We start from the raw sequence: 71,065 nt of genomic DNA on the forward strand, positions 1-71,065 counted from the left end.
AATTGACCTTGAACCCTAAGACTACTCATAGAGGGAGTAGCATAAGTGGTAATATCACACATATCTAGACAAAATAGATGATGTATGTGTTAAGTAATTAATGAGGAAAGACAATGTTTTGGTAACATAATATGTTACGGTAACAGTACACATATAAGATAAAATGAGTCTAGAACCTAATAAATAAGGTATTGCATGACACCACACACTACCAACTATAGAGGTACTACCTCCGTCCTGGTTTATTGGCCCCCTTCATATTTCATGTCAAATTTTGACCATGTATTTGACCAACAAAATGTTAGTGCATGTCACCAAAAAATGTTGGATTCGTATTTGAACATAGTTTCTCGTGGTATGATTTTTTATGACATGCATTGACAAATCTATGGTGAAAAATTGACACTAAATACGAAGGGGACCAATAAATCAGGACAGAGGTAGTAGTAATAGTAACATATGCATGTTACTAGTCTAAGTTACTCCCCACTATAACCAGCCTAACTCCTCACTCATGAAGTATCTCGGCTAAGGGGAAGAAGAAGCGATGAAATGAATAGACCCAATGAATAAAAAATGGGTGGGTTGCCTACATCATGCACGGAAGCATATAGATAGCTAGATGATACTCTACACGTTGCGGCGGGGAATGGTTGCAATATATTCTAATGGGATTGGTTGTATGGAGCATAAATACATGTGAATTAATAGTATCATGTGATTATTGTATAGTGTAAAACTTTTTTTCACGCATGATTGTGTATTGAGGTAGACATTTTCCCATGTATGCATGGTTGCATGTGCATTAAGTATGCTAATTGGATGGAGCATGCAACTAAGAAAGAGGAAATAATAATTGATGAGGTGGCATATGTGCATGTTGAGATAAATAGGATAGTGGAGATCAATTTCTTATGTATATATAGGATATAGGATGTGTACTCCCATTGTCTTCTTATCTACTTCTTTCATAATTTTCAGTCCTTGTTCTTTGCATGAGTAAATCAAACTGCAACTACTGAGATGGAGAAACACCAACCAACAACTAGAGAGAATGCATGCTATGCATGCATGCACAGCTTAATTATTATCGAGTGCCATCATTTTGGCACGCTTTATCTTGGCAAACTCAACCAACTTGTCCACATCCGGCATAACCTCCTTAGCACCTTCCAACCCAGCGAAGCGCTCCGTCCATTCCACTAGGAGTGGGGTCTTTGTTGTGTCCAGGAGTTCGACACCACAAAGTGCCTTAGTTCCTTGCATCCACGCGATCATGCCGGAGAGCACGACATCGACGTACCCGACATCATCACCACCGAAGAAGGGCGCTAATTTTCTGGAGAGCGCCCCCTCCAGCGTCTTCACTGCCTCCACCGTCTCTCTCATCCATTCAGCTTTCTCCTCGTTTGTGTTGGCCCTAAACATCTTCAACCATGGGGCGACTAGCTGCAATTCATCAAGCGTGAGCACCCACATAGTCCGTGGGACATATATATGTTGCTATATATGTAAGTGGGTTTACAGTCGTCAGACATGTATGTACCTTATCTTCAATGTACCTGGCCCAGAACCGTGCCATGGCACGTTCGTAGGGGTCAACGGGGAGGAGGGCTGGACCCACATCACTAAACTTCTCCTCAATGTACTCCAAGATCACGAGTGACTCACATATCAGGTTGTTGTTGTGGATGAGAACGGGCAACTTCTTAATGAACGGGTTGGACTTGAGGAGAAGGTCGCTCTTGTTGTCAAGGTCCTCCTCAAAGTACTCATATGGTAGGCCCTTGAAGTTGAGCGCTAGCCTCACCCGTAGAGCGAATGGGCTCCGCCATGTTCCCAACACCTTGAGCTCGTCTCCTAATTGTTCCTGCCATATGTAGCCTAGTAGGTGCATCAAGGCGGATTTTATCAACATAGCTCATTGCATGCATGCTCTTCTCCGGGCAAAATAAAGTAAGTCGAAAGTATGATATCATGTACTCTCTTCGTCTCATAATATAAGATGTTTTTTGACACTACACTAGTGTCAAAAAAACGATGAAGAAAGTACTTTCTACAGTTCTCTTGATATTCTACTCATATCATTTAAACCGTGTATAAACCGGTGGTGGCCGGTGGCAAAAATAAATAAATAACATAGTCGAAACACAAGAAAACAAGAACTTGCTTTTGAAGCATTCGTCGGGATAAATTCAAGGGGCCCATTGGAAGATGCCGTGCGGAAATGGAAATGACACATGCGGGAACCTGTGTAGTTTAATTATTTATTTGTTTTCCTGGTTTAATTTTTTTGCATGACAATACGTGGCTCATTTATATTATAAAAAATAAAATACAAGTCACGTAAAGGCTGACATGACGAAACTGAAAAGATAGCAGAACATCTCTTAGCTTGACACAAATGCCCGTCACCTACCTCCGGCACCATCACAGCAGTCACCAAAAAAAAGGATGATGGATCACCTCCTCATCGGAGCTCGACGCGGCTCCACCACTGATATACGGATCTGCGGACCTCTAAGATGGATCACCAAAAGGCGAACCAATCTGTGGTTGGATGGTTAGAGGGACTGTGGTATCCCCAGCCCACCAGTGTTCAAATCCTAGTGCTCGCATTTATCCTGGATTTATTTTAGGATTTCCGGCGATGCGCATTCAGTGGGAGAAGATGTTCCCATCGATGACGAGGCGCCTACGGTGACTTCGTAAATCTTAAGATGATATGCCGGCTCATTCTTTCAGAGGTGCTCATAGGGGTAGGGTGTGCGTGTGTGCGTTCATAAGGGTGAGTGTATGCGCGTGTATATGAGCGCTTGTGTCTGTACTTTCAAAAAAAAGATGGATCACCAAAAGTGAAGCCCTTGCTATTGACTGAATCAGATCGGGGCAACAACCCGGATGCACCATCGAACTTTAGATCTGACACCCCACCATGACTAAAACGCCGAATAAGAAAATCATACCTGCCATCCACGAACCACGAACCAGCACACGTTTCGTCTTCTAGATGTCGTCGATGCAGACCACAATCTGCATCCACTCCTGGACTACCTCCCAAGCTCCGCGCCGATGCTGGAGCAAACGCCGTCGCAACGACGGAGCCCGAGGACATGGGTCCACCACAAGGATGCCGCCGTCGCCACCTCATCCTTACTTGAACAGACTAGTTTTCAAATCCGTCCCCAACCATAGGACCGATGGCCTCGTCAGGGAAGGATCTGAAGCTTTATTCAGTGTTGTTATTGTCGTTGTCGAAACTAAGACGATGAACAACCTAAAAACCTAGACTACGAGGGAGTAAAAATGTTCCACATACGTGGATCCAACGACCTTTCTCACCTAATCAAGGCCGCCGGCGAAGGGGAGCCGCCGAAGAACGGCGCGGGAAGATTTGCCTCTCATGGCGGCGGCTAGGATTCCAGCCGCCAGGAGCAAGAGGGAAACCAGAAAAGAGCTAATTCGTGTTTCTATCCTGATTTATTTATTTGAGTAAAGATGTGTATGGCGATTGTACAGTACCATGTTTGTCCTGGCTGCCGCTGCTGCGCTGCCGAGCCTAAGAGCCGGAGGCAGAGAGGACGTGCCGACAACGAGCCGGAGCCGGAGCGAAGCTGGAGCGGACACCAAGCGTGCGCTTGGCCGTTTGGCAGCCCCGATAAAAAGAGGCCTTTTGGGAGCCGACGGAGCGGACTGTCCGAAGCCGGCGGGGTTGGACGGAGCCGAAGCGAGCACAAGAAGCGCCATGGCTGCCTATTCGGTTGGCGCCGGAGCGGGACGACGGCACTGGCCGCTATATACAGAGCGGAGCTTGCCACGTCTTCATCTAAGAAAAATTCAACAATGCACCAACTCCCAACCAACTCCCTTGAAGTGCACGCTTACTAGTCAATCTAAGAAATAATAATTTTAAATATGATCCCTCGCGGACGATCGATTGAGCCAGCGTGCATATCGTCTTGTGCCACACAGAGGCTCAATATCTTATGGCGTTTGAACTCTGAACTTCCTACCCGATCCGCAAAATCATGTCTGTCACGATCAAGAGATTTTGATTTCGCATTTGTTTGGACGTAGTACCGTCGTGCGGTGCGTGGTAAATGATTGACCGATATCTCTAGAGTCTACTGCTGCGTGGGCGGTTGCCCTGCGCGCGGTGTCCTCCAGTTTTCCACTGCTTGTGCGCCCATCTTTTGCTCCTCTCTTTTTCTAGCTCGATATTGTTAGGAAATTAGACAGATTTTGTCTAAGCATAATTTAAATTAGTGACATCATAAAATTACTGTCATGGCAAATCATACATGACAAACTAGAAACATCTGTCACATACGCATATGGACCAATGGCACACGTCGGATGACATATGAGGCACTGGAAACTCCAGTGCAACCCCGTCTACATGCATGATGGTGAAGACAGGTGTTGGGGAACGTTGTAAAAAACAAAAATTTTCCTACGGTTTCACCAAGATCCATCTATGAGTTCATCTAGCAACGAGTGATCGGATTGCACCTACATACCTTTGTAGATCACGCGCGGAAGCGTTCAAAGAACGGGGATGAGGAAGTCGTACTCGACGTGATCCAAATCACCGGAGATCCCAGCGCCGAACGGACGGCACCTCCGTGTTCAACACACGTACGGTCAGCGTGACGTCTCCTTCTTCTTGATATAGCAAGGGGGAGGAGAGGTTGATGAAGATCCAGCAGCACGACGGCGTGGTGATGGATGCAGCAGTCACCGCAGCAGGGCTTCGCCGTTCTTCTGCAAGAGGGAGAGGTGTAGCAGGGGAGAGGGAGGCGCCAAGAGTCAAGGGTACGGCTGCCCCTCCCCCCCCCCCTTTATATAGGCTCCCCAAGGGGGGGCGCCGGCCCTAGGAGATGGGATCTCCTAGGGGGGTGGTGGCCAAGGGTGGAGTGGCCCCCAAGGCAAGTGGGGCGCCCCCCCTAGGGTTTGGGTGGGCCAAGGGGGGCGCACCAGCCCACTATGGGCTGGTTCCCCTCCCCACTTCAGCCCATGGGGCCCTCCGGGATGGTGGTCCCACCCGGTGGACCCCCGGGACCCATCCGGTGGTCCCGGTACAATACCGGTGACCCCCGAAACTCTCCCGATGGCCGAAACTGCACTTCCTATATATAATTCTTCACCTCCGGACCATTTCGGAACTCCTCGTGACGTCCGGGATCTCATCCGGGACTCCGAACAACTTTCGGGTTACTTCATATTCATATCTCTACAACCCTAGCGTCACCGAACCTTAAGTGTGTAGACCCTACGGGTTCGGGTGACATGTAGACATGACCGAGATGGCTCTCCGGTCAATAACCAACAGCGGGATCTGGATACCCATGTTGGCCTCCCACATGCTCCTCGATGATCTCATCGGATGAACCACGATGTCGAGGATTCAAGCAACCCCGTATACAATTCCCTTTGTCAATCGGTACGTTACTTGCCCGAGATTCGATCGTCGGTATCCCAATACCTCGTTCAATCTCGTTACCGGCAAGTCACTTTACTCGTACCGTAATGCATGATCCCGTGACCAGACACTTGGTCACTTTGAGCTCATTATGATGATGCATTACCGAGTGGGCCCAGAGATACCTCTCCGTCATACGGAGTGACAAATCCCAGTCTTGATCCGTGTCAACCCAACAGATACTTTCGGAGATACCCGTAGTATACCTTTATAGTCACCTAGTTACGTTGTGACGTTTGGTACACCCAAAGCATTCCTACGGTATCCGGGAGTTACACGGTCTCATGGTCTAAGGAAAAGATACTTGACATTGGAAAAACTCTAGCAAACGAACTATACGATCTTGTGCTATGTTTAGGATTGGGTCTTGTCCATCACATCATTCTCCTAATAATGTGATCTCGTTATCAATGACATCCAATGTCCATAGTCAGGAAACCATGACTGTTTGTTGATCAACGAGCTAGTCAACTAGAGGCTTACTAGGGACATGTTGGTGTCTATGTATTCACACATGTATTACGATTTCCGGATAACACAATTATAGCATGAATAAAAGACAATTATCATGAACAAGGAAATATAATAATAATCCTTTTATTATTGCCTCTAGGGCATATTTCCAACAGTCTCCCACTTGCACTAGAGTCAATAATCTAGTTACATTGTGATGAATCGAACACCCATGGAATTCTGGTGTTGATCATGTTTTGCTCTAGGGAGAGGTTTAGTCAACGGATCTGCTACATTTAGGTCCGTATGTACTTTACAAATATCTATGTCTCCTTCTTGAACATTTTCACGAATGGAGTTGAAGCGACGCTTGATGTGCCTGGTCTTCTTGTGAAACCTGGGCTCCTTGGCAAGTGCAATTGCTCCAGTGTTGTCACAGAAGAGTTTGATCGGCCCCGACGCATTGGGTATGACTCCTAGGTCGGTGATGAACTCCTTCACCCAAATTGCTTCATGCGCTGCCTCCAAGGCTGCCATGTACTCCGCTTCACATGTAGATCCCGCCACGACGCTCTGCTTGCAACTGCACCAGCTTACTGCCCCACCATTCAAAATATACATGTATCCGGTTTGTGACTTAGAGTCATCCAGATCTGTGTCGAAGCTAGCGTCGACGTTACCCTTTACGACGAGCTCTTCATCACCTCCATAAACGAGAAACATTTCCTTAGTCCTTTTCAGGTACTTCAGGATATTCTTGACCGCTGTCCAGTGTTCCTTGCCGGGATTTTGGTACCTACCTACCAAACTTACGGCAAGGTTTACATCAGGTCTGGTACACAGCATGGCATACATAATAGAACCTATGGCTGAGGCATAGGGGATGACACTCATCTCTTCTATATCTTCTGCCGTGGTCGGACATTGAGCTGAGCTCAATTTCACACCTTGCAACACAGGCAAGAACCCCTTCTTAGACTGATCCATATTGAACTTCTTCAATATCTTATCAAGGTATGTGCTTTGTGAAAGACCTATGAGGCGACTTGATCTATCTCTATAGATCTTGATGCCTAATATATAAGCAGCTTCTCCAAGGTCCTTCATTGAAAAACTCTTATTCAAGTAGGCCTTAATGTTGTCCAAAAGCTCTATATCATTTTCCATCAAAAGTATGTCATCTACATATAATATGAGAAATGCTACAGAGCTCCCACTCACTTTCTTGTAAACGCAGGCTTTTCCATAAGTCTGCATAAACCCAAACGCTTTGATCATCTCATCAAAACGAATGTTCCAACTCCGAGATGCTTGCACCAGCCCATAAATCGAGCGTTGGAGCTTGCACACCTTGTCAGCATTTTTAGGATCGACAAAACCTTCCGGCTGCATCATATACAATTCTTCCTTAAGGAAACCATTAAGGAATGTCGTTTTGACGTCCATTTGCCATATCTCATAATCATAGAATGCGGCAATTGCTAACATGATTCGGACGGACTTTAGCTTCGCTACCGGTGAGAAAGTCTCATCGTAGTCAACCCCTTGAACTTGTCGATAACCCTTAGCGACAAGCCGAGCTTTATAGATGGTCACATTTCCATCCGCGTCTGTCTTCTTCTTAAAGATCCATTTATTTTCTATGGCTCGCCGCTCAACGGGCAAGTCAGTCAAAGTCCATACTTCGTTTTCATACATGGATCCTATCTCGGATTTCATTACTTCCAGCCATTTGTCGGAATCCGGGCCCGCCATCGCTTCTTCATAGTTCAAAGGTTCACCGTTGTCTAACAACATGATTTCCAAGACAGGGTTGCCGTACCACTCTGGTGCGGAACGTGTCCTTGTGGACCTACGAAGTTCAGTAGCAACTTGATCTGAAGTTTCATGATCATCATCATTAACTTCCTCTCTAGTCGGTGCAGGCACCTCAGGAACATTTTCTTGAGTTGCGCCATTTTCTGGTTCAAGAGGTAATACTTCATCAAGTTCTACTTTCCTCCCACTTACTTCTTTCGAGAGAAACTCCTTCTCTAGAAAGGATCCATTCTTGGCAACAAAGATCTTGCCTTCGGATCTGAGGTAGAAGGTATACCCAATAGTTTCTTTAGGGTATCCTATGAAGACGCATTTTTCCGACTTGGGTTCGAGCTTTTCCGGTTGAAGTTTCTTGACATAAGCATCGCATCCCCAAACTTTTAGAAACGACAGCTTAGGTTTCTTCCCAAACCATAATTCATACGGTGTCGTCTCAACGGATTTCGACGGTGCCCTATTTAAAGTGAATGCGGCAGTCTCTAAAGCATAGCCCCAAAATGATAGTGGTAAATCGGTAAGAGACATCATAGATCGCACCATATCTAATAGAGTGCGATTACGACGTTCGGACACACCATTACGCTGAGGTGTTTCAGGCGGCGTGAGTTGTGAAACTATTCCACTTTTTCTGAAGTGTGTGCCAAATTCGTGACTCAAGTATTCTCCTCCACGATCTGATCGCAAGAACTTGATTTTCCTGTCACGTTGATTCTCAACCTCACTCTGAAATTCCTTGAACCTTTCAAAGGTCTCAGACTTGTGTTTCATTAAGTAGACATACCCATATCTACTCAAGTTATCAGTGAGGATGAGAACATAACGATAACCACCGCGAGCCTCAACACTCATTGGACCGCACACATCAGTATGTATGATTTTCAATAAGTTGGTTGCTCACTCCATTGTTCCTGAGAACGGAGTCTTGGTCATTTTACCCATGAGGCATAGTTCGCACGTGTCAAATGATTCGTAATCAAGAGACTCTAAAAGTCCATCTGCATGAAGCTTCTTCATGCGTTTGACACCTATGTGACCAAGGCGGCAGTGCCACAAGTATGTGGGACTATCATTATCAACCTTACATCTTTTGGTATTCACACTATGAATATGTGTAGCATTACGCTCGAGATTCATTAAGAATAAACCATTCACCATCGGAGCATGACCATAAAACATATCTCTCATATAAATAGAACAACCATTATTCTCGGATTTAAATGAGTAGCCATCTCGAATTAAATGAGATCCTGATACAATGTTCATGCTCAAAACTGACACTAAATAACAATTATTGAGGTTTAAAACTGATACAATGTCTCCGCTTATTCCGCAGCTCCTACTTTGAGTTACAAATGTGAGCAACCACACCGGTATCAAATGCCCAGGAGCTACTACGAGTACTGGTAAGGTACACATAAATTACATGCATATCACATATACCTTTCGTGATGCCGGCCTTCTTGTCCGCTAAGTATTTGGGGCAGTTTCGCTTCCAGTGACCACTTCCCTTGCAATAAAAGCACTCAGTCTCAGGCTTGGGTCCATTCTTTGGCTTCTTCCCGGCAGCTTGCTTACCGGGCGCGGCAACTCCCTTGCCGTCCTTCTTGAAGTTCTTCTTACCCTTGCCTTTCTTGAACTTAGTGGTTTTATTCACCATCAACACTTGATGTTCCTTTTTGATTTCTACCTCCGCTGATTTCAGCATTGAATATACCTCAGGAATGGTCTTTTCCATCCCCTGCATATTGAAGTTCATCACAAAGCTCTTGTAGCTCAGTGGAAGCGACTGAAGGATTTTGTCAATGACCGCGTCATCCGGGAGATTAACTCCCAGCTGAGTCAAGCGGTTATGTAACCCAGACATTGTGAGTATGTGCTCACTGACAGAACTATTTTCCTCCATCTTACAGCTGAAGAACTTGTCGGAGACTTCATATCTCTCGACCCGGGCATGAGCTTGAAAAACCATTTTCAGCTCTTCGAACATCTCATATGCTCCGTGTCTCTCAAAACGCTTTTGGAGCCCCGGTTCTAAGCTGTAAAGCATGCCGCACTGAACGAGGGAGTAATCATCAGCACGTGTCTGCCAAGCGTTTATAACGTCTTGTTCCGCAGGGAGAACAGGTGCGTCACCTACCGGTGCTTCTAGGACATAATCTTTCTTTGCAGCTGTGAGGATGATCCCCAGGTTTCGGACCCAGTCCGTATAATTGCTGCCATCGTCTTTCAGCTTGGTTTTCTCTAGGAACGCGTTGAAGTTGAGGACAACGTTGGCCATTTGATCTACAAGACATATTGTAAATATTTTAGACTAAGTTCATAATAATTAAGTTCATCTATTTAATGAACTCCCACTCAGATAGACATCCCTCCAGTCATCTAAGTATAACATGATCCGAGTTAACTAGGCCGTGTCCGATCATCACGTGAGACGGACTAGTCAACATCGGTGAACATCTTCATGTTGATCGTATCTTCTATACGACTCATGCTCGACCTTTCAGTCTTCTGTGTTCCGAGGCCATGTCTGTACATGCTAGACTCGTCAAGTCAACCTAAGTGTTTGCATGTGTAAATCTGTCTTACACCCGTTGTATGTGAACGTTGGAATCTATCACACCCGATCATCTCGTGGTGCTTCGAAACAACGAACTGTCGCAACGGCGCACAGTTAGGGGGAACACTTTATTGAAATTATTATGAGGGATCATCTTATTTATTACCGTCGTTCTAAATAAACAAGATGCAAAAACATGATAAACATCAAATGCAATCAAATAATAATAGTGACATGATATGGCCAATATCACATAGCTCCTTTGATCTCCATCTTGGAGCTCCATGATCATCTTGTCACCGGCATGACACCATGATCTCCATCATCGTGTCTCCATGAAGTTGCTCGCCAACTATTACTTCTACTACTATGGCTAACACGTTTAGCAATAAAGTAAAGTAATTTACATGGCGTTTCTCAATGACACGCAGGTCATACAAAAAATAAAGACAACTCCTATGGCTCCTGCCGGTTGTCATACTCATCGACATGCAAGTCGTGATTCCTATTACAATAGCATGAACATCTCATACATCACATATATATCATTCATCATTCATCACAACCTTTGGCCATATCACATCACAAAACACTTGCTGCAAAAACAAGTTAGACGTCCTCTAATTGTTGTTGCAAGTTTTACGTGGCTGCAATAGGGTTCTAGTAAGAACGTTTTCTTACCTACGTGAAAGCCCCAACGTGATTTGTTAACTTCTATTTACCCTTCATAAGGACCCTTTTCATCGAATCCGCTCCAACTAAAGTGGGAGAGACAGACACCCTCCAGCCACCTTATGCAACTAGTGCATGTCAGTCGGTGGAACTGGTCTCACGTAAGCGTACGTGTAAGGTTGGTCCGGGCCGCTTCATCCCACAATACTGCTGAAGCAAAATAAGACTAGTAGCGGCAAGAAAGTTGACAACATCTACGCCCACAACAAATTGTGTTCTACTCGTGCAAAGAGAACTACGCATAGACCTAGCTCATGATGCCACTGTTGGGGAACGTTGCAGAAAAAAAAAAATTCCTACGTTTCACCAAGATCCATCTATGAGTTCATCTAGCAACGAGTGATCAGATTGCATCTACATACCTTTGTAGATCACGCGCGGAAGCGTTCAAAGAACGGGGATGAGGAAGTCGTACTCGACGTGATCCAAATCACCGGAGATCCTAGCGCCGAACGGACGGCACCTCCGTGTTCAACACACGTACGGTCAGCGTGACGTCTCCTCCTTCTTGATCCAGCAAGGGGGGAGGAGAGGTTGATGAAGATCCAGCAGCACGACGGCGTGGTGGTGGATGCAGGGCGTCACAGTAGCAGGGCTTCGCCGTTCTTCTGCAAGAGGAGGAGGTGTAGCAGGGGAGAGGGAGGCGCCAAGAGTCAAGGGTACAGCTGCCCCTCCCTCCCCCCTTTATATAGGCTCCCCAAGGGGGGGCGGCGGCCAAGGGTGGAGTGGCCCCCAAGGCAAGTGGGGCGCCCCCCACCCTAGGGTTTCCAACCCTGGGCGCAGGGGGTGGGCCAAGGGGGGCGCACCAGCCCACTATGGGCTGGTTCCCCTCCCCACTTCAGCCCATGGGGCCCTCCGGGATCGGTGGTCCCACCCGGTGGACCCCCGGGACCCATCCGGTGGTCCCGGTACAATACTAGTGACCCCCGAAACTCTCCCGATGGCCGAAACTGCACTTCCTATATATAATTCTTCACCTCCGGACCATTCCGGAACTCCTCGTGACATCCGGGATCTCATCCGGGACTCCGAACAACTTTCGGGTTACTTCATATTCATATCTCTACAACCCTAGCGTCACCGAACCTTAAGTGTGTAGACCCTACGGGTTCGGGTGACATGTAGACATGACCGAGATGGCTCTCCGGTCAATAACCAACAGCGGGATCTGGATACCCATGTTGGCTCCCACATGCTCCTCGATGATCTCATCGGATGAACCACGATGTCGAGGATTCAAGCAACCCCGTATACAATTCCCTTTGTCAATCGGTACGTTACTTGCCCGAGATTCGATCGTCGGTATCCCAATACCTCGTTCAATCTCGTTACCGGCAAGTCACTTTACCCGTACCGTAATGCATGATCCCGTGACCAGACACTTGGTCACTTTGAGCTCATTATGATGATGCATTACCGAGTGGGCCCAGAGATACCTCTCCGTCATACGGAGTGACAAATCCCAGTCTTGATCCGTGTCAACCCAACAGATACTTTCGAAGATACCCGTAGTATACCTTTATAGTCATACAATTACGTTGTGACGTTTGGTACACCCAAAGCATTCCTACGGTATCCGGGAGTTACACGATCTCGTGGTCTAAGGAAAAGATACTTGACATTGGAAAAACTCTAGCAAACGAACTATACGATCTTGTGCTATGTTTAGGATTGGGTCTTGTCCATCACATCATTCTCCTAATGATGTGATCTCGTTATCAATGACATCCAATGTCCATAGTCAGGAAACCATGACTGTTTGTTGATCAACGAGCTAGTCAACTAGAGGCTTACTAGGGACATGTTGGTGTCTATGTATTCACACATGTATTACGATTTCCGGATAACACAATTATAGCATGAATAAAAGAAAATTATCATGAACAAGGAAATATAATAATAATCCTTTTATTATTGCCTCTAGGGCATATTTCCAACAACAGGGTGATCATCCGTCGTAGAGAAAGTAGTCGAAGAAGACAGACGAACATCGAGGATTTAGTCGAACTTGAGCAAGTCGTCATGTCGAGACGCTATCCAAAATCCTTATCGCCCCTCATCCGGTGCAGGTTCTCAGGGGCGGGTTTTAGAGGCCTACTCACCCAGGCGGTTGTGCACACAGTCGTCGGGGATGGTGTCGCTGGAGAAGCACCTCAGCACAGAGGAACTCAGCAGGTGTGTGTGTGTGTGTGTCTGTTCTATTTGTGTAGTCTTTTATGTGTAGACTCTCTCCTCTGCATCTTCTCTCCATAGAAGGAACGTGTGAGGAGAGTGAAGAGATGCGACTGACAATGTGGTGGAAGAACCCTACAGATTGAAAACGTGTCCACAATGAGCTTGGGCATTGACACGTACGGCTATAACAAAGCAGCGCACCGCCGAGCAAAAATTAGTTCTTCCAGCAAGATGCAGAACATAAGTCGCGAATACGAACTAGATTCACAAAATGTGACACGCGCGCGTTGCGTGACGTGACGTGACTGAGTGAGTGAGTGAGCGTGTGTTAGTGCTCTCTTTTGTCGTGATATAAGGAGTAGTAGAACAACACAACTTCTTATAATAATATTTCTTCCACTCCACTAGCAGTATAGTACTAAACTTACACATTTGGCATGCAACTCAAATTGGCCTTTGAGATTTCAAAATTTTAACTGGGCCAAGGTACAAGATTTAGTGGGCCGAGCCCCATAAAATCTAACAACCTTCACTAGATCTCATAGGCAATTTGGATTGCATTGTTCCAATTGTATTGCTTGATATATCAGCAGTTCAGTGGAGACCTATTAAAATTGAGCTTCACCTAGACAAGCAGCTACACTTGTCTACAACTGAACAATGGACTAATGCCTTGAATTGTCTGTCTTGCGCGAAGAAGTTTCACTGAATGTCATTAGTGGTACATGGCTGCCAGGGCTACCCCGCCATGGTGGATTGTATAAGTCATACTCCTGGCCTTTCACGAGCTTACTAAAGATTACTTGATCACATGGATTGTGGCCAACATTCTGACTCGCATAGGTGTGTTCTTCAAAGACTGTTGCTGAAGATATAACCCTACGGTATGACCCGCCTGTTCAGGGCCGAGTTATCCGGTGGCGGCTTGAAGAATAAATTCAACAGATAGGCCGCGATGATCAAGAGGCCCAAGGCCTGAAAGGAAACTCATGAAGCAGGCCGGCTCGTGGCCCAGTGCCTGGAGCGCCGGCTCACAGAGAAGGTCCAAGAAGAGGAGCGTTCCCTGACACAGGAAGCAAGACCCACCCCGGAGAGAAGACCCGGTCTGGAATCCGACTTGTAGTAGGAAATATACTAGTTGTAGTTCTACTAGGACTCTACATGTAAGCCGCCCCCTTCAACTCATATAAGGAGGGGCAGGACACCCTAAAAGGAACAGGTGAGGGGAGACAGACAAGTCTTAGATAAGATCAAAGTAGATGCTCACGGTTATTTGCCGATCTCAAGTGATAAACATGGACCGTGCATTCCTTCTAATCGGGATTTTCATGTACTCTACATGTAATATCATTGTCATGTACTCTAACAGTATACACACCACACATTTTTCTATAAAAGAACAGTGGACACACCTGTGATATCACCGTCAAACATTTAATACTATGATTTGATGGGTAGAATAATCAATTTTCATTATTTCATGACAACGCACAGACATTTAGCTAGTGTAATGAAACTTGTAAAATAAATATATTTTCGAAATTTGTATCCATGGGCATCAACGTTACTATCTTTATCCACACGATGATGGAAGCAAAACAAACTTGCACGCATTCCTGAACGAACGGGCGGACAGACAACTTTTGCATCCAGCCCCTCGGCTTTACCCCTTTTCTCCCGCCCTCGCAACCACCTCCCCTCACCTGTCCTGCCGAGAGTCTCTTCTCTTCTCGTCTCTCGTCGCCTCCCGAGTCTCCGGCGACCACGCCAACTAGACGGCCATGGAGCAAGGCGCCGACTCCGCGGCGGCGAGGCGGATGGCCAGGGTCGCCTCCCACCTCCGCCCGCCCACCTCGCAGGCACGAACCCACAACCACCCCTTCCTCCCTCTGCTCTGTTACTGCCGTCTCAGCTCAGATTTGGTCGGAGCGAGATCCTGCCCAGACCCAGAGGGGGAGCGCCAGTTCTTCCCCTGATTAGCTCTCGCCGCCGGCCGTGGCGGCATCCGCTGCTCCCTCCCCGCAGCGCTTCTGCGCGTAGCTGCTTAGCCTGGCCGCATCCGTTCTTTCCATGATCCTTGTATACTTCGGAATTAGCGATCCATTGACCAGGAATCGACTGTCGAGTAGCCTTGTCTAAATCTGAGTTGAATCTGCAAGGTTCGAGTTGCTGCTTCGGGAAGCCTAATAATAGACACCATCACAGTTCTTGTGTACAGCAAACACTGAAGTAAGGTCCATTGGATTTGGTATTACAGATGCAGCAATTACTAGAAGTAGTATTACAAGCATTAGCAAGTTGATAAACACGCCCGTTTTTACTAGAAAAACATACGATGATGGGATGCAATTTGGAACTACTGCCTGCTATTCTCTGATTCTGGCAGTTGAAACCTGTATATTTAGTGAGCATCAAGTAGATCTCCTAGCGACTACAATCACGATATCTTATTATGATGCTTTCAGGCCAGTGTTGCTATCTAGCTGTTGGGAAATTTAGAATCATCTGAATTATTCTTAGCTGGTGTTTTTGTCAGACAACTTCCTAAATTTAGCTCTTAAACTTAGTTAAACCTGTGGAACTGTCGTGGTTGGCCAATGCATAAAAGGTATCGTCCACTCCAGAATCAGCTTCTACTAGGCTAAATTTTCTCTTTCCTTATTTTGAAGATGGAGGAGGTGGCCATCTTGAAGGGCTCTGATTGCCGTGCAAAAGGTGCGGCACCAGGGTTCAAGGTCGCAGTCCTGGGTGCATCTGGTGGGATTGGCCAGCCGCTCTCGCTGCTCATGAAGATGAACCCTCTTGTTTCGGTGCTCCATTTATATGATGTTGTCAACACACCTGGTGTCACAGCTGACATTAGCCACATGAACACCGGTGCTGTGGTATGCTCCTTGACCCTGTCTTTATGTCCTGTTTCTGCGAAGTTGCTCACTGAAAATTGATTCTGAAAGGATAATGTAGTTGCATGTTGGTAGACCTCTAGTACAGTTGCTCTCCATGTGATCCGTGTAGGTTTTGTTTAGAGGAAATGAATTACTGAAGGAATGTATGTCTTCTCTACTGTCCTTTTAGCTCGTATGGTAGTTTTTTTTTGCGGGGTAGCAAAGGGATCTCTTCCCCGATTTCCATTAAAGAAACCAATCGAGGTACATACAGTAGAGGTTTGGAAATTAGCATTAGCCAGCTGGTTGTTTCTGTGTTACAATCTTATAATCCATAACTCAGCAAACAAGTAGCCAATTTCCAGTGGCATCATGCATTGTTCTTAAAGTCATGAGATCTCCGAAGAATATATGAAGTGTCTGATCATTCAGTAATAATTGTGGATTTAAATCTGAAAACAATAAATAATGTTGCAAGGAAAACATATAACCTACTTGAATTTTATGTAACAGGCAGATATTTGATTGGCATAATATTAATAGCTGTCCACATATCTTTGTCCGCCCTAGCCTATGCATACAATTATCGCCTGATTCTTGAACCTTAAAGGTTATCTGATCATTGGGTGTAATTATGCTAAGGTATAATTTCTACAGGTGCGTGGCTTCTTGGGTCAGTCACAATTGGAAAGTGCTCTTACTGGAATGGATCTTGTGATCATTCCTGCTGGCATTCCTCGGAAACCTGGGATGACAAGGGATGATTTGTTCAACATCAATGCTGGGATTGTTCGGACTCTTTGTGAGGGAATTGCAAAATGCTGCCCAAATGTGATTGTGAATGTGATCAGTAACCCTGTAAATTCTACCGTTCCGATCGCTGCTGAAGTATTTAAAAAAGCTGGAACATATGATCCTAAGCGCCTATTGGGGGTGACAACACTTGATGTAGTGAGAGCCAATACCTTTGTGGTATGTACTTAAAAATTGTTTGCCATATTGCCCAATCATATTGCTAGTTTCTATATGGACAGGTTCTCAAATTCCTATTCCTGTCATTCTCTGTCTACAGGGAGAGGTTCTTGGACTTGACCCCAGAGATGTCAATGTTCCTGTTGTTGGTGGGCATGCAGGAGTTACGATATTACCACTCCTTTCACAGGTTATTAGCACTTGCAGCTGCTTCAAATTTTGAACCATATATGTAGCTGAAAAATTGTTTCCATCTGATGGAACTAGTACTTACTCTGTTCATTTTTTATTTTTCTTCATGGAACTTTGTTGTTTTTGTAGGTGAATCCTCCCTGCTCGTTTACCTCAGAAGAAATTAGTTATCTCACTTCTCGCATACAGAATGGTGGGACAGAAGTAGTTGAGGTATGGTTTCCCTTATCATCTAATGCCATATCTTGTACGCACAGTGGGGGGGATAAAAGTCAATTTAAAAGTTTCTTTTGCAATTGCTCTCTCTGAACAGTGGCTTAGTGACGAAGTAATAGTTTTGTACTCCCTCCGGTCCATAATAAGTGTCACAGTTTTGAACAAAGGTTGAACTAACCTTAGTTCAAAGCTGCGACACTTATTTTGGATCGGAGGGAGAATTAGCTATGAATACTGTATTGCGTCCGATTGCAAGAGCTAGAATGTTCTTACGAATCAAACACATCATTAATCTGAACTCACAGCAGAACTGGGGATCTGCAATAGATTGGAAAAGAAGCAAGGAGAAAGAAAGAAGGCGGAGATAAGTCCAGGGAGGACTGAAATTCTATCTCAATGCCTTTACAGACTTAGTCCTCTCCTTTATGTTGCTGAAAGCTTGGATCGACACTTTGTTCAAACATGACTAACTCAATTGATAACGTCCCTCCTGTAGTAGCAGTACAGCTCAAACATTCTTCAGATATCTCTCATTGCATTTGTCTTCAGAGTCCGGCATGCTGGTTTGCAGTTCTTCAGCTTATAGTTAGCAAAGCTGAATAAGATCTGACGAGCTATGTTTTGAGAACATAAGAGTTAGAGCTCAGTAGATGTGAGATGGATATGTGAAATTACCAAATTCCTTGTGTTCTATAATAGACAAAGATGCACATATTAGTTTATTTAAGAGCTTCACAGTGTTGACAACAAAGGTCAATTATCAGGTGCATGTTAACTGTTAAGTTGAGCAGAAACCTTCTTTTACACAATACTTTTACCCATGTAGGGGGGGCCCTGTACTAATTTCTAGTGCTAGTTGCGGACACATGTTCTGGTTTGGTGGCTGCCTGACGGTCAATACATTTTCGTAAGCTGTTGGCTGGCCAGCCAGTGTTTGACCAGTGTTGGTGCTGTGTTGTAGAGGAACCATGACCACTGCTGTAGTACATGTTAATGCAATGACCTTCCTTTCTGACTACCCAAATTCATTTCAGGCGAAAGCAGGAGCAGGATCCGCGACTCTTTCCATGGTTGGTCTCCATGAGCTCATACGTGCATCATCACTGTTCTGTGCATTTTCAAATGATGGATCCAGTAACACTACATTTTTTTTCCTTCTCAGGCCTACGCAGCAGCCAAATTCGCGGACGCGTGCCTGAGAGGGCTGCGCGGCGACGCCGGGATAGTGGAGTGCTCTTACATAGCCTCCCAGGTCACTCTCCCTCTTTCTCTCCTTAGCTCAATTCTTAACTAAACTAATCCTCGCGAAACAGCGGTTCTGATTCGCGAATCTCATTCCGATTCCGCGCCCTGAAGGTGACGGAGCTGCCCTTCTTCGCGTCCAAGGTGCGGCTGGGCCGGTCGGGCGTCGAGGAGGTCCTGCCGCTCGGCCCGCTGAACGAGTTTGAGAGGTCTGCAGCTGAATTTTCATACATAGATAACCTAGGAGGCTGGGAAGGATTATTTGTCTGTGTCGCCCAAACTGCTTTGCCATGCCGAGCTCACCTACGATGCAACGCCCTGTCTTCTCTTTTACGCGTGCAGGGCGGGGCTGGAGAAGGCCAAGGGCGAGCTGGCCGAGAGCATCCACAAGGGCGTCGCCTTCGCCAACAAGTGAAGTGAAGAGAAGAGGAGAGAAATCTTTCGCCGGATGGAACGCTCGAAGCCCCAGCATAGAAATCTGAGATGCCTCTTGCTTCCTCGGAGCAACGGTCGCCGTGTCATTGTCTCATCTCCCTGTAATAAATAACAATGAAAGAAGTGTATTTATACCCGTATATACGACGCGGACAACCCGATGTTTACGGCTGTATAATTGAATAAATAAAACACGGCAGATCTGATGATTGATTATAATAATAATGATGATTAACCCGATAATAAATAAAACACGGCAAAAGTTCAAGTTGGCTCGCTCTCTCTTGTGCCATTCCTTGTTCTCTTGCTGATGATTAACCCGATGTCACCTGGGTCGGCCCAATGGGCAGGCGACACGTGTCCCCATCAGCCCAACCCCTCCTGGTGCGCTCCCCAGACCGCTCTGCGAGTCCCACGGCATATTCGCCAGTTGTTCCATCTCCGTGCCCCTTACACGCGGGCCCCGGGGAGGACCGCCCGCCCGGCGGCCCCACCCGCAGCGAGACGCGGCGTCCCGTGTGCTCGTCAGAAACAAGCGGCGGCCCCGTTTGCATCCGCATCGTGGCTATAAGAAAGCAGGGGCCGTCCACCCGTACAGCGAACCCCCGACCCCTCTCGCCCTCCTCTCGATTCGATCTCGGCTTCCTCTCCAAGCCACGCGAGACCAGAGCTCCGGCCATGGCCGCCACGATCCAGTCCGTGAAGGCCCGCCAGATCTTCGACAGCCGCGGCAACCCCACCGTCGAGGTACGCACCCGCCCCGCCAATCTCCCCGATCTGTGCACCGTCGGTCCGGCTCGGCTCGATCTGGTAGCGGTAGCGGGTACCGCGCTCGTGCGTGCGTTCGTAGCAGCAGCCGGGCTTCGATTGCGCGGCCGATCTGGTCTGGTTCGCCCGCGGGGCTTGGGCTGGGGTTTCTGCGGAGCAGGGCGTAGGGTTTCTGACGGGCTCCTCTCGTGTGACCGTGACCGAGGGGTTTTGGGTAGGTGAGCAGCCGGTACGATGTAAATTGCCCTCGGCTAGATTTTTTTTTTTTTTTGGGGGGGGGGGGGGGGGGGTTGGGTCACGCTAGATTCCACTCGAGGTGGTGGTTTCTGCAGTCAGATCCTGTGGCGCGTGCAATTTTCATCTTGCCTGCTTGCCATCCATTCATGGTTGTAACCACGGATCGGTTTGTCGTCATGCTTATGCTCCGTTTGTGCTTGCTGAAAGGCGGAAGCTAGTTGGAAAAGCCGGATTCTCATAGTCCACCTCAAAGGCAACCGCATCCTGCTTACTATCTGCAATGTATAGCTTATGGTCTGGTGTCCATAGTTACGCCCTAGTCTGAAACGCGATGCTCTGGTTTTGCTGTCGGTGGGATATTCTTGTTGATCTGTGCCTGATGATGCCGTAGTGTGATGTAAGATATGGTTGCTAACTCCATTGTTATTGTGCATCAGGTTGATGTGTGCTGCTCAGATGGAACCTTCGCCAGGGCCGCTGTTCCCAGCGGTGCATCAACTGGTGGGTCATTTTGTTATTATTACATCATCGCTGTTTTCCTTTCAGCCTTATAATCAACTTTTGCCTTGGTTCCTGTCTAGTGAAGGTACACAATGCTCCTGTCATCATTTATTGACTGAATGAAGCTAATCTTGTCTGAATCATCCCTCTTATGTAGGTGTCTATGAAGCTTTGGAGCTGAGGGACGGTGGATCTGACTACTTGGGCAAGGGTGTTTCCAAGGTTTACATTTGTTTCACCGAATTTTATCTTCAGTCTGTAAATCTATGTTGTGGTACTTGGTGATTTAATGTGGCTGCTGCTTATATATTCACATTCTGTAAATCTATGCCACAATTCTTATAGCTATTTAATATGACCAAACTTATTTTAACATGCTGCTTTCATCCAAGCAATGTTTCCTGCTGCTGTATAACTTGCTATTTCTATTCTATGCCAGGTTTTATAAAAAAAACGGTAATGTTATGATGTGAACTAAAATATGGTTTATTGTTGCTGCTGACTGGATTTTTTTTTTGGGGGGGGGGGGTGTTTATAAGTCTCATGTTATATATTTTTCCTTACTAATAATAGACCAACTTAACTGCATTTATGGCCGGATGTTTCACTAGAATAACTGCATCTAGTGGTGGTTTCTACTGCAGTTGACATTATATTACCATTTGCATGCATAATTTGGTTCTTGTGATATTTACATGTTTTTGCTGTTCTGTCACAGGCTGTTAACAATGTGAACTCCATTATTGCACCTGCTTTGGTCGGCAAGGTTAGTTTTGTCTTTGCCCCCCTTTCTCTGTTCATGAGATTTGAGAATGATAATTTATTCATTGCTCTTTTCCCTTCTACAGGACCCTACCGCTCAAACTGAGCTCGACAACTTTATGGTTCAGCAGCTTGATGGAACCAAGAATGAGTGGGGTTGGTGCAAACAAAAGGTATAGCATATGATGAGTATTACCTTTAGAGAGGGGGTACTATTTTCCATTTGCAGATTCCCTTCTAACAGCTTGATTTCTTTTGTAAATTCAGCTTGGTGCTAATGCAATCCTGGCTGTGTCACTAGCTGTTTGCAAAGCTGGAGCCAGCGTCAAGAAGATTCCACTGTACCAGGTATGCAGCATACTAATCTCCTCTGATCATTCTTCATGTGTTTGCTTTTAGCTATCCTGTCTTCTAACATGAAATATTCTTCTCTGCAGCACATTGCCAACCTTGCTGGCAACAAGCAATTGGTTTTGCCTGTTCCTGCATTCAATGTCATCAATGGTGGATCCCATGCTGGAAACAAGCTTGCCATGCAGGCAATGCTCTGAACTAAGATTTCCGCATCTTTTGTCATGTTTTCGCACACATGTTACTTATGCCTATACTTGCATCTTTGCAGGAGTTCATGATCCTTCCTACTGGAGCTGCCTCATTCAAGGAGGCAATGAAGATGGGTGTTGAGGTGTACCACAACTTGAAGGTAATTCTTTCATCTTTATCTTTCTATCTATTTTTTATTTTGTAAAAAATAAATTAACTAAACTTCCATTTTCTGTAACAGTCTGTTATCAAGAAGAAGTATGGCCAGGATGCCACCAATGTTGGAGATGAAGGTGGTTTTGCTCCTAACATTCAGGTATTTCCCTGTTCTTGGAGAAGAAGTATGACAGCAGCTGATGACTGTTATGTTTTGATTTATAAAACTACCGTGTTACTATAAATTGCATCTGGCGTGTAATTTGACTTCTTTTTTTTGATATTATAGGAGAACAAGGAGGGCCTTGAGCTCTTGAAGACCGCAATTGAGAAGGCTGGATACACCGGCAAGGTCTGTCTTCTTGAATTAATCTGTTGTGCACTTCTCAATGAAGTTTTAAGTTTGTGACTGAAGGAGATTTGTTGATTTGGGAAATTCTAGGTTGTCATTGGAATGGATGTTGCTGCTTCAGAGTTCTACAATGACAAGGACAAAACCTATGACCTCAACTTCAAGGAAGAGGTAAGCCCCAATGTTTAATTTCTGCAAATAATTTCTTGTCTTTGCAGGGGGATCTTTTAACATTCCCTTCTCTTGCTGTAGAACAACGATGGTTCCCAGAAGATATCTGGAGATAGCCTGAAGAACGTATACAAGTCATTCGTGAGCGAGTACCCCATTGTGTCGATTGAGGACCCATTTGACCAGGATGACTGGGTGCACTATGCTAAGATGACTGAGGAATGTGGAGTGGAAGTTCAGATTGTTGGTGATGACCTTCTAGTCACCAACCCAACTGTGAGTGATTTGCTCTGTTGAGTAGGTGGTCACTTTCATTTGTTGCACCACTGCAATTGCTTACATCACTTTGTTGTGCAGAGAGTTGCAAAGGCAATCCAGGAGAAGTCATGCAATGCTCTTCTGCTGAAGGTATTATTCTCTTCAACCAGAAGTTGGTTCTTACTCGTTATTTTCCTGTGATGAGTCTAGTGTGATGTCTTGCACATTCTGATTGTTCATTCTTTCCATGTAATAGGTTAACCAAATTGGATCCGTCACTGAGAGTATCGAGGCTGTGAAGATGTCAAAACACGCTGGCTGGGGTGTCATGACCAGCCACAGGAGGTACTTGATAGGAGATACTTATTACACGACTGTTATCCCTTTGTTTCTCTTGTTACCATCTGTATGCTTATTTTACATCCACTGTCTGCAGTGGTGAGACCGAGGACACATTCATTGCTGATTTGGCTGTTGGTTTGTCCACGGTATGATTCTATAATCTGCATAGAACTTGCAACGCTCGCTACCTTCTCCTTTGGATCGATGGCCGACTGACTGACCAATGTTTCTTCATGTGCAACAGGGTCAGATTAAGACCGGGGCTCCCTGTCGCTCGGAGCGTCTTGCCAAGTACAACCAGGCAAGTAGCTCTCCTGTTTATTCTTGTTCTGCTGAAGCAATCTTCTGATATTATGTTGGCCAACAGGACCTTACAATCAAACAAAAGAAATTTATTTGACCCCCATGCTTTATTCTATTGTTCAGTGCCATGTGTTCATTTTGCATTTGATGCGTCTCATTTGTGTCTGATCTTGATAAGCATTCATTATTTTTTGCGAAAACAAACTAAGAGCTATTTTCCCCCAAATTGAACAGCTTCTGAGGATCGAGGAGGAGCTGGGCGATGCCGCTGTGTACGCCGGCCTCAAGTTCCGTGCACCGGTGGAGCCCTACTAAACGGGGATCTGCATGAGTTTTTGTGAAGAAAATGGGTGTGTTTTAACCTCCGGAATGAACTCTGGTTGAAGCTCTTAGGATTGAGCAATAATGAATGCCGCGCATGTTTTATGTGAACGGAACGGATATGTACCCTCAAACTTGCTCCAATTTTGGTCCTTGTGGAAATGTACCTGATTCGGCCTGAACCTTTTGGAAGTGTAATACTAGTTTTTGGCGCATCATCTTCGCCTTTCTTGCGTTTAGTTTACTCTCTTTGTTTCAGAATGCATGCTTCTGAGAAGTGTAGACCTGTTTTCATCTTTGCTTGGTATTCTCAAAATCTCTTTTACTCTTAAAGAAACCCGCTTCTGTTGTCACTGATGGGGCGTCCCTAGGGGCTGAATCCACTGTTTTGACCATTTTTCTAAACTTAGCATGATAAGCATCTTGTTTTGTAAAATTTTCATGATCCGACCCTTTTTCTACCGCCGTTGGTTAATGGTGGTAGGATATAACTGCCTACCACGGACCGCGGTCGATGGTGGCTGACGTGGATCAATAGGTTTAATGCCCCAAAATGGTACTGTTGCAACTCTACTGCCATCGAGTGCTTCGTCGGTCCGAAAATATTTATTGGAGAAATGAAAAAAAATGGGTGTATCTAAAACCAAAGTGTTTCAAATATATTCATTTCTTCGACAAATATTTTTGAATGAAGGAAGTAATACCCTACGGCGAGTGTCAGACGAGGCGGCATTGTCGACGTGGAAGAGCGCATTCTTCTGGGTTGGGCTGCCGCCACCCTTCATCAAACGACGGGAAGGGGAAGGGCAACGTGCAGGAGTGTGTTCTTTTTTATGTTTTATTAATGTTTAAATGGATTTTGGCTCGCAGTTGACCGGTTATTAATGTTTAATTATGTTTAGTTTGGCCGCAATGTTTTGAAATGATTTTTTTTTGGACCCAGGAAAATAGATCCGCCACTTGCTGGGTGCACTGGCCAATATAAACCAAAAGGCAGACATACCCATCCACTCGGCTGACTCAAACGAACAAAATACAAGCCTCTCTGGATTGTCACGCTAGAGTTGCTCTTAATGCGGACGCACATAGTTTAGTGAGGTTTTCTCTTTCTTTATCTCTGCCCGAATTGTATCCCACACCCACCCCCACCCAAATAAAGCAAAAGATAATAATCCCCCAAAAAAGAAAATAAATAAATAAAAATAAAGGCCCCGTCTTCTTCTCCCAACTCCCTCATGGCGCCCTCCGCCGCCGGCGAAACCCCACCTCCGGAGGCTGCGGAGAGCAGCGCCAACACCGAGGAGTCGCGGTGGCTCGCGGCCCTCTCCGAGCCAGAGCTCGTCGGTGACGCCCGCTCCTCTTCTTATTCTCTCTCCTATAGCTTCTCTTCCTGACGACAGGTGTTAATGGTGCCACGGCGGTGTTGTGCAGGATCTCCTCATCAGCCTGAAGATGCTGGCCGTGAAGCGGGCGGAGACGGCCGGCCGCCCCCACCTCGCCGACGGGTTCGATCTGCGCACGCTGCGTGCCCTCGGTACTACCTGAACCACTTTCCCAGACACCCATCAAATATAGCAACGCTCATCTGTTCCTGCTGTTATCCTCGAATACTCTGGACAAATTCGAGCGACCAAGGGACAAATTTGAATACTAGCCTTTTGAATTTTGATCGGCGTCTTCCATCACATTCACATGTGGCATAACTGCAGCAATCTCTTTGCTGACCAACATGCTATATGCTTGTGCTTTTCCAGGTGTTGTTTTGCTGGAAGATTTGTTCAAAGCACGGTTAGAAGAAACCTCGGCCGACGCATCCGTTCTTGATAGACTCGCGCTGTCGAGGGGCTGTGTCGCGGATGCCGGCGGCGGTAGTAGTAGTGATTCTGAGGTGTTCAGGCGGCGCGGCAAAGATGAGCCAGAGCCGAATAGCGTCAAGAGAAAACAAAAGCAGAGGCGGGATGGGTGAGTCCTTCTGAGTATTTCGTCAGTTTGGCTGATGCAGTGTAGTCTAAATCAGCTCATGCCGATAGTTACTTTGCACCACAAAGTTCCATCCTATGCTGAAACTTGCTGTATATTTTTTTTTCGAAACCTTACTGCTTTTCTTGAGGTTCTGTCGCTATGCAGTTATGGTGTGTTTGTGTATGATGCAGGCGCCATGGAGAGACCGTGCAAAGCAAGAAGAAAAGAAAACTGAGTGAGAGGCGATAACATCGAGAGCAGATTGCGACAATCTTCCAACTGATAGTGATCTAGTGCAAACACCACCCAGGGATGTCATTGAGTGACAACACTGAAGCTGCTGCTGCTGCTGTTAGTGGTGTAAAGTTTGCTTTTCTTGATCTGAACTTAAAACTTGTTTTGGGAATGCAACCAAGCGAGAAAGGATGTCCATGTAAATCTTTGCGACTTATTCCTGGGAGCTCGTAGCTCGCCCTACATGTCGTGAACTGATGATCATGCCTGCTGTCACTTTGATGCTGTGCCAATGTTAACAGCTGTGGCAACCAGGCCTAGTCTAACACATCTTCGTTTCAGGACTCTCTTAACTGTGCCATGATTTCTTTTCTAGCAGCTGTAGATTGCTGGGAGCATGAGACACTCCCCTCCAGGAAACTGCTTTCGATTAACGAATTACTCACAACTAGGGTGGATTAGCTGCTGGATTCTAATTTGTTTCGTTGCCTAGGCACCAGTTAGTTCGATCATAGCACAACTAAGAATATGATTCCACCTCCTATTCTTGCCAAATAATATTTAATGTCACAAATTCAGTTGCTAGCAACATGATGATATTTTGAGCATCTAATAGCATTGCTAATAAACCTTACAGCTTTTTTTGGGCAAATGATTACCACTACTGAGCAATGCCACAGCCTCTCTGGAATGTAGACAATTTGGTTTAGCGTTAGCTGAATCTTTAGTCTCTACAATGCACCAATATCAATTTTTGGATTCTGCAACAAATTAACTGGAATAATTTACAATGTATATGAGTGTTGATGTTGATTAATTATTCACTGCCAGGATAAGATCCTTTGGCATCTTCTGTCGCAGCAGCTGAAGATGATAATTTCTTTGATTTCTTTTCTTTTTTGTGGGGATCTTATGCACGAAAAGGCCATGTGCTTAACTTTACTTGCATGTTCTTCCACCTAGACTGCTCTACGGGCTGTGTTAAGGTGCCGGTTGGTTGACAATGGTCAGACATTCATAATCTGAATGTGTATACAAGGTATTATGATCCTAGTATGTGATGCAGTTTTTCTTCTAGATGTACTAGTTGAACTCCTTTTCATCAGTATTTGATGTTAAACTAGATTCTTGTGCAGATGGTTACCTCTTCTGAACAATGCTTACATCTGCTCTGGAATGCTGAAAAGCTGGTTCACCTTTTTGCTGATTCTTTTTTAATTCTTACAATTTTAGTTGAGTTGCATGACTATATTATATCTTATAAGTAGCTATCTGAATACTTCTGTTAAGTAATGATCTAGAGACTCACCAGTGATCATGTGACCATTGGATAATGATGACAAGGTGTTAACAAACTGGTGTTACCAATAGGACATCTCACATTTAATTTGCATTTCTTGATGTTTTATAATAGCACATACCATCTCTCCTAAAATTTTAGAGATGACCAACGAATCACAGGTCTTGATCAGTTTGCCCTTCTATACATACAATTTGATCGACTCAGGAACTATCGAGAGGACAAAGACGACAGATGGACAGATAATCAACACAGATCCAAGTTGTTGTTTGCAGCCTGCAGGATGCAACCTATCATAGGATTTTGAAAGCGCTTACCAGCTAGTCATGAAGTTCAACAATCTCTGAATTGCTGCGGTGTCTGAAGAGCAGGATGAGAACAAGCTCACCATGTCGTTGCACATCTTGTGACACACCACCTACCAACCCAAACCCAAGATAAAATATATTAAGTCAATAATAATAATAATAATAAATGGTGACCAAAATACCACTGTGTTATTACAATTGTTGTTTCCATGCAACTACAGTGCACGATGCGCGCAGATTCAGGCACAGCTATCACAAACCCAACCATTTTACATAATACCACCGTGACAACTCACAAAAGTTATCAGCCCTTGGATTTAAGTGAAGATGGTTCACCTTCCATGTGTACATGACACCAGCAGGTCAGAAGACCATAGCTTCCATGTATAAACCAAATGTGCATCAAAGACGATACAATAAACACCATCTTGTTTATAGCAAGGCAATACAGAAGCATGCCTCTAGCACATCATCTTGTTTAAGGAACACCTTCCGGCAAGAAACAGACAGGTAGTCTAATTTTCTCACACTTGGCATTTTCACAGTAACACAATCATGTACAGCGCCAAGCTGCTTCAGGCTGACCAATTTGACTGATACTGCTTCATAAGCAAAGGAAACTACTCCCTCTGTCCGGAAATACTTGTCATCAAAATGAATAAAAGAGGATGTATCTAGATATGTTTTAGTTCTATATACATCCTTTTTTGCTCATTTTGATGACAAGTACATCCTTTTTTGTCCATTTTGATGACAAGTATTTTCGGACGGAGGGAGTACTACCAAAACAAGAACCAGAGATGGCAAGCAAACCATTGGGTTGCTCTTATTGACAATAAATAATCACAGCAGGAAATAAGCCCAGGCGATTGGACAACATTGCACCAGAATCAAGTGGATTCTGGAAACTTACATTGCTACGGAAGCACAATCGCATGGAAGAGATCAGTATCACAGTCACAGCTGAAATGGATCACTACTTTTGATATGTCAGTTTACCAAAAGAAAAGAAGCACAAATTCGGCTGTTACAACCAAAGAACCAACAGAGCTTTGGCAATCATTCAGCAATTCCCATCTAGCCAGCAGTAATACCACTTATACTTCCAGATAGCCAGAGTCGACAAGCACCAAGTAAACAGAACCATCTACAGTCGCTACTAGATGTACAATCTAAGAGGAGGTGAACTTGGTGACGGCCTTGGTGCCCTCGGAGACGGCGTGCTTGGCGAGCTCGCCGGGGAGGACGAGGCGGACGGAGGTCTGGATCTCCCGGGACGTGATGGTGGGCTTCTTGTTGTAGCGGGCGAGCTTGGCGGCCTCGCCGGCGAGCTTCTCGAAGATGTCGTTGATGAAGGAGTTCATGATGGACATGGCCTTTGAGGAGATGCCGATGTCGGGGTGCACCTGCTTCAGCACCTTGAAGATGTAGATCTTGTACGTCTCCACGCTCTTCTTGCCCTTCTTCCTGGACTTCTTGTCGCCGCCGCCTTCCTTGCCGGAGGCCTTGCCCTTGCCCGCCGCCGGCAGCCGCTTCTCGGCCTTGGGCTTCTTCCCGGCCGGCGCCTTCTCGGCCTTCTCCGTCGTCGCCTCCTCCTGGGGGGGGAGGTGGGAGATTTGGAACGAGATGCTGGGAAAGGAGTTGCGGGGCTGATGTGGGTTTATAGAGGGGGGGATGTGAGCGCTGATTGGTGGAGGCGTGGTTGTCCCGGATCCGTGACGTGGGACGGTATGAGGGGTTCGATGCTGTTTGGATGGACGGTCGTGATCTCTGCGGGGCGGATCGTGGTTTTCTCCAAAGTTTTTTCTTTACGAACAGTATGCTTTATTTAATCAAAAAAATGTTGACACAGCGATGTTTAGCACATAAAGTTGAAGTAAACTTGGTAAATAAATCTATGCAGCGTAAATAAATATCCAGTAGTAATAATAGTTTGATGTTTTAGTAGAATGACAACTAAGTAAAAGCGGATGGAAATGCACCAAATGAGTCAAATGACAATGTAGCAATACTGGCAAAAGGAAATTCAAACATGTGCTGGCTGTGTGAGTGAAGGATTTCACATGCCCCGAGTGAAATGTTTTGATAAATTACTAACTTACAATCATACCAAACAAATTATGTCTTTTGGGCTTTTCTACAAAAGCACATGTCCAGATGGTTACACATATAAATAAAGCTATAAGTGATACTCCCTCCATTCGGTAAGTAATTAGAACTAAAACCATGTCACTTATTTCCAAACGGTGGTAATATTAAACAGATCATACTTTTCATGACGTCCAAGCGTACCGCCAGAAGATATTATGGAAATGACACAATAAAAAATGTTCCAAAGTAATTTGTGATTAAGTAGCTTACCCCATGGCATTTTTAAGACTGTGATTAGTTATAAGAGATAACAATGGCCAACAACCCGATATAATTACTATGGAATCATTAGCCAGCAAACATATGTGTACATTGGAGACAAGACAGTATATTTGTAGGCCTCTAGATGATGGAGGCTAAAGAGAAGACATTAGTTTATGACTTTATTTATCGATTCCGAGATCAAGTTAACCTAAGACAAATATGGGTCGTGCTTGAACAGAAAATAGAAGATGTTGAGTGAACGTGCTTGCCGAGGGCAAATTGAAGGTTTGACTATGACAAAACAGAAGTTGACATCTTGATGAAATTGCTCAATCAGAGATGCATGTTGTACAAATTTAGGACTGTGATACGTGTGCTATATAAGCAAAACTGCCACATCTCTATTTCTTTCATTTTAAAGTACCACACGATCCCTTGTCCTTTGACCTCGTCTCCTCCTAAACGACCCCGCAGGTTCACCCGAGAAACCTGCTTCTCCCGGGCATCATGGGCAGCCATCCCCGAGAAAACTGTCACTTCTTCACGTCTACCACATGATTTCTCCTCAGGACAAAGTTACCATGGTATTTGTATGCAAGTTATCAGGCTGTGTTGCATAACTTACCGTGCTATTTACATAGAACATACCAGGTACTATGCTTCAACAACTACACCCCTTCAAAGTTACCACTGTATTTTGTACATAAGTTATAAGGTCTTCGATGTGTAAAATACCGCGGTACTTACACATAAGTTAGCAGAGTATATGTACATCAACCTCCCCCGGTCAAAGTTACCATGGGGGATTGTACATGAGTTACCGGGTCTACAGTTCATATATTATCATGGTACTTGCACCTAAAAACTGGGTGTGTTTCGGTAGCTTTTTCCATAGGTCAAAAATTATCACGATGTTTTTGCGTAACTTATCACGCCTATAGCACGTGTGCCCCTCATGAGACTAAACATTATGTGACTTCCTCGTGGCACGCCATGTGTTGCGTTCATCCAAGAGGCTCACGCGCGAGGCGAGTGTATGTTTTTAACAACTTTTTTTCCTTTGGTAAAAAAGTTACCATCATGTTTATATTGCAAGTTATCGGTTATGCGATGCTTATATTATCATGTTATTTACACAAAAAATATTGGGGATGTTTTGACCAACTTTTTTCTGGGACAAAAAGTTATCATGGTGATTCTAGGTAACTTATCAAGCCCGTAGTGCTTAAAATATCATGCTATTTACACAAAATTTATGAGAGTATGTTTCAGCAACAAATCCCCCCCCCCCACAGGTCAAAAATTTATCATGGTGTTTAGTTATCGCAGTGCATATGTTTTCATGCTATTTACACATAAAAATGCCAGTGGAGGGAGGTATACTACCGTGCTATTTACACAGAAGATACCGGAGTATCTTTAAAAAAAATACCCTACGGTCAAAGTTATCATGGTGTTTCTACCTCAGTTATCAGATGTGCGCTGCGTATATTACCATCTCTTTACACATAAATTATCGGGTATCTTTTCACATTTGTCTTTCCAATGGTTAAAGTTACCATGATGTTTGTATCTAAATTATCAGGTCTATGGCATGAATGTTATCGTGCTATTTACAGAAATTACCGGGGGGCGGGTTCAACAAATTTATTCCCAATGATCAAAGTTACCACGATGCTTGAAACAAAAAGTTTTTCAGTGCTAACATATTAAAGGCAAAAACATGTCAAAAACAGTATTTCCCTTAACTTGTTTAACAATGAGTGTCATAGGTGAGGTGGTTAGTTCCTTTTGTTGATTACTTGCAGACCAGAGATCAAATCCTAGTACAAGCATTATTTTTTCCGAAAATCGGAAAGGCGCGTGGAGTCATAATTGACAATTAAAATTAGGAAGGCACGAGCGGATGCGTGTGGCAGTTTCGCAATCTGCCACACGGTTGCTATATACATATTTCGATAAATTTAAATGATTGCAAGTTTCTAAAGGAAAACAATGGTAAATGACAAACACAATAAACATAATAGATATCTCATATATGTATTTTTTTGAGGGAATCTCATATATGTTTTGTTGAAGTAGCAGGCGCGGAACAGTATTTCTTACTCACCAATATCTTTGTGCAAAACTTTCATTTCCATGATAGGAGCTCACCACCTATGGTGGAATTTTATTTATATGATGAGCATAAGAAGATGTCACTTCAAGATTTTTGTCGGGTTTGTTTGATCCCTTTCGAGGGCAGCGTAGAGGAACCACATCGTGACGATGTGGATGGGTTTATTGATACCATTACTGTAGGGGAAACGAGGAAGGTTTTCGACCCATGAATTACTAGCATACACTTTTCTGTTCTATGTTACTTTGTTATATTTGCTAGTAGATGCTTAATTGGGCGCGAAAACTGTGGAAACCTGAGTGCCCCTGATATTGTTATTTTGTTCCATGCCTTATTTCGTGATGACACATTCAGTATGGGCGCTATTATTGCTAAGCGGTTAAATCTTAACCGTACTAAGGGCCCCGTCCTTGGAGGCATATTCGCCTCGCGCCTCGCTGCACACTTTAACATACCTATTAGGCATTATGAGAAGGAAGAGAAGTTGCTGCCTTCTGTTTATTTAGATTATAAAAGTATGGTAGCACATGATTTTATTGTTAAGAATAGGGAAAATGCGCTTAAGTACAAATTAATATTTGGTAAAAATCATCCTGAGACTATTACCCTGCCTGCTCCTTCATTGTTTGATTTATCTGCAGGCAAGTACCTTGTTTCGTTGGAGGCCATTCACACCTACCAGAACCCTACATCAGCTACAGAGCCAGAGCCTGAATCACAATTTGAGCCTCCACGACAGTCTGATTACCAGTGGGATCCGGAGGTGATTGCCAACCAGTGGCAATCCGAGGCTTCTTCACAGTACGACCCCAACTATTACTTTGGATATCCGCCAGGCCAGCCGTGGCCATAGACCAACTTAGGCCAAAAGCCTAATCTTGGGGGAGTACGTATTTCTCACCGACATTACATTCATGTTCACACACTCATTGCTAGTTGTCGGTGCTCATACTTTTTCATTGTATCATCCATGCTAGTTTGTTTTACTTTTTATGCTTTCTTCTTGTGTGTTTAATAAACCTTAAGAAAAACAAAAAAAGTTGTAGCTTTCAGCTAGTTTACTTCTCATGCTGTAGTAGTAATAATTAAAAAGAAAACCCAAAAAGATTTCTCGTTCTTCTTTTTCTTGTTGGGAGCTTTCCCATGTAAATAGTTTTATTTCTTTTCGTTCCTTTGGGGGTCGAGAGGAGAAGACCATAATTAAAATGTTAAAGTGGCTCTTATATGCATTATCGTTGATCTGACAAAGTACCCATATTACCTTGTCTTCTCTCTTGAATTGAATGCTTGCAGATTCTAGCTTAGTCCAATGCACATGAACTATTATTATTATCCACACTATTCGGTCGTGCAAGTGAAAGGCAATAATGATGATTATATGATGAACTTATTGAGATAAGAAAAGCTGGTATGAACTCAACCTCTCTTGTTTTTGTAAATATGATTAGTTCATCGTTCCTGATTCAGCCTATTATGAATAAACATGTTTGCAATGACAATTAGAGATTATAGTTGCTTATGCCATGCTTAATTATCTAGGACCTTATAATGGTTTACCTTGCGTGCCAACATTGTCGTGGTATTCTCACGAGGGGCTTGCGAGTCGACAGATGCCACAAGGGCTTAGGGTGAGGGTAAGACTGCTGCTGATAGGACCAGGAGCGGGTATGCGAGTAGCACGCGCTAGTTTACCCAGGTTCGGGGCTCTCCGGAGAGATAATACCCCTACTCCTGCATGTCTGAGTATATATCTGGGGTGTACATCGGGCAGTACAAAGTGCTCCTAGAGCTGTATCCGAGGTCAGTGCCATGGGCATCTGACTTGTATATGTCTCATGTGTGTATGAGCTATCTAGCAAGTGAGCATGAGAGTGCTCCACCGTGAGTGAACATGTATGCATGCGTGAGGGGTGTGTCCATGGGCATGTATAAGTATGAGCCTATGTGTGTCTTCTCCTTTATATAGGAGAGGGTAGCTTAGGATGTAAGCTTGGTAGTGGGCATGGGTGGTGGTAGCGTTGGTTGTAAGCTACCTTGGTAGCTTACAAACCAAGCTATGTAGTGGCATGGGCTAGGCATGGTGCATGTCATGCTTGTCCCCTGGGCACTTTATAGAATAGTGTCAAGGGGACAGGTACACTGTAGATGATGGCGTCGCGGTACGGTTGTCTTGTCCGCGGTATGGCCGTCTCGTCGGGGTCTTGTCGGTGTTGGGTCGAGCTGCAATCGGCGGCCGGCTGGTTGGCGCAGTCGGCAGCCGGCTGGGGAGCCGGGAGGAGCAGCCGGGCAGTCAGACTAAGGGGCTTTGCTAGCCCCGATGTCTTGACATATTATCTTGCCGTCTTCGGGGTACCCGTGGTCAATTACTCCGTCAGTAGCCCCCAAGCCTCCGGGCAACTTGGCAAAGTTGGGCGGAGGTTTTTTGGCGAGTGTTCATGGAAATGATCATGAAAAAGACAAAGTTAGTCCACGCAGATATATCAAATGTTTACTTTTAGCATTGCAAGTTTTATGCGGAGGGTGCCGACTCGGTTTCGTTCGAGCCCCCTTTAATCTTTTTCATGTTTCCTCCGCTTTTTGGCTTGTGCTCTCGCTCGCCGGACAGCCGCTCTACGGTCTGTGGCTGAGAGTGGGCCGCGAAGTGGAGTGTACAGTACTCAGAGTCTGGGAGCAAATTCGACCGAGCAAATACTTATAAAGGAAACGACCGGGTCGCCCGATCTGTTTTTCTTCCCGAACGTTTTTCGCGTGGGTGGCCTCCAGCGTTCACTCTTGCTAGTCGGACAACCGCTCTGTGGTCTATGACTAAGAGTGGGCCTTTGGTACCGTGCATGGTACTAAGCCGTCTGCGGGATCTAATGTCTCAGGCCAAGCGGCCAGCCCCCGGGCCAACTCCGGCTGGCGCCTGGGCAAACAATGATGCTACTGTAATAAAACGCGGAGACAGCCCCCGAGCTTCGCTCGGGGTTATCCGTGCTTGCGTGGTGCAAAAAATATGCGGGTGAGGAGCTCACATTGATTTTCTTGTAGTCGCGGTCGTTGTCGAAGACAGCCGGCACGGCTCGGCGCTCGCGGAGTGCGCCGGCGTACCCGTTGGGTGTAGCCTTCGAGCCTCCGGGTGCTCGAAGGGGGGGGGGTCCCGGCCGGTCAGGCTCGACCGGCCAGGCGGCGAGGCATCTTGCAGCGCCCTTTTTCTTCTTTTTCTCTTCTGCCGGCTGCTGGCAACCGGAACAAACTCTTCTCTTATGTGCAATCTTCCGTGGGGGCGCACCAGCGCACCCACTTGGTGTAGCCCCCGAGATTCGGGCCGACTGCTGAGCAGTCGGGCCGGATCTTCTGGCAGCTACTTTGTCTTCTTTTTCACGGGGGCGCGTCAGCGCACCCGCTGGGTGTAGCCCCCGAGATTCGGACCGACTGCTGAGCAGTCGGGCCGGGTCTCCCGGTGACTACTTTGTCTTCTTCTTTTTGTCTGCCAGTACAACCAGACAGACACTTCTTCTTCTGCTTCGTTTCTCGGACGCCCACTTTTTTTTCCAGTCAGCCAGCTGGGCACCCAATGTGACTTTTCTCTCTTCAGCCGGCTAGCGGCTTTGACTTTTCTTTTATCTTCTTCACATTGGCTCAACAATCGGCAAGAGCGGGCAGGGAGCCGGCCAGGCCGGCCGGGTGGTGGGTGAAGCCGGGTGGCGGGCGGAGCCGGCCGTCCGGGTGGCGGGAGCTGGCCGCGTAGGCACGGACGGGGAGTCGGCGGCCGGGTGGCGGGACTTGGGCGTCTTGGCGCGGTGTGGACGGCGGCCGGCGCGCTTGAGGCAGCAAGCGCGCGGGAGGCGGCCGGCCCGGCGTGGTGGCGGAGCAGCCGGCCAGGCGCAGGCGGCATGGTGGAGCGGCCTCCCGTGACGAGGCCAGGAGCGGGCGCGCAACGCGAGGAGGACCCGGCGCTCAGGGCGGGAGGCCGGAGTTGGGCGCAGCTGCGGCCGCGAGGAGACCGGGCTCGGGGCCGGCTAGGCGAGAAGGTGGAGCCGGCGCGGAGATCCCGGGGAGGCGGCACGGGGCCAGCGTGGGGCGGCATCCCGGCGGGCGTGGGAGGAGCTGCGCGAGGCGGCGCGGCCGGCTAGCGGCGAGCCGGCCACGGGGGGGCGGGAGCCGGCCGGGCCTGCCGCAGCCGGTGCGGGAGCAGGCGGCCGCGCAGCAGCCGGCGCGGGAGCTAGCCGGGCCCGGCCAGGCGCGGGGCACCGTCGGGGAGCCGGATGATGGAGGGAGGCGGTCGGGCCGGCTGTAGCGGTGAAGACGGCGCGAAGGCCGGTGCGGAGGGGAAGGGGCGGCCTGCCATGGCGTGGACGCACGGGATGAGGGGGAGGTCGGGGAAACGACGCTCGCGGAGATGGAGGGCGCAAGGGCCGGCGCGGACGGGATCGCGCGCGGGAGGCCGGGGCCGGGCCGCGCCAGGGCGACACAGGCGCGCGGCTGGAGCGGTCGTAGAGGTGCGCACTGGGGTCGGTCGCCGCGGCCACTGGTTCTTCACCAGATTTTTTCTTTTGCTGTTGACTGTTGTGGATGTAATGGCAGCTAGTTGGTGCAGAGCAGATGACCGGGCGAGGCCACGCAGTCGCGAGGAGCAGGAGCAGCCGCAGGCAGCAGCGGTGCTCGAGCAGTAGGCACGACGCATGCAAGCGTGGCGAAGGCGCTTGGGTGGAGCGGAGCAAAGGCAAGCCAGTGCCTGACTAGGCGTGTATGGCCATTATATGACCATTATCTGGGCAACGTCCGAGTAGTGTGTGGCTGATGGACGGTTTGACCATTGACTTGCGTCTAGCTAGCTTGTATAGATTGTATGTGTACAATGGTAATCCGGCTAGAGCAAGGCGCAATATGGAGGGAAACAGACGTGAGCGGCGCGTGGACGGATGCGACCGACCGAAGCAAAGCCTGCACGCGGCGCACGCACAGACAGACGGCCGGCGTCTCAACGGTGGCGGTGACGAAGACGGCGAGGCCGACGACGAGGGCGCGGCGTCCCGCACGGCCGCTCCGGGGGCGGGTTGAAGTCTAGCCCCCGAGCGCTACCGAAGAGACGGCGCGACGCCGCGGCGGGGAAGACGAAGATGGTCCCGCCCGGACAGCGAAACCAGCAGCAGCGTGGTAGCATAATAGTAGTATCGCCCCACGGTGGGCGCCAACTGTCATGGCATTCTCACGGGGGGCTTGCGAGTCGACAGATGCCACAAGGGCTTAGTGTGAGGGTAAGACTGCTGCTGATAGGACCGGGAGCGGGTATGCGAGTAGCATGCGCTAGTTTACCCAGGTTCGGGGCTCTCCGGAGAGATAGTATCCCTACTCCTGCATGTCTGAGTATATATCTGGGGTGTACATCGGGCAGTACAAAGTGCTCCTAGAGCTGTATCCGAGGTCAGTGCCATGGGCATTTGACTTGTATATGTCTCATGTGTGTATGAGCTAGCTAGCAAGTGGTCATGAGAGTGCTCCACCGTGAGTGAACATGTATGCATGCGTGAGGGGTGTGTCCATGGGCATGTATAAGTATGAGCCTATGTGTGTCTTCTCCTTTATATAGGAGAGGGTAGCTTAGGATGTAAGCTTGATAGTGGGCATGGGTGGTGGTAGCGTTGGTTGTAAGCTACCTTGGTAGCTTACAAACCAAGCTATGTAGTGGCATGGGCTAGGCATGGTGCATGTCATGCTTGTCCCCTGGGCGCTTTATAGAATAGTGCCAAGGGGACAGGTACACTGTAGATGATGGCGTCGCGGTACGGTTGTCTTGTTCGCGGTATGGCCGTCTCGTCAGGGTCTTGTCGGTGTCGGGTCGAGCTGCAGTCGGCGGTCGGCTGGTTGGCGCAGTCGGCAGCCGGCTGGGGAGCCGGCAGGAGCAGCCGGGCAGTCGGACTGAGGGGCTTTGCTAGCCCCGATGTCTTGAAATATTGTCTTGCCGTCTTCGGGGTACCCGTGGTCAATTACTCCGTCAAACATGCTATTAAAATGGTTGTGATGTGGTATGATAGGGTGGTATCCTCTTTTGAATGATTCGAGTGGCTTGACTTGGCACATGTTCACGCATGTAGTTGAAACAAAATCAACATAGCCTCTACGATATTTATGTTCATGGTGCATTATATCCTACTCATGCTTGCATTCGGTGTTGATTAATTTTAATGCATGTTCATGACTGTTGTCACTCTCTAGCTGGTTGCTTCCCAGTCTTTTGCTAGCCTTCACTTGTATTAAGCGGGAATACTGCTTGTGCATCCAATTCCATAAACCCCAAAGTTATTCCATATGAGTCCACCATACCTATCTATATACGGTATCTACCTGCCGTTCCAAGTAAATTTGTATGTGCCAAAATCTAAACCTTCAAATAAACATTCTGTTTTGTATGCTCGAACAGCTCATGTATCAACTAGGGATGTCTGTATCTTTCATGTTAGGCGGGTTATTCTCAAGAGGAGTGGACTCCGCTCCTCACTCACGAGAAAATGGCTGGTCACCGGGATGCCCAGTCACATGCTTTATGCAAATTAAATCAAAATAACTGCAAACAAAACTCCCCTGGGACTCTTGTTAGTTGGAGGCACTCGTTGTTTCGAGCAAGCCATGGATTGATGCTTGTTGGTGGAGGGGGAGTATAAACTTTACCATTCTGTTTGGGAACCGCCTATAATGTGTGTAGCATGGAAGATATCGCCATCTCTTGGTTGTTATGTTGACAATGAAAGTATACCGCTCAAAATATTATTCATATCTATTTCAAAACCGAGCTCTGGCACCTCTACAAATTCTTGATTCCCTCTGCGAAGGGCCTCTCTATTTACTTTTATGTTGAGTCATCATCCTCTTATTAAAAAGCACCAGTTGGAGAGCACCGCTGTCATTTGCATTCATTACTGTTATTTTACATTAAGTATGACTTGACTGGATCTCTTTTACCATGAATTACAATGTCTAGTCAGTCCTTGATCTTTAAAGGTGCTCTGCATTTATGTTTTGCGGTCTCAGAAAAGGCTAGCGAGATACCATCTTGTTATATCATATCATGATTGTTTTGACAAAGAGTTGTCATCCGAGATTTATTATTATTGCTCGCTAGTTGATTATGTCATTGATATGAGTAAACATGAGACCTAAATGTTATTGTGAATATGGTTAGTTCATAATCTTTGCTGAAAACTTGAATGTTGGCTTTACATATTTGCAACAACAAGAGCAAACAGAGTTTGTAAAAGTTTTTCTTTATCACTTTCAATTTATCAACTGAATTGCTTGAGGACAAGCAAAGGTTTAAGCTTGGGGGAGTTGATATGTCTTCGTCGTATCTACTTTTCCAAACACTTTTGCCCTTGTTTTGGACTCTAACTTGCATGATTTGAATGAAACTAACCCGGACTGACGTTGTTTTCAGTAGAATTGCCATGGTGTTATTTTTGTGAAGAAACAAAAGTTCTCGGAATGACCTGAAAATCCACGAAGAATTATTTTCGAATATATAAAAAATACTGGAAGAAAGATCCACGTCACGGGGGCCTCCACCTGTCCACGAGGGTGGGGGGCGCGCCCTACCCCCCTGGCGCCCCCTGCCTCGTGGCCCCCCTGACGCTCCACCGACCTCAACCCTGACTCCATATATTCATTTTTGGGGAGAAAAAACCAAGGAGAAGGATTCATCGTGTTTTATGATACGGAGCCGCCGCCAAGCCCTAAACTCTCTCGAGAGGGCTGATCTGGAGTCCATTCGGGGCTTCGGAGAGGGGAATCCGTCGCCATCATCATCATCAACCTTCCTCCATCACCAATTCCATGATGCTCACCGCCGTGCGTGAGTAATTCCATCGTAGGCTTGCTGGACGGTGATGGGTTGGATGAGATTTATCATGTAATCGAGTTAGTTTTGTTAGGGTTTGATCCCTAGTATCCACTATGTTCTGAGATTGATGTTGCTATGACTTTGCTATGCTCAATGCTTGTCACTAGATCCCCGAGTGCCATGATTTCAGATCTGAACCTATTATGCTTTCATCAATATATGAGAGTTCTAGATCCTATCTTGCAAGTCTATAGTCACCTACCATGTGTTATGATCCGGCAACCCCGAAGTGACAATAATCGGGACCACTTCCGGTTATGACCGTAGTTTGAGGAGTTCATGTATTCACTATGTGTTAATGCTTTGTTCCTATACTCTATTAAAAGGAGGCCTTAATATCCCTTAGTTTCCAATAGGACCCCGCTGCCATGGGAGGGTAGGACAAAAGATGTCATGCAAGTTCTTTTCCATAAGCACATATGACTATATTCGGAATACATGCCTACATTACATTGATGAACTGGAGCTAGTTCTATGTCACCCTAGGTTATGACTGTTACATGATGAACCGCATCCGGCATAATTCTCAATCACCGATCCATTGCCTACAAGCTTTCCATATATTGTTCTTCGCTTATTTACTTTTCCGTTGCTATTGTTATCATCACTATAAAACACCAAAAATATTACTTTTGCTACCGTTATCTTTTACCCACAAGTATAGGGGATCGCAACAGTTTTCGAGGGTAGAGTATTCAACCCAAATTTATTGATTCGACACAAGGGGAGCCAAAGAATATTCTCAAGTATTAACAGTTGAGTTGTCAATTCAACCGGACCTGAAAGACTTAATATCTGCAGCAAAGTATTTAGTAGCAAAGTAATATGGAAGTAGCGGTAATGGTGGCAAAAGTAATAGTATTGGTTTTGTAGTGATTGTAACAGTGACAACGGTAAAGTAATTAAGAAAAGATCAATATGTGAAAAGCTCGTAGGCAATGGATCAGTGATGGATAATTATGTCGGATGCGATTCCTCATGCAGCAGTTATAACATAGGGTGACACAGAACTTGCTCCAGTTCATCAATGTAATGTAGGCATGTATTCTGAATATAGTCATACGTGCTTATGGAAAAGAACTTGCATGACATCTTTTGTCCTACCCTCCCGTGGTAGCGGGGTCCTATTGGAAACTAAGGGATATTAAGGCCTCCTTTTAATAGAGTACAGGAACAAAGCATTAACACATAATGAATACATGAACTCCTCAAACTACGGTCATAACCGGAAGTGGTCCCGATTATTGTCACTTCGGGGTTGCCGGATCATAACACATGGTAGGTGACTATAGACTTGCAAGATAGGATCTAGAACTCTCATATATTGGTGAAAGCATAATAGGTTCAGATCTGAAATCATGGCACTCGGGGATCTAGTGACAAGCATTGAGCATAGCAAAGTCATAGCAACATCAATCTCAGAACATAGTGGATACTAGGGATCAAACCCTAACAAAACTAACTCGATTACATGATAAATCTCATCCAACCCATCATTGTCCAGCAAGCCTACGATGGAATTAATCACGCACAGTGGTGAGCATCATGAAATTGGTGATGGAGGAAGGTTGATGATGACGATGGAGACAGATTCCCCTCTCCGGAGCCCCGAACGGACTCCAGATTAGCCCTCCCGAGAGAGATTAGGGCTTGGCAGCAGCTCCGTATTGTAAAACGTGATGAATCCTTCTTTCTGATTTTTTTCTCCCCGAACGTGAATATCTAGAGTTGGAGTTGAGGTCGGTGGAGCCTCAGGGGGCCCACGAGACAGGGGGAGCGCCCCCACCCTCGTGGACAGGGTGTGGGCCCCCTGGTGTTGATTCTTTCGCCAGTACTTTTTATAAATTCCAAAAATATTCTCTGCGAAGTTTCAGGTCATTCCGAGAACTTTTATTTCTGCATAAAAATAACACCACGGCAATTCTGCTAAAAACAGCGTCAGTCCGGGTTAGTTCCATTCAAATCATGCAAGTTAGAGTCCAAAACAAGGTCAAAAGTGTTTGGAAAAGTAGATACGATGGAGACATATCAATATACATCAACCAACTCTAATGCCACCTAGATACTCCATTGTCACCGCGAGTATCCGTGAGTTGATTATATGATATGCATCAAACAATTTCAGATTCATAATACTCGATCCAACAAAAGAGTGCCCCAAGATTTCTACCGGAGAAACAAAGACAAGAACATGCATCAACCCCTCTTCATAGATTACCCAATGTCACCTCCAGAATCCGCGAGGTGAGTGCCAAAACACATATCAAGTGAATCAATATGATACCCCATTGTCACCACGGGTATTCATAGCAAGATAAACATCAAGTGTTCTCAAATCCATAAAAGTATCCAATCCGATAAGAACGAAATCCCAAAGGGAAAACTCAATTCACAACAAGATAGAGATGGGAAAACACCATATGATCCAACTATATTAACAAAGCCCGCGATACATCAAGATCGTGACATCTCAAGAACATGGGAGAGAGAGATTAAACACATAGCTACTGGTACAAACCCTCAGCCCCGAGGGTGGACTACTCCCTCCTCATCATGGTGGTGTTGGGTAACATAGTAATTTCAAAAAAAATCCTACCCACATGCAAGATCATGGTGATGCATAGCAACGAGAGGGAGAGTGTTGTCTACATACCCACGTAGACCGTAAGCGGAAGCGTTGTGACAACGCGGTTGATGTAGTCGTACGTCTTCACGATCGACCGATCCTAGCACCGAAAGTACGACACCTCCGCGATCTGCACACGTTCGGCTCGATGACGTCCCATGAACTCACGATCCAGCAGAGTGTCGAGGGAGAGCTTCGTCAGCATGACAGCATGATGACGGTGATGATGAAGCTACCGGCGCAGGGCTTCGCCTAAGTACTACGACGATATGACCGTGGTGGATTATGGTGGAGGGGGGCACCGCACACGGGTAAGGGATCAATGATCAACTTGTGTGTCTATGGGGTGCCCCCTGGCCACGTATATAAAGGATGAAGGGAGGAGGAGGTCGGCCCTCATAGGGCGCGCCCAAAGTGTGGAGTCCTACTAGGACTCCCTAGTCCTAGTAGGATTCCACCTCCCACATGGAATAGGAAAAAGGGAAGGGAGAAGGAGAAGGAAGGAAGGGGGCGCCCCCTTTCCCTAGTCCAATTCGGACTAGTCCATGGGGAAGGGGCGCGGACACCCTTAAGGCCTTTCTCTCCTTTCCCGTATGGCCCATTAAGGCCCAATATGAATTCCCGTGACTCTTCGGTACTCCGGAAAATACCCAAATCACTCGAAACATTTCCGATGTCCGAATATAGCCTTCCAATATATCGATCTTTATGTCTGGACCATTTCTATACTCCTCGTCTTGTCCCCGATCTCATCCGGGACTCCGAACAAACTTCGGTCATCAAATCACATAACTCATAATACAAATCGTCACAGAACGTTAAGTGTGCGGACCCTACGGGTTTGAGAACTATGTAGACATGACCGAGACTCATCTCCGGTCAATAACCAATAGCGGAATCTGGATGCTCATATTGGTTCCTACATATTCTACAAAGATCTTTATCGAACAAACCGCATAACAACATACATTGTTCCCTTTGTCATCGGTATGTTACTTGCCCGAGATTCGATCATCGGTATCTCAATACCTAGTTCAATATCGTTACCGGCAAGTCTCTTTACTCGTTCCGTAATGCATCATCTCGCAACTAACTCATTAGTCACATTGCTTGCAAGGCTTATAGTGATGTGCATCACCGAGAGGGCCCAGAGATACCTCTCCGATAGAAGGAGTGACAAATCCTAATCTCAATCTATGCCAACTCAACAAACATCATTGGAGACACCTGTAGAGCATCTTTATAATCACCCAGTTATGTTGTGACGTTTGATAGCACACAAGGTGTTCCTCCGGTATTCGGGAGCTGCATAATCTCATAGTCAGAGGAACATGTATAAGTCATGAAGAAAGTAGTAGCAATAAAACTGAACAATCATTATGCTAAGCTAACGGATGGGTCTTGTCCATCACATCATTATCTAATGATGTGATCCCATTCATCAAATGACAACACATGTCCATGGCTAGGAAACTTAACCATCTTTGATTAACAAGCCAGTCAAGTAGAGGCAAACTAGGGACACTCTGTTTGTCTATGTATTCACACATGTACTAAGTTTCCAGTTAATACAATTCTAGCATGAATAATAAACATTTACCATGATATAAGGAAATATAAATAACAACTTTATTATTGCCTCTAGGGCATATTTCCTTCAGTCTCCCACTTGCACTAGAGTCGATAATCTAGTTCACATCGTCATGTGATTTAACACCAATAGTTCACATCTTTATGTGATTAGTTCACATCTCCATGTGACTAACACCCAAAGGGTTTGCTAGAGTCAATAATCTAGTTCACATCGCTATGTGATTAACACCCAAAGAGTGATCATGTTTTGCTTGTGAGAGAAATTTAGTCAACGGGTCTGCCACATTCAGAGCCGTATGTATTTTGCAATTTTTCTATGTCTACAATGCTTTGCACGGAGCTACTCTAGCTAATTGCTCCCACTTTCAATATGTATCTAGATCAAGACTTAGAGTCATCCAGATCGGTGTCAAAGCTTGCATCGACGTAACTCTTTACGACAAACTCTTTGTCATCTCCATAATCGAGAAACATTTCCTTATTCCACTAAGGATATTTTTGACCGCTGTCCAGTGATCCACTCCTGGATCACTATTGTACCATCTTGCCAAACTTATGGTGAGGTACACAATAGGTTTGGTACACAACATAGCATACTTTGTAGAACCTATGACTAAGGCATAGGGAATGACTTTTCATTCTCTTTCTATCTTCTACCATGGTCGGGTTTTGAGTCTTTACTCAACTTCACACCTTGCAACACAGGCAAGAACTCCTTCTTTGACTGTTCCATTTTGAACTACTTCAAAATCTTGTCAAGGTATGTACTCATTGAAAATATATCAAGCGTCTTGATCTATCTCTATAGATCTTGATGCTCAATATGTAAGTAGCTTCACCGAGGTCTTTCTTTGAAAAAATCCTTCCAAACATTCCTTTATGCTACATTATTTTCGATCAAAAATATGTCATTCACATATACTTATCAGAAATGTTGTAGTGTTCCCACTCACTTTCTTGTAAATACAGGCTTCTCCAAAAGTCTGTATAAAACTATATGCTTTGATCAACTCATCAAAGCGCATAATCCAACTCCGAGATGCTTGCACCGGTCCATAGATGGATCGCTGGAGCTTTCACACTTTGTTAGCACCTTTAGGATTGACAAAACCTTCTTGTTGCATCATATACAACTCTTCTTTAAGAAATCCATTAAGGAATGCAGTTTTGACATCAATTTGCCATATTTCATAAAATGTGGCAATTGCTAACATGATTCGTACAGACTTAAGCATCGCTACGAGTGAGAAAATCTCATTGTAGTCAATATCTTGAACTTGTCAAAAACCTTTTGCGACAATTCAAGCTTTGTAGATAGTAACACTACTATCAGCGTCCGTCTTCCTCTTAAAAATCCATTTATTCTTAATGGCTCACCGATCAACGGGCAAGTCAATCAAAGTCCATACTTTGTTCTAATACAAGGATCCCATCTCAGATTTCATGGCTTCAAGCCATTTCACGGAATCTGGGCTCATCATCGCTTCCTCATAGTTCGTAGGTTCGTCATGGTCAAGTAACATGACCTCCAGAACATGATTACCGTACCACTCTGGTGCGAAACGTATTCTGGTTGACCTACGAGGTTTGGTAGTAACTTGATCTGAAGTTTCATGATCATCATCATTAACTTCCTCACTAATTGGTGTAGGAATTACTAGAACTGATTTTTGTGATGAACTACTTCCCTATTCGGGAGAAGGTACAATTACCTCATCAAGTTCTACATTCCTCCCACTCACTTCTTTCGACAGAAACTTCTTCTCTAGAAAGGATCCATTCTTAGCAACGAATATCTTGCCTTCGGATCTGTGATGGAAGGTGTACCCAACAGTTTCCTTTGGGTATCCTATGAATACACATTTCTATGATTTGGGTTCGAGCTTATTAGGTTGAAACTTATTCACATAAGCATCATAGTCCCAAACTTTAAGAAACGACAACTTGGGTTTCTTGCCAAACCACAGTTCATAAGGTGTCATCTCAACAGATTTAGATGGTGCCCTATTTAACGTGAATGCAACTGTCTCTAATGCATAACCCCAAAATGATAGTGATAAATCGGTAAGAGACATCATAGATCGCACCATATCTAATAAAGTATGGTTATGACGTTTGGACACACCATTACGATGTGGTGTTCCAGGTGGCGTGAGTTGCGAAACTATTCCACATTGTTTCAAATGAAGACCAAACTCGTAACTCAAATATTCTCCTCCACGATCAGATCGCAAAAACTTTATTTTCTTGTTACGATGATTTTCCACTTCACTCTGAAATTCTTTGAACTTTTCAAAATGTTTCATCAAGTAGATATACCCATATCTGCTCAAATCATCTGTGAAGGTCAGAAAATAACGATACCCGCCGTGAGCCTCAACACTCATTGAATTGTATACATCAGTATGTATTATTTCCAATAAGTCAGTTTCTTACTCCATTGTTCCAGAGAATGGAATTTTAGTCATCTTGCCCATGAGGCATGGTTCACAAGCATCAAATGATTCATAATCAAGTGATTCCAAAATCCCATCAGCATGGAGTTTCTTCATGCGATTTACACCAATATGACCTAAACGGCAGTGCCACATATAAGTTGCACTATCATTATTAACTTTGCATCTTTTTGGCTTCAATATTGTGAATATGTGTATCACTACGATCAAGATTCAATAAACCATTCACCATGGGTGTATGACCTTAGAAGGTTTTATTCATGTAAACAGAATAACAATTATTCTTTGACTTAAATGAATAACCGTATTGCAACAAACATGATCCAATCATATTATGCTCAACACAAACACCAAATAACATTTATTTTAGGTTCAACACTAATCCCAAAGGTAAAGGGAGTGTGCGATGGTGATCTTATCAACCTTGGAATCACTTCCAACTCACATCATCACCTCGCCCTTAACTAGTCTCTGTTTATTTTGCAACTCCCGTTTCGAGTTACTACTCTTAGCAACTGAACAAGTATCAAATACTGAGGGATTGCTATAAACACTGGTAAAGTACACATCAATAACATGTATATCAAATATACTTTTGTTCACTTTGCCATCCTTCTTATAGGGCAGTTCCACTTCCAGTGACCATTTCCTTTGTAGTAGAAGCACTCAGTTCCAGGCTTGGGTCTAGCTTTGGGCTTCTTCATGGGAGTGGCAACTTGCTTGCCATTATTCTTGAAGTTCCCTTTCTTTCCCTTGCCCTTTTACTTGAAACTAGTGGTCTTGTCAACCATCAACATTTGATGTTTTTCTTGATTTCAACCTTCGTCAATTTCAGCATCACGAAGAGCTCGGGAATCGTTTTCGTCATCCCTTGCATATTATAGTTCATCACGAAGTTCCAATAACTTGGTGATAGTGACTAGAGAACTTTGTCAATCACTACTTTATCTGGAAGATTAACTCCCAATTGATTCAAGTGATTGTAGTACTCAGGCAATCTGAGTACATGCTCACTGGTTGAGCTATTCTCCTCCATCTTGTAGGCAAAGTACTTGTCAGAGGTTTCATACCTCTTAACTCGGGCATGAGTCTGAAATAACAATTTCATCTCTTAGAACATCTTATATGCTTTGTGGCGTTCAAAACGTTTTTGAAGTCCCGGTTCTAAGCCGTAAAGCATGGTGCACTAAACTATCAAGTAGTCATCATACTGAGCATTGTCAAATGTTCATAACGTCTGCATCTGCTCCTGCAATAGGTCTGTCACCTAGCGGTGCATCAAGGACATAATACTTCTGTGCAGCAATGAGGATAATCCTCAGATCACGGAGCTAGTCCGCATCATTGCTACTAACATTTTTCAACTTATTTTTCTCTAGGAACATATCAAAAATAAACGGGAAACTACATCGCGAGCTATTGATCTACAACATAGATATGCAAATACTATCAGGACTAAGTTCATGATAAATTAAAGTTCAATTAATCATATTACTTAAGAACTCCCACTTAGATAGACATCCCTCTAGTCATGTAAATGATCACGTGATCCAAATCAACTAAACCATGTCCGATCATCACGTGAGATGGAGTAGTTTTCAATGGTGAACATCACTATGTTGATCATATCTTCTATATGATTCACGCTCGACCTTTAGGTCTCCAGTGTTCCGAGTCCATGTCTGCATATGCTAGGCTCGTCAAGTTTAACCCGAGTATTCCGCGTGTGCAAAACTGGCTTGCACCCGTTGTATGTGAACGTAGAGCTTATCGCACCCGATCATCACGTGGTGTCTCGGCACGACGAACTGTCGCAACGGTGCATACTCAGGGAGAACACTTATACCTTGAAATTTAGTGAGAGATCATCTTATAATTCTACCGCCGAACTAAGCAAAATAAGATGCATAAAGGATAAACATCACATGCAATCAAAATATGTGACATGATATGGCCATGATCATCTTGCGCCTTTGATCTCCATCTCCAAAGTACCGTCATGATCTCTATCATCATCGGCATGACACCATGATCTCCATAATCTTGATCTCTGTCAACGTGTCGTCACATGGTCATATCGCCAACTATTGCTATCGCATAGCGATAAAGTAAGGCAATTATTTGGCACTTTCATCTTATGCAATAAAGAGACAACCATAAGGCTTCTGCCAGTTGCCGATAACTTCAACAAAACATGATCATCTCATACAACAACTTATATCTCATCACGTCTTGACCATATCACATCACAACAAGCCCTGCAAAAAAAGTTAGACGTCCTCTACTTTTTTTTGCAAGTTTTACGTGGTTGCTACGGTCTGAGCCGCTTCATCCAACAATACCGCTGAATCAAGAATCAACTAGTGACGGCAAGCAATATGTATATACACATGCCCACAACTCCTTTGTGTTCTACTCATGCATATAACATCTACGCATAGACCTGGCTCTGATGCCACTGTTGGGTAACGTAGTAATTTCAAAAAATTTCCTACGCACATGCAAGATCATGGTGATGCATAGCAATGAGAGGGAGAGTGTTGTCTACATACCCTTGTAGACCGTAAGCGGAAGCATTATGACAACGCAGTTGATGTAGTCATACGTTTTCACGATCGACCGATACTAGCACCGGAAGTACGGCACCTCCGCGATCTGCACACGTTCGACTCGGTGACGTCCCACGAACTCACGATCCAGCAGAGTGTCGAGGGAGAGCTTTGTCAGCACGACAGCGTGATGACGGTGATGATGAAGCTACCGGTGTAGGGCTTCACCTAAGCACTACGACGATATGACCGACGTGGATTATGGTGGAGGGGGCACCGCACACGGCTAAGGGATCAATGATCAACCTGTGTGTCTATGGGGTGCCCCCTGGCCACGTATATAAAGGATGGAGGGAGGAGGAGGTCGGCCCTCATAGGGCGCGCCCAAAGTGTGGAGTCCTACTAGGACTCCCTAGTCCTAGTAGGATTCCACCTCCCACATGGAATAGGAAAAAGGGAAGGGAGAAGGACAAGGAAGGAGGGGGCGCCCCCTTGGTGGGGATCGTTGCAGAAATTAAAAAAAAATTCTACGCATCACCAAGATCAATCTATAGAGAGACTAGCAACGAGAGAGAGGGGAGTGTATCTTCATACCCTTGAAGATCGCGAAATGGAAGTGTTACAAGAACGCAGATGAAGGAGTCGTACACGAAGCGATTCAGATCGGGGCCGAATCCGATCTAAGCACCGAACAACGGTGCCTCCGCATTCAACACACGTGCAGCCCGGTGACGTCTCCCGCGCCTTAATCTAGCAAGGGGAGAGGGAGAGGTTGGGGAAGACTCCATCCAGTAGCAGCATGACGGCGTGGTGGTGGTGGAGGAGCGTGGCACTCCAGCAGGGCTTCGGCAAGCACAGTGAGAGACGAGGAGGGAGAGGGGTAGGGCTGCGCCAAGAGAGAGGGAGACTCGTGTCTCTGGCAGCCCCAAAAACCCCACTATATATAGGGGGGGGGGGAGGGGCTTCGCCCCCATCTAGGGTTCCCCCCTTAGGGGTCACGGCCAGCCCTAGATGCTTCTAGCGGGTGGCCAGAGGGGAAGAGGGGGGGAGGGGCGTACCCTAGGTGGGCCTTAGGCCCATCTGAGCCTAGGCCGGGTTTCCCCCTTCTCCCCTTCCTTGCGCCTTGGGCCTTGAGGGAGTCCTGGATTAGGGGGTCTCCGGACAGCCGGACTATATCCTTTGGCCAGACTGATTGGACTATGAAGATACAAGATTGAAGACTTCGTCCCGTGTCCGGATGAGACTCTACTTGGCGTGGAAGGCAAGCTAGGCAATACGGATATGTATATCTCCTCCTTTGTAACCGACCTTGTGTAACCCTAACCCTCTTCGGTGTCTATATAAACCGGAGGGTTTAGGTCCGTAGGACAACATACAATCATACCATAGGCTAGCTTCTAGGGTTTAGCCTCTCTGATCTCGTGGTAGATCAACTCTTGTAATACCCATATCATCAAGAATAAATCGAGCAGGACGTAGGGTTTTACCTCCATCAAGAGGGCCCGAACCTGGGTAAAACATCGTGTCCCCTGCCTCCTGTTACCATCCACCTTAGACGCACAGTTTGGGACCCCCTACCCGAGATCCGCCTGTTTTGACACCGACATTGGTGCTTTCATTGAGAGTTCCTCTGTGTCATCGCCGTTAGGCTTGATGGCTCCTTCGATCATCGATGGTGATGCAGTCCAGGGTGAGACTTTTCTCCCCGGACAGATCTTTGTATTCGGCGGCTTCGCACTGCGGGCCAACTCGCTTGGCCATCTGGAGTAGATCGAGAGTTATGCCCCTGGCCATCAGGTCAGGTTTGGAAGCTTAAACTACACGTCCGATATCCGCGGAGACTTGATCTTCGACGGATTTGAGCCCCCGCTTAGTGCGCCACACGGTCACGATGAGCATGATTTAGCTCTGCCATCGGACAGTGTCCAGGAGATCGTGCCGGCAACTGCTCCGACTCTCAATTCGGAACCAGTTGCGCCATCCATGGACGGGTGTTTAGACCCCGCCACGGAGGCCGTATCCTCAGCGGCGATCGAGCCGAATATCAACCTTACCCTTCACGAGAGCCGTGTTACCAATCTACTGGATCCTTCTCCGGCCGCGGACTCCGGACCGCCTGTGCCCGTGCCTATCGAATCCGATTGGGCGCCGATCATGGAGTTTACCTCTGCGGATATTTCTCAGCACTCGCCCTTCGGTGACATACTGAACTCATTAAGCTCTCTCTCCTTGTCAGGAGGGTCCTGGCCGAACTATGTTCGGCAGGATTGGGATGCGGATGACGAAGAAATTCGCCGCCCACCCACCACCCACTTAGTAGCCACTGTCGACGGCTTAACCGACATGCTCGACTTCGACTCCAAAGACATCGATGGTATGGACGACAATGCAGGAGACGAACAGGAACCACTGCCCACAGGGCACTGGACGCCCACTTCATCACATGACGTATACATGGTGGACACACCCAAAGAAAACAACGACGAGGAACGGAAGGACGTAGCAAAGGGTTGTTCCCTTGAGAAGCAGTCAAAGCGGCGGCGTAAACACCGCTCCAAATCCCGCCTCGACAGAAATAACAATCATATAGACCCAACGATAGAGCAGGGTGCACCATCGCCCGACCAGGGCAACACGGGGAATCAAACCGAACAACCCGACTCCGTCGAAGATAACAGTCCGGGCGACATCACACCGGACAGGTGCCAGGAGCAACATAATGCCCACCAAAGGCTTGTTGCCTCGGCGAGGAGTCTGAAAAAACAAAAGCAAAGGCTCAAGGTTGCACAAGACACACTCAAAATCAAATGGAGTGAAGTGCTCAACACTACAGCAAAGTACGGCAGTAATCGCCACACCAATAGCTATCTGAAGCGAAAGTTGCTACCTGAATTTGATGAGGAGGCCTTAGATCCTCCACAATTAAAAAATAAAATGGCCATCCGGTCGGATAGACGACCTCATAGCCAACATAAAGCGGCAAACGACGCCGCACATAAACCAATATGCGATCCGCATAAGGGCTCGCATCAAAAGGACGGCGCAACCAGATCCATCTATGGACCACGCAAGCGTGCTCCAACATACAATGCAACACAACAAACATCCGAACACTACGGCACACCCAAATACAGGGTTGCCACACACCCTCTATGTTTCACTGACGAGCTGCTGGATCAAGAATTTCCAGAGGGATTCAAACCCGTAAACATAGAGGCGTACGACGGAACAACAGACCCTGGGGTCTGGATTGAGGACTACATCCTCCATATCCATATGGCTCGAGGAGATGATCTCCACGCCATCAAGTACCTACCCCTCAAGCTCAAAGGGCCAGCTCGGCACTGGCTTAAAAGCCTCCCCGAAAACTCCATCGGAAGCTGGGAAGAGCTCGAAGACGCTTTCCGGGCAAATTTTCAAGGGACATATGTCCGACCACCGGATGCAGACGATTTAAGTCATATAACTCAACAGCCCGGTGAGTCAGCCCGAAAACTTTGGAACAGGTTCCTCACTAAAAAGAACCAAATAGTCGACTGTCCGGACGCCGAAGCCTTAGCAGCTTTCAAGCATAGCATTCGAGATGAATGGCTTGCCAGACACCTCGGTCAAGAAAAGCCGAGAACAATGGCAGCATTAACAAGCCTCATGACCCGTTTTTGCGTGGGCGAGGACAGCTGGTTAGCCCGATGCAGCACCAGCGACCCAAGTACATCCGAAGTCAGGGATGGAAACGGGAAATCACGACACAACAAGAATAAGTGACGGAATAAAGAAAACAGCCCGAAGAGCACGGTGGTAAACGTCGGATTTAGAAGCTCTCGGCCAGGCCTGCAGAAGCCGCCCACCAAAGGCAACAGAGACGAACTGTCCAGCCTAAACAAAATTCTGGACCAAATATGTCAGATCCATAGCACCCCTGATAAACCCGCAAATCATATCCACAGAGAATGTTGGGTCTTCAAACAGTCCGGCAAGCTCAACGCCGAACACAAGGGGCAGGATACACCAAGTGAAGACGAGGACGAGCCTAGCAAGCAAAGCACAGGGGAACAGAATAAATTCCCGCCAGAAGTCAAAACAGTCAACGTGTTACACGTGATAAAAGGGAGAAACAAAGCGGCACCTTTAGAGAAACATGCCCAGGGCCTATCACCGCGGAGCTCCGCCACTGGTCGTCCCAACCGACTACTTTTGACAATTAGGATTACTCGGCAAGTATCCGGCGTGCAGGATGGGTTGCCTTGGTATTAGATCCAATAATTGACGGATACCACTTCACACGAGTCCTGATGGATGGCGGCAGCAGTCTAAATCTGATATATCAGGACACAGTCTGTAAAATGGGGATAGACCCAACAAATATTTGCCGCAGCAATGCTACCTTTAAAGGAGTAACGCCAGGCCCGGAGTCTCATTGCAGGGGCTCCCTGCTACTAGAGGTTATATTCGTCTTCCTCGATAACTTCCGCAGCGAAAATTTAACTTTCCATGTCGCTCCGTTCCAAAGTGGCTATCAAGCACTACTCGGACACGAAGCTTTCGCTCGCTTTAACGCAATACCGCATTACGCTTCTCTCATGCTCAAGATGCCCGGTCCACGCGGCATCACTACAGTAAATGGAAATATTGAGCGCTCCTTGCGCGCCGAAGACGGTGCGGCCGCCTTGGCCGCCGCACCCTAAACGGCCTCACCAACTCAAGCATTTGTCAGGTCGTTAAGACCACGGACGCGGTTAGACGAGTCCGGCGCAGCTATATGTAATCAATACGGGTTTGATGGCTATACCCCTATTACAATACAAGGGGCTCAACGCGCGCGCAAAAGTGGCAATAAGGCTCACCTTTACTCAATTTCAACTATATATTGTTTATTTAGTATAACTTAATTTTTGCACGGCAACTTTTCAATTAAGTTCCTCTCTTTTTCAGATGACCATCGTGCTACACCCGTCCAGGATACGGCACAACGGAGACACAGGCACAGACGTGCAACAGGGACCCGTTCCAAGGATTCTTTGTAGATTAAGACCCTGCGTAAACCTTTTTTACTGTCTCTTGTTGATTTACATCCCTCGGTTTCTCAGTACAATCGAGAAGGATGCTGACGTCTTGGCATGTGGCCACGCAAGAATAATGCACGTACCTGGACACCAGGGGCTTATTACAAAGGGTACTGTTGAGACCCGGTTTACACCATAAAGACCGAATACCTTCGGGAGTGTTCGGCGTCGCGAGTTTGGCCTTATATGCATCAGCTCCGAATCATGTCTTGGGTCAAATGTTGGGTTTGCCTGGCTCCTGTGTTTTGCTGCCTTACGTTCCGCTCTATCGGCTAAGGCGGCACCAGGAGAACTACTGCGATTGTGCCTTGGTTCATCCGGACGAGCACCTTAGTAGAGAAAGCCGGAAACTGACTGTCATGATATAGCGTGAGACTGGTCAACCACTCGATGACCCATTGGAATCTTCGGGATTCCTCCGCATTAACGAAGGGTCGTTTCCCAGCCAAGCATGTACGCACCCCGAATCCGGGTGAGTGCGGAGCCACCAGGGGCTATATAGTAGCCCCACTGTCAAACTCCTATGGCTAAGTGAAAGTGTTAAAGCATTATAGTCTGGTTGCCTAGTTCGCTGCGCTATCACCTCCTTAATAGGACCAAGATGTTGGATTAAGTGTGAATATGCGTCTTCTGCGAACACCCCTGCATTATATGCGTGGGGGCTGAAGCCGACGACTGCAATCTTTTAGGTTATATACATGTATACATAAACGGCTGCACAGGAGGCATCACAATACTTTCGGGCAAAAGTATAAATACAGCCTTGATAAATTCAATAAAACGTTGTTTTTACAATGGGAATACATGTCACTCAAACATAACATTCTTCAAGCACTGGGCCTCTATCGAACGAGCGCCCTCAAGAACTTCTTCAAAATAGTGCTCGGCAGCCACTCGGCCTATGGCCGAACCCTGCACCGCGACAGTGGTGGCATCCATCTCCGCCCAGTATGCTTTGACACGGGCAAGGGCCATCCACGCGCCTTCTATGCACGCCGACCTCTTCATCGCATTAATGCGCGGCACCGCACCAAGGAACTGCTACACCAAGCTAAAATAACTATTCGTCTTTGGCCTTTCCGGCCACAGATGATCCACGACAGACCTCATGGCGAGTTCGAACAATCTATTGAGTTCGGCCCATTCGGCAAGCTGATCAGTCAATGGAAGCGGACGCTCTGGAATGTTAAATTGCGACCAGAACGGCTTGTCCACTTCACGATCTGTTTGATCTCGGAAGTATTCGGCACATCGACAGCGCTCGCCACTAAGTCCAGATATGCGTCGGCCGAACTCCACAGCCGATCCAGAGGGGCATACCGTGGAATGCCGAACTTCCTCCGCAGCATAAAGGGCTTCCCAGCCACAATGTCCCCGGCTTCACGTAGTTCCTCCTTCTTCGCTCTCATGGCAGAGCGGGTGTCTTTGGTTGCCATCGTGGCCTTTTCGAGGTCCGTAGCCTTCGCCCGGTTTTCTTCTTCAAGAAACTGGCAGCGGTCGGCAGTGTCTTTTAACTTCACAGCCATGTTGGCCATTTTCTCTTTACTCTCGCTATGCGCGGCCTTCTCGGCTCTCGACTCTTCGGCCACCTTCACAGCGGCCGCATTACTACTCCTTGCTTGCTCCTTGGCTCGGGCAAGCTCCGCCCGCAAGGCCTCCACGGTGGCAGCTCCATCTACAGTCACAACATATTGAAGATACTGGCATCACGCTGCTCTTACTATGTGACATCCACCACAAATGTCACCTACCCTATGCCTCGTCAAGCCGCTTGTTAACAAGCTCGATGTCGGCATCCGCCGCATCCAGTTGCCGCTTTAGTTCAGCAACCCCATCAGCCCGGCTAGCCACCGGAGCTTCAGACACCTGCACATATAGGCGGTCTGGTTATTACCTGGGACTATGATCCTCTGTTCGCCGCTGTTCTCGACGACAACCAGAGTCTCAGGGACTGCTATCTACACAGGGCACACCTAAAATGTGCGGTACCATCACAAATGTATATCATTTCACGTACCTCAAAGCCCGTCAGCAGACTCATAAAGGCTTCATGCAACCTTTTTTCGGCGGACGAAATCCTTTCAATCACCGTACACATTAATGTACAATGCTCTTCTGAGATAGTTGCTCGCTCTAGCAGACCCTTTAGTACGTCCGACCGCATACCGGATGGTGCCGGACTCTTTTGATTGCTCTCTTCAAGAGCCGGATACTGAGGGCTTCGGGTGACCACAGGATTACCTTCTGGCCTTGCCAGACCCGGAGAAACTCTTCGTGATGACACTTCAAGGTCGCCCGCTTCTTGAGCCGGGGAGTCCGGGGGAGGCGTTTCGCTCTCCATCATCTCCAGAAGAAGATCCCCCGAAGACGAGCTCTGCTGAGAAGGGCTCAGATCCGAACTGCAAGATAAATGCTTCGGTTATCTTCCTCAAAAGTAAGGTAGTATACCTTCACTAGTAAGTACTTTTTGATTACTTACAACTCGTTAGAGGGCTGATCCCCGCACGGACTCTGTGCGGCAAGAGCACTCTCCGAGGCGGGACCCTCTGGTGGAGTTTTCTTCTCCCGTTTGGAAACCTTGGTTTCCGGATCATTAGAGGTAGTCCTCTTCCTCCCCCGGGGCGAGGGAATGTCAGATTCCTTCCCTTGGTTATCCTCCCTCATGGAGGCGCTCATTCCCTCGGTTGGAATAGGTAGCGGTGGAGGCCCGCTTTCGCCCTCTTTATTCCCCCTTCATCTTCCTTTGAGGGTACCGGGCAAGGTGCTGACTCGAGCATCTTTTCCAGCACCGGATTGCCCAAGCCCTCGGGAAGGGGGGGCGAACACCAGCTCATCTTCGCCTTTGTTATCCAGTCTTGGTCAAAAGCGATTCTTCAGAATGACGTCGTGATAAATAAAAGATAGTGTGTTCGACTAAAGGATTACTTACTTGGGCCGCGGTGCGGTTACTGCTTAGGCCCACGTCCTCGAAGGTGTCCAGACACTCTATTTGGTGTCCAAAGAACGACTTGTACATCTCCTCATGCGTCAGGCCGAGGAAATTCTGAATAGCGCGCGGTCCTTCTGGGTCGAATTCCCACAAGCGGAGGGGCCAGCGTTTGCAAGGCTGGATTCAACGAACCAGCATGACTTGCACTACCATAACCAAACTAAAATCTCCCTCGAAGAGATCTCGGATGCGGCTCTGCAGTATGGGCACATCCTTGGCTGGACCCCAGCTCAGCCCCCTGCTGATCCATGACATCAGTTGTGGTGGAGGGCCCGAGCGAAAGGCGGGGGAAGCTACCCACTTGGCACTTCTGGGAGCGGTGACGTAGAACCACTCATGTTGCCATAATCCGGACACCTCTGGAAAGGAACCCTTTGGCCACGGAGCTCCAGCAATCTTGCTTATTAATGCACCTCCGCACGCTGCAGGTTTCCCCTCAACCGTCTTCGGCTTCACATCAAAGGTCTTGAGCCACAGGCCGAAGTGAGGGGTAATGCGGAGGAAGGCCTCACATACGACAATAAATGCCGAGATGTGGAGAAAGGAATCCGGGGCTAGATCGTGGAAATCAAGCCCGTAATAGAACATCAAACCCCTAACGAAGGGATCCAGAGTGTGGCCTAGTCCTCGTAGGAAGTGGGAGATGAACATGACGTCTTCATTGGGTTCAGGAGTAGGGACGGCCTGCCCTCGGGCAGGCAGCCGATGCGAAACTTCGGCGGTCAGGTATCTTGCCTCCCTCAACTTCTTGATATCCTTTTCCGTGACGGAGGAAGGCGTCCACCGGCCCTGGAGGCTGGATCTGGACATGATTGGAGGTCCGAAGCACCTGACCTGGGCTTTGGGTGTTAGAACTCGAGGCAGGGGAAGGATTCGATTAAGCACGGGAGGAAGAAAGTAAAAGCCTTGCCCCTTTATAAAGAGGGTGAATATCAAGCGTCCTCCTCGTGGCCGTTTGGGACTCGCCTAAAATCTAGGAGTCCTAGGCACGGTTGGGTTACCCACGACCGTATTGATGAGAATCCCGTAATAAGGGGGGCACGATCTCTGCTTTGACAAGACGTGTCAAGAAACTGCCTCGTGTTATGTGCGGGGCTAGTTGAAGAAAAACAGTTCAAATGATCACCGCGCCATGTCATGATGTCATGTTGCGAAAACGTGTCAGCAGATTAGATCTCTGCGATGGTATGTGGAACTTATTTTGCAGGGTCGGACACTATCCTTTTATTCAAACTCTTCTGTGGTGAATCCGGAGGAGGAACCCGCCTTGCAATGCCGAAGACAACACTGCGCGCCGGACTCATCGTCATTGAAGCCTGGTTCAGGGGCTATTGAGGGAGTCCTGGATTAGGGGGTCTCCGGACAGCCGGACTATATCCTTTGGTCGGACTGATTGGACTATGAAGATACAAGATTGAAGACTTCGTCCTGTGTCCGGATGAGACTCTACTTGGCGTGGAAGGCAAGCTAGGCAATACGGATCTGTATATCTCCTCCTTTGTAACCGACCTTGTGTAACCCTAACCCTCTCCGGTGTCTATATAAACCAGAGGGTTTAGGTCCGTAGGACAACATACAATCATACCATAGGCTAGCTTCTAGGGTTTAGCCTCTTCGATCTCGTGGTAGATCAACTCTTGTAATACCCATATCATTAAGAATAAATCGAGCAGGACGTAGGGTTTTACCTCCATCAAGAGGGCCCGAACCTGAGTAAAACATCGTGTCCCCTGCCTCTTGTTACCATCCGCCTTAGACACACAGTTCGGGACCCCCTACCTGAGATCCGCCGGTTTTGACACCGACATGCCTCTTGTGGGAGGTGCACCAGCCCACCTAGGGGCTGGTCCCTTCCCACACTTGGCCCACGCAAGTCTCCGGGGCTGGTGGCCCCTCCCGGTGGACCCCCGAACCCTTCCGGTGGTCCCGGTACGTTACTGATAACGCCCAGAACACTTCCGGTGTCCAAAACGGGACTTCCCATATATAAATCTTTACCTCCGGACCATTCCGAAACTCCTCGTGACATCTAGGACTCTGAACAACATTTGGTAACCACGTACTTCTATTCCCTATAACCCTAGCATCATCGAACCTTAAGTGTGTAGACCCTACGGGTTCGGGAGACAAGCAGACATGACCGAGACGACTCTCCGGTCAATAACCAACAGCGGGATCTGGATATCCATGTTGGCTCCCACATGCTCCTCGATGATCTCATCGAATGAACCACGATGTCGAGGACTTAATCAATCCCGTATTCAATTCCCTTTGTCAATCGGTACGTTACTTGCCCGAGACTCGATCGTCGGTATCCCAATACCTTGTTCAGTCTCGTTACCGGCAAGTCACTTTACTCGTACCATAATTCATGATCCCATGATCAACCACTTGATCACATTGAGCTCATTATGATGATGCATTACCGAGTGGGCCCAGACATACCTCTCCGTCATACGGAGTGACAAATCCCAGTCTCGATTCGTGCCAACCCAACAGACACTTTCGGAGACACCTGTAATGTACCTTTATAGTCACCCAGTTACGTTGTGACGTTTGGCACACCCAAGGCACTCCTACGGTATCCGGGAGTTGCACAATCTCATGATCTAAGGAAATGATACTTGACATTCAGAAAAGCTACAGCAAACGAACTACATGATCTTTGTGCTATGCTTAGGTTTGGGTCTTGTCCATCACATCATTCTCCTAATGATGTGATCCCATTATCAATGACATCCCCATGTCCATAGCCAGGAAACCATGACTATCTGTTGATCAATGTGCTAGTCAACTAGAGGCTCACTAGGGACACATTGTGGTCTATGTATTCACACATGTATTACGATTTCCGAATAATACAATTATAGCATGAATAATAGACAATTATCATGAACAAGGAAATATAATAATCATTTTATTATTGCCTCTAGGGCATATTTCCAACAGTCTCCCACTTGCACTAGAGTCAATCATCTAGTTACATTGTGATGAATCGAACACCCATGAAATTCTGGTGTTGATCATGTTTTGATCTTGGGAGAGGTTTAGTCAATGGATCTGCCACATTCAGGTCTGTATGTACTTTACAAATTTCTATGTCTCCATTTTGAACACTTTCACGAATGGAGTTGAAGCGACGCTTGATATGCCTGGTCTTCCTGTGAAACCTGGGCTCCTTGACAAGGGCAATAGCTCCAGTGTTGTCACAGAAGAGAGTCATCGGGCCCGACGCATTGGGTATGACTCCTAGGTCGGTAATGAACTCCTTCACCCAGACTGCTTCGTGTGTTGCCTCCGAGGCTGCCATGTACTCCGCTTCACATGTAGATCCCGCCACGACGCTTTGCTTGCAACTGCACCAGCTTACTGCCCCACCATTCAAAATATACACGTATCCGGTTTGTGACTTAGAGTCATCCAGATCTGTGTCGAAGCTAGCATCGACGTAACCCTTTACGACGAGCTCTTCGTCACCTCCATAAACGAGAAACATTTCCTTATTCCTTTTCAGGTACTTCAGGATATTCTTGACCGCTGTCCAGTGTTCCATGCCGGGATTACTTTGGTACCTTCCTACCAAATTTACGGCAAGGTTTACATCAGGTCTGGTACACAGCATAGCATACATGATAGACCCTATGGCCGAGGCATAGGGGACGACACTCATCTTTTCTCTATCTTCTGCCGTGGTCGGGCATTGAGCTGTGCTCAATCTCATACCTTGTAATACAGGCAAGAACCCCTTCTTTGACTGATCCATTTTGAACTTTTTCAATATCTTGTCAAGGTACGTACTCTATGAAAGACCAATGAGGCGTCTCGATCTATCTCTATAGATCTTGATGCCTAATATATAAGCAGTTTCTCCAAGGTCCTTCATTGAAAAACACTTGTTCAAGTAGGCCTTTATGCTTTCCAAGAATTCTATATCATCTCCCATCAACAGTATGTCATCCACATATAATATGAGAAATGCTACAGAGCTCCCACTCACTTTCTTGTAAATGCAGGCTTCTCCATAAGTCTGCATAAACCCAAATGCTTTGATCATCTCATCAAAGCGAATGTTCCAACTCCGAGATGCTTGCACCAGCCCATAAATCGAGCGTTGGAGCTTGCACACCTTGTCATCATTCTTAGGATCGACAAAACCTTCCGGCTGCATCATATACAATTCTTCCTTAAGGAAACCATTAAGGAATGCTGTTTTGACGTCCATTTGCCATATCTCATAATCATAGAATGCGGCAATTGCTAACATGATTCAGACGGACTTCAGCTTCGCTACCGATGAGAAAGTCTCATCGTAGTCAACCCCTTGAACTTGTCGATAACCCTTAGTGACAAGTCGATCTTTATAGATGGTCACATTACCATCCGCGTCTGTCTTCTTCTTAAAGATCCATTTATTTTCTATGGCTCGCCGATCATCGGGCAAGTCAGTCAAAGTCCATACTTCATTTTCATACATGGATCCTATCTCAGATTTCATGGCTTCCAGCCATTTGTCGGAATCCGGGCCCGCCATCGCTTCTTCATAGTTCGAAGGTTCACCGTTGTCTAACAACATAATTTCCAAGACAAGGTTGCCGTACCACTCTGGTGTGGAACGTGTCCTTGTGGACCTACGAAGTTCAGTAGCAACTTGATCTGAAGTTTCATGATCATCATCATTAACTTCCTCTCTAGTCGGTGCAGGCACCTCAGGAACATTTTTCTGAGTTGCGCCACTTTCCGGTTCAAGAGGCAATACTTCATCAAGTTCTACTTTCCTCCCACTTACTTCTTTCGAGAGAAACTCTTTCTCTAGAAAGGATCCATTCTTGGCAACAAAGATCTTGCCTTCGGATCTGAGGTAGAAGGTATACCCAATGGTTTCTTTAGGGTATCCTATGAAGACGCATTTTTCCGACTTGGGTTCGAGCTTTTCAGGTTGAAGTTTCTTGACATAAGCATCGCATCCCCAAACTTTTAGAAACGACAGCTTAGGTTTCTTCCCAAACCATTATTCATACGATGTCGTCTCAACGGATTTCGACGGAGCCCTATTTAAAGTGAATGCGGCAGTCTATAAAGCATAGCCCCAAAATGATAGCGGTAATCGGTAAGAGACATCATAGATCGCACCATATCTAGTAGAGTGCGATTACGACGTTCGGACACACCATTACGCTGTGGTGTTTCAGGCGGCGTGAGTTGTGAAACTATTCCACATTTTCTTAAGTGTGTGCCAAATTCGTGACTCAAGTATTCTCCCCCACGATCTGATCGCAAGAACTTGATTTTCCTGTCACGTTGATTCTCAACCTCACTCTGAAATTCCTTGAACTTTTCAAAGGTCTCAGACTTGTGTTTCATTAAGTAGACATACCCATATCTACTCAAGTCATCAGTGAGGGTGAGAACATAACGATAACCACCGCAAGCCTCAACACTCATTGGACCGCACACATTAGTATGTATGATTTCCAATAAGTTGGTTGCTCGCTCCATTGTTCCGGAGAACAAAGTCTTGGTCATTTTGCCCATGAGGCATGGTTCGCACGTGTCAAATGATTCATAATCAAGAGACTCCAAAAGTCCATCTGCATGGAGTTTCTTCATGCGTTTGACACCAATGTGACCAAGGCGGCAGTGCCACAAGTATGTGGGACTATCATTATCAACCTTACACTTCTTGGTATTCACACTATGAATATGTGTAACATCACGTTCGAGATTAAACAAGAATAAACCATTGACCGGCGGGGCATGACCATAAAACATATCTCTCATATAAATGGAACAACCATTATTCTCGGATTTAAATGAGTAGCCATCTCACATTAAACGAGATCCAGACACAATGTTCATGCTTAAAGCTGGTACTAAATAACAATTATTGAGGTTTAAAACTAATCCCGTAGGTAAATGTAGAGGCAGCGTGCCGACGGCGATCACATCGACCTTGGAACCATTCCCGACGCGCATCGTCACCTCATCCTTCGCCAGTCTCCGCTTATTCCATAACTCCTGTTTTGAGTTACAAATATGAGCAACCACACCGGTATCAAATACCCAGGAGCTACTATGAGCGATGGTTAGGTACACATAAATAACATGTATATCACATATACCTTTGGTATTGCTGGCCTTCTTGTCCGCTAATTACTTGGGGCAGTTCCGCTTCCAGTGACCATTTCCCTTGTAATAAAAGCACTCAGTCTCAGGCTTGGGTCCATTCTTTAGCTTCTTCCCGACAACTTGTTTACCGGGCGCGGCAACTCCCTTGTCGTCCTTCTTGAAGTTCTTTTCACCCTTGCCTTTCTTGAACTTAGTGGTTTTATTCACCATCAACACTTGATGTTCCTTTTTGATTTCCACCTCCGCTGATTTCAGCATTGAATATACCTCAGGAATGGTCTTTTCCATCCCCTGCATATTGAAGTTCATCACAAAGCTCTTGTAGCTAGGTGGAAGATTGAAGGATTCTGTCAACGACCGCATCATCCGGGAGATTGACTCCCAGCTGAGACAAGCGGTTGTGCAACCCAGACATCTTGAGTATGTGCTCACTGACAAAACTATTCTCCTCCATCTTACAACTGTAGGACTTGTTAGAGACTTCATATCTCTTGACTCGGGCATGATCTTGCAAAACCATTTTCAGCTCTTGGAACATCTCATATGCTCTGTGCTGCTCAAAACGCTTTTGGAGCCCCGGTTCTAAGCTGTAAAGCATGCCACACTGAACCAGGGAGTAATCATCACTACGCGACTGCCAGGAGTTCATAACGTCTTGAGTTGCTGGGAAAATGGCCGCTTCACCTAGCGGTGCTTCAAGGACATATGCTTTCTTGGCAGCTATGAGGATAATCCTCAGGTTACGGACCCAGTCTGTGTAGTTGCTACCATCGTCTTTCAGCTTGGTTTTCTCTAGGAACACGTTGAAGTTGAGGGCAACATTAGCGTGGGCCATTCAATCTACAAGACATATTGCAAACTTTTTAGACTATGTTCATGATAATTAAGTTCATCTAATCAAATTATTTAATGAACTCCCACTCAGATAGATATCCCTCTAGTCTCTAAGTTATACATGATCCGAGTCAACTAGGTCGTGTCCGATCATCATGTGAGACGGACTAGTCATCATCGGTGAACATCTTCATGTTGATCGTATCTTCTATACGACTCATGTTTGACCTTTCGGTCTTCCGTGTTCCGAGGCCATGTCTGTACATGCTAGGCTCGTCAAGTCAACCTAAGTGTATTGCGTGTGTAAATCTGGCTTACACCCGTTGTATGCAAGCGTTAGAACCTATCACACCTGATCATCACGTGGTGCTTCGGAACAATAGACCTTAGCAACGGTGCATAGTTAGGGGGGACACTTTCTTGAAATTATTGCGAGGGATCATCTTATTTAAGCTACCATCGTTCTAAGCAAATAAGATGTAAAACATGATAAACATCACATGCAATCAAATAATAGTGACATGATATGGCCAATATCATATAGCTCCTTTGATCTCCATCTTGGGGCTCCATGATCATCTTGTCACCGGCATGACACCATGATCTCCATCATCATGATCTCCACCATCGTGTCTTCTTGAAGTTGTCTCGTCATCTATTACTTCTACTACTATGGCTAACGCTTTAGCAATAAAGTAAAGTAATTACATGACGTTTAAGTTGACATGCAGGTCATAAATAAATAAAGACAACTCCTATGGCTCCTGCCGGTTGTCATACTCATCGACATGCAAGTCGTGATTCCTATTACAAGAACATGATCAATCTCATACATCACATATACCATTCATCACATCCTTTTGGCCATATCACATCACATAGCATACCCTGCAAAAACAAGTTAGACGTCCTCTAATTGTTGTTTGCATGTTTTACGTGGCTGCTATGGGTTTCTAGCAAGAACGGTTCTTACCTACGCAAAACCACAACGTGATATGCCAATTGCTATTTACCCTTCATAAGGACCCTTTTCATCGAATCCGATCTGACTAAAGTGGGAGATACAGACACCCGCTATCCACCTTATGCAACTAGTGCATGTCAGTCGGTGGAACCAGTCTCACGTAAGAGTACGTGTAAGGTCGGTCCGGGCCGCTTCATCCCACAATGCCACCGAATCAAGATTGGACTAGTAACGGTAAGCATATTGAACAAAATCAACGCCCACAACTACTTTGTGTTCTACTCATGCATAGAAACTACGCATAGACCTAGCTCATGATGCCACTGTTGGGGATCGTTGCAAAAATTAAAAAAATTCTACGCATCGGCAAGATCAATCTATAGAGAGACTAGCAACGGGAGAGAGGGGAGTGTATCTTCATACCCTTGAAGATCGCAAAACGGAAGCGTTACAAGAACGCGGATGAAGGAGTCGTACATGAAGCGATTCAGATCGCAGTCGAATCCGATCTAAGCACCGAACAACGGTGCCTCCGCGTTCAACACACGTGCAACCAGGTGACGTCTCCTGCTACCGCTTGAGCACTGCGTTGGTTTTCCCTTGAAGAGGAAAGGGTGATGCAGCAAAGTAGCGTAAGTATTTCCCTCAGTTTTTGAGAACCAAGGTATCAATCCAGTAGGAGGCTACGGCGCGAGTCCCTCGCACCTATACAAAACAAATAAATCCTCGCAACCAACGCGATAAGGGGTTGTCAATCCCTACACCGTCACTTACGAGAGTGAGATCTGATAGATATGATAAGATACTATTTTTGGTATTTTTATGATAAAGATGCAAAGTAAAATAAAAGCAAAGTAAAAAGCAAAGGAAATAACTAAGTGTTGGAAGATTAAGATGATGAAGATAGACCCGGGGGCCATAGGTTTCACTAGTGGCTTCTCTCAAGAGCATAAGTATTTTACGGTAGGTGAACAAATTATTGTTGAGCAATTGACAGAACTGAGCATAGTTATGAGAATATCTAGGTATGATCATGTATATAGGCATCACGTCCGAGACAAGTAGACCGACTCCTGCCTGTTGGAAATATGCCCTAGAGGCAATAATAAATTGATTATTATTATATTTCCTTGTTCATGATAATCATTTATTATCCATGCTAGAATTGTATTGATAGGAAACTCAGATACATGTGTGGATACATAGACAACACCATGTCCCTAGTAAGCCTCTAGTTGACTAGCTCGTTAATCAATAGATGGTTACGGTTTCCTAACCATGGACATTGGATGTCATTGATAACAGGATCACATCATTAGGAGAATGATGTGATGGACAAAGACCCAATCCTAAGCCTAGCACAAGATCATGTAGTTCGTATGCTAAAGCTTTTCTAATGTCAAGTATCATTTCCTTAGACCATGAGATTGTGCAACTCCCGGATACCGTAGGAGTGCTTTGGGTGTGCCAAACGTCACAACGTAACTGGGTGGCTATAAAGGTACACTACAGGTATCTCTGAAAGTGTCTGTTGGGTTGGCACGAATCGAGACTGGGATTTGTCACTCCGTGTAAACGGAGAGGTATCTCTGGGCCCACTCGGTAGGACATCATCATAATGTGCACAATGTGATCAAGGAGTTTATCACGGGATGATGTGTTACGGAACGAGTAAAGATACTTGCCGGTAACGAGATTGAACAAGGTATCGGGATACCGACGATCGAATCTCGGGCAAGTGTCGTACCGATAGACAAAGGGAATTGTATACGGGATTGATTAAGTCCTTGACATCGTGGTTCATCCGATGAGATCATCGTGGAACATGTGGGAGCCAACATGGGTATCCAGATCCCGCTGTTGGTTATTGACCGGAGAGTCATCTCGGTCATGTCTGCATGTCTCCCGAACCCGTAGGGTCTACACACTTAAGGTTCGGTGACGCTAGGGTTATAGAGATATTAGTATGCGGTAACCCGAAAGTTGTTCGGAGTCCCGGACGTCACGAGGAGTTCCGGAATGATCCGGAGGTAAAGAATTATACATAGGAAGTGCTATTTCGGCCATCGGGACAAGTTTCGGGGTCACCGGTATTGTACCGGGACCACCGGAAGGGTCCCAGGGGTCCACCGGGTGGGGCCACCTGCCCGCGGGGGCCACATGGGCTGTAGGGGTGTGCGCCTTGGCCTATATGGGCCAAGGGCACCAGCCCCAAGAGGCCCATGCGCCAAGAGATGAGGGAAAGAAAGAGTCCTAAAGGGGGAAGGCACCTCCTAGGTGCCTTGGGGAGGAGGGACTCCTCCCTTGGCCGCACCCTTCCTTGGAGGAAGGGACAAGGCTGCGCCCCCCTCTCCCTTGGCCCTATATATAGTGGGGAAGGGAAGGCAGCAACACCTAAGCCCCGACGCCTCCCTCTCCCTCCCATGACACATCTCCCTCCTCCCACAGCGCTTGGCGAAGCCCTGTTGGAATCCCGCTACTTCCACCACCACGCCGTCGTGCTGCTGGATCTCCATCAACCTATCCTTCCCCCTTTCTGGATCAAGGAGGAGACGTCGCTGCTCTGTACGTGTGTTGAACGCGGAGGTGCCGTCCGTTCAGCGCTAGGATCATCGGTGATTTGGATCACGACGAGTACGACTCCATCAACCCCGTTCTCTTGAACGCTTCCGCGCGCGATCTACAAGGGTATGTAGATCCACTCCTCCCTCGTTGCTAGATGACTCCATAGATTGATCTTGGTGACACGTAGGAAAATTTTGAATTTTTGCTACGTTCCCCAACACTGGCATCATGAGCTAGGTCTATGCGTAGTTTCTATGCACGAGTAGAACACAAAGTAGTTGTGGGCGTTGATTTTGTTCAAGAGAACAGAGTAACGCTTTAAGCAAGATGACATGATTTAGAGGGATAAATTCATGCAATATGATAAAACCCCATCTTGTTATCCTCTATGGCAACAATACAATACGTGCCTTGCTGCCCCTACCACTACAAAAACTACACTTCCGTGATGATACGTGTTTGTCATAGTAGGTCGCGTTTTTTGTCATGCATGTACATCCATGACAAATTTATGACAGAATCAAGATAGTCATACCTGTGCTGTCGTAGAAGTGTTCCATGACATTACCAAAATTACCATCATGGAAGTGTCCACTTCCAAGACGATAAATCACGCGTCACAGAAGTGCTTTAGTCAAGGGTGACCGACACGTGGCATCCACCGTAACGGAACGCCGTTAAGCTATCGGGTCGGGTTTTGGATCCGATAACCCATTAACAGCCCCGATCAATGGGGATTTTCCACATGTAAAATCATCATTGGCTAGAGGAAACACGTGTCAGCTCATCGTTGGGACAGATGTCATCCACTCACTGGACAGAAGGCGCCTATGATACGTCGACACGTGGCATGACCCAACAATGGCCCATTCCTGTGAAAAGGCCGGTCCGTTTGACTTGGTCAAAAGCTGGCGGGCCGGCCCATGGAAAGCCTGTTAACGGCATGTTCGCATATAGCCCATTTACAGCCCGCTAACCCAAGGCCCGTTACGCCCTATCCGAATTAGGCCCAGTAGCGTCATCTGGGCCATCCAATATGATTCCAGCCCGTTTTCACTTCTGGCCCATGTATAGCCCATGACGTCTTTCGGCCCATATGAGGCCCTTTGTAACTCTTGGCCCATTAGCGGCCCGTGCTGAAACTGGCCCATAATGAACAGTGTATCACTTTATACCCATTAACGACCCGTTATTCCATTGTGCCGTTTCCAGCCCAAGTTAACTTTCGACCTTCTGAGGGCCCATTTATTCTTGGGCTCATTTGCATCATTCGGTTACTTACGCCCCGTTACTATCATTTTCTGCTTGTGGGCCAAATTCAGCCCGTCATTACAGTCGGCCCGTTTGTGGACCGCTAGTCTGTTGGGCCATTTTCCTAGCATCACCAAATGCAAACTATTAACGGCCCGTTATGGTCAGCCCATAAAACGTATGATTTCCATTAAAGGCCCATCTACGGCCCATTAAAGGCCCGTACAAGACCCATAAATGAGTCGGCGGCCCATGGATCCTACGAGACATACAAGATCCATGGATCCTACGAGACGTAGAAGGCCCATGGATCCTACGAGACGTAGAAGGCCCATGGATCCGATGGCCCGTGAAGGGCCATGGTCGGGCGAGTTGGCCCCCGTTTGAACGATATAGCATATTCAAAGAATTATCCTACTCAATACTATCACCCCTAAAAAGCATACACTATACAACAAAGAGATCAAGGTATAGAAAGGTAGAATAATCCTACACTATACAATAAAGAAATTACAGCCGATTATACCCACTGGGCATTATGGTTCGGCACAGGTGATAATAAAGCATACACAAACAACAAATTACATACACTGGGAAAATACAGCTTATACATCATGGACGCGCATCAACTTAACTCCATTTGAACTATAATCTCTTCAGAAAATAGGATTAGCCGGATTCAGATAGCACAAATTTCAGTCTGCAAAATCTCCAATTCCTTCATGGTTACCTCAGTGTCTTGTTTCATTTTTTGACTCCTGCATCTAATACCTGCATGTCCAGTCTCAACTTGTTGATTATACGTTGACAATCATGTACACGTTGTCTTGCCACCTCTAGTTGATGCTCGAGAACATCAGCACATTCCAACTCCAATCCATAATCATTCGGTAACGGCCATGCCGCACTACTCGCAGATCTTTGTGTTGATGTCACTTCATCCTGAAATGTTTATGTAAGTACACATGACTAGGGCAAAAATATAGTTACAACAGTGAAGTGAACAAGACACTATTTTGTACTACATGGCAAAACAGGACTAACAATAATGTTACATGTCACTTTCAAAAAAAATGTTACACGTCATGAAGCATAAGCAGGTGATATTTTAAAAATTATAAAAAAGATAGTCCGTGCAGCCTGCATACAGAAATCCCTCTTAGCTCACCAGAGGAGCATGATGTTGGGGCCCAATCGAAAACACAGACAAGTTACAAATTTAGATAGCACGTTGCGTATAAGTAAGCAAGCAGTTGGCCATTCTGTGCCTCAATTAAAGTCTTAGGGAGCATAATGAACAGCTGAGGGTTTCATACAAACATACTACAACAGGCAAAACTATGCAATCATTAGCGTAGTATAAACTAGATTGTGAGCCTCATGCAATAATAGTTGGTTAATAGACTTCAAAGCTTCAGGCACACTTCGACAGAGTAATTAAATGGTAAGGCCTTTAATTATGTCAACTAATAGTGATACAAGTACCGAACATCAGGCATGATTATTTGGGCATCTCATTAACTGAGGACAAATAAAGCAATTGAAAAGAGAAAATTAACTATGCCTAAAACAAACAAGGAATTGAACTGTTGAGTTGCATACAGTGACTTACCTTAGCAGGTTGAAGAGGCTCAGCGCAGCTCCTACTTCTCTTGCAACGCTCCTTCCTAACATCTTGTACTTGGAAATCCTCAATCTTATCTTCATTGCACCCCCTCTGCAAGGTGACACAAACTAGTTACTCGTCTCCTTGGAAGATAAATATGCATACTTTCCAGTCTGTGAACACAAAAGAATGAGATAATAACAAAACAACACCACATAATGAAACATGCTGCATATCTTGCACTTGCACACAATGAAATGAGCATTTACTATGTCTGCACTATGTAAAAACTAGGCATACCTTCGAACTGGATCTCTAGGTACTCTTGGAGAGCCTACTGTAGTGTACAGCCAAACCTTTATGTCACCTATGAATTAGACAAGGCCCCACTACAGCAGCCCTTAGTGTTTAAATCG

General features: G+C 46.2%; 5 protein-coding genes across 6 annotated transcripts; 3 read left to right on the plus strand and 2 right to left on the minus strand.

Annotated features, from left to right (window-relative positions):
* Positions 1-886: 886 nt before the first annotated feature.
* Positions 887-3,787, minus strand: LOC125506935 (probable glutathione S-transferase GSTU6). Of its 2 annotated transcripts, none has more exons than XM_048671641.1 (3): positions 3,523-3,787; positions 1,547-1,870; positions 887-1,449 (listed from the first exon to the last, which is right to left on the minus strand). In XM_048671641.1, exons 1-3 carry the CDS (start codon positions 3,745-3,747, stop codon positions 1,081-1,083), a joined length of 918 nt encoding a protein of 305 aa, XP_048527598.1. In that variant the 5' UTR covers positions 3,748-3,787; the 3' UTR covers positions 887-1,080. The 2 variants fall into 2 exon arrangements, with proteins under 2 accessions (XP_048527598.1, XP_048527599.1); XM_048671642.1 differs by having other exon boundaries at positions 1,547-1,884; positions 2,967-3,756.
* An 11,030-nt stretch (positions 3,788-14,817) lies between these two features.
* On the plus strand, positions 14,818-19,402 carry LOC125506937 (malate dehydrogenase, glyoxysomal). The gene is made up of 9 exons (XM_048671644.1): positions 14,818-15,076; positions 15,887-16,102; positions 16,760-17,074; positions 17,175-17,264; positions 17,396-17,479; positions 18,517-18,552; positions 18,645-18,734; positions 18,839-18,933; positions 19,067-19,402. Exons 1-9 carry the CDS (start codon positions 14,999-15,001, stop codon positions 19,137-19,139), a joined length of 1,077 nt encoding a protein of 358 aa, XP_048527601.1. The 5' UTR covers positions 14,818-14,998; the 3' UTR covers positions 19,140-19,402.
* Positions 19,403-19,486: 84 nt separating this feature from the next.
* Positions 19,487-24,112, plus strand: LOC125506936 (enolase-like). Its single transcript, XM_048671643.1, has 17 exons — positions 19,487-19,906; positions 20,602-20,665; positions 20,823-20,887; positions 21,384-21,431; positions 21,514-21,600; positions 21,695-21,775; positions 21,865-21,966; positions 22,050-22,130; positions 22,212-22,286; positions 22,416-22,478; positions 22,569-22,649; positions 22,731-22,925; positions 23,007-23,057; positions 23,164-23,252; positions 23,344-23,395; positions 23,494-23,550; positions 23,787-24,112. The coding sequence occupies exons 1-17, from the start codon at positions 19,502-19,504 to the stop codon at positions 23,865-23,867; spliced, it is 1,677 nt and encodes a 558-aa protein (XP_048527600.1). The 5' UTR covers positions 19,487-19,501; the 3' UTR covers positions 23,868-24,112.
* Positions 24,113-25,020: 908 nt separating this feature from the next.
* LOC125555440 lies at positions 25,021-26,417 on the plus strand. Its single transcript, XM_048718399.1, has 4 exons — positions 25,021-25,213; positions 25,305-25,407; positions 25,628-25,835; positions 26,027-26,417. The coding sequence occupies exons 1-4, from the start codon at positions 25,109-25,111 to the stop codon at positions 26,082-26,084; spliced, it is 474 nt and encodes a 157-aa protein (XP_048574356.1). The 5' UTR covers positions 25,021-25,108; the 3' UTR covers positions 26,085-26,417.
* Positions 26,418-28,641: 2,224 nt separating this feature from the next.
* LOC125506628 (histone H2B.3-like) lies at positions 28,642-36,220 on the minus strand. The gene is made up of 3 exons (XM_048671415.1): positions 35,917-36,220; positions 29,780-29,814; positions 28,642-29,326 (listed from the first exon to the last, which is right to left on the minus strand). Exons 1-3 carry the CDS (start codon positions 36,218-36,220, stop codon positions 28,850-28,852), a joined length of 816 nt encoding a protein of 271 aa, XP_048527372.1. The 3' UTR covers positions 28,642-28,849.
* Positions 36,221-71,065: the final 34,845 nt, after the last annotated feature.

This window comes from Triticum urartu, chromosome 5 (genome assembly GCF_003073215.2).
Source record: "Triticum urartu cultivar G1812 chromosome 5, Tu2.1, whole genome shotgun sequence".
Taxonomy (NCBI): domain Eukaryota; kingdom Viridiplantae; phylum Streptophyta; class Magnoliopsida; order Poales; family Poaceae; genus Triticum; species Triticum urartu.

Bases quoted from the DNA above. Each gene is read 5' to 3' on its own strand.
- LOC125555440 (XM_048718399.1), top strand. From the start codon at position 25,109: ATGGCGCCCTCCGCCGCCGGCGAAACCCCACCTCCGGAGGCTGCGGAG. The intron at 25,214-25,304 runs GTCGGTGACGCC...GGTGTTGTGCAG, and splicing joins CCCTCTCCGAGCCAGAGCTC to GATCTCCTCATCAGCCTGAA. The intron at 25,408-25,627 runs GTACTACCTGAA...GTGCTTTTCCAG, and splicing joins GCGCACGCTGCGTGCCCTCG to GTGTTGTTTTGCTGGAAGAT.
- LOC125506937 (XM_048671644.1), top strand. From the start codon at position 14,999: ATGGAGCAAGGCGCCGACTCCGCGGCGGCGAGGCGGATGGCCAGGGTC. The intron at 17,480-18,516 runs GTATGGTTTCCC...AATTCATTTCAG, and splicing joins GTGGGACAGAAGTAGTTGAG to GCGAAAGCAGGAGCAGGATC. The intron at 18,735-18,838 runs GTCACTCTCCCT...CGCGCCCTGAAG, and splicing joins GCTCTTACATAGCCTCCCAG to GTGACGGAGCTGCCCTTCTT.
- LOC125506628 (XM_048671415.1), bottom strand. From the start codon at position 36,220: ATGCCGCCCCACGCTGGCCCCGTGCCGCCTCCCCGGGATCTCCGCGCC. The intron at 29,815-35,916 runs GTCCCGCCACCC...GTGCTTTTGTAG, and splicing joins CACCGCGCCAAGACGCCCAA to AAAAGCCCAAAAGACATAAT. The intron at 29,327-29,779 runs GTAAGTTAGTAA...AACCCACATCAG, and splicing joins ATAATTTGTTTGGTATGATT to CCCCGCAACTCCTTTCCCAG.
- LOC125506936 (XM_048671643.1), top strand. From the start codon at position 19,502: ATGGGCAGGCGACACGTGTCCCCATCAGCCCAACCCCTCCTGGTGCGC. The intron at 22,650-22,730 runs GTAAGCCCCAAT...CTCTTGCTGTAG, and splicing joins ACCTCAACTTCAAGGAAGAG to AACAACGATGGTTCCCAGAA. The intron at 23,253-23,343 runs GTACTTGATAGG...CACTGTCTGCAG, and splicing joins GTCATGACCAGCCACAGGAG to TGGTGAGACCGAGGACACAT.
- LOC125506935 (XM_048671641.1), bottom strand. From the start codon at position 3,747: ATGGCGCTTCTTGTGCTCGCTTCGGCTCCGTCCAACCCCGCCGGCTTC. The intron at 1,871-3,522 runs GTACTGTACAAT...TACATATGGCAG, and splicing joins CGGCAGCCAGGACAAACATG to GAACAATTAGGAGACGAGCT. The intron at 1,450-1,546 runs GTACATACATGT...GATGAATTGCAG, and splicing joins CCAGGTACATTGAAGATAAG to CTAGTCGCCCCATGGTTGAA.